This window comes from Petaurus breviceps, unplaced genomic scaffold, assembly GCF_028583685.1.
Source record: "Petaurus breviceps papuanus isolate PSGF00001 unplaced genomic scaffold, PetGlider_PUasm1.0 490, whole genome shotgun sequence".
NCBI classification, from domain to species: domain Eukaryota; kingdom Metazoa; phylum Chordata; class Mammalia; order Diprotodontia; family Petauridae; genus Petaurus; species Petaurus breviceps.
Window position 1 is genome coordinate 18,567,788 of NW_027186352.1, and position 61,941 is coordinate 18,629,728.

Here is a 61,941-nt window from a genome sequence, read left to right on the forward strand (position 1 = left end):
TATATAGACATTACTCTTGAATTTTGTAAAAAAAAGATTAAAACAGTAGAAAAGGTCCAATTTGGGATGGGCATTGAAAGTCAAACAATATTTTAAATTTGGTGCTGGGTGTAATGGGGTACCAGATAGATTAATTGAACTGAGGAATACTATGCCTACACATTCAAAAAATCACGTTACAGCTAATTCAAATAGTAATTGAAATGTATTTTTTTAAATGAATAGACAAGTCCAACCAGAGGGCTCTTGCAATAGTCCAGTCATGAAATAATGAGATAAGCCATCTATACCAGGATGAGGACTATGCGAGTGGAGAGAACAGGATATATAGAAAGGATGTTGTGAATAAATAAACAAGAAGACAGCATCAAGTTCATTATGAATATATGGGCTAAGTTTAAGTTAGAAGTTGAGGTTGACACAAAGGTATTGAGCCTTCATAATTGGAAGATTGTGGTATTCTCAAGAATAATGACAAAGTTGAAAAGAGTTGAGGATGTTGGGAGAAAATGAGTTATCTTTGTATATGTTGAATTTGATTTGCCTATGGGGTATCCGGCTTGAGATATCAAAGAGGTGGTTGATTTTATCAAGAGAATGATTAAGCCTGGATTATATAAATCATGGTATCATCTGAACAAAGGTCAATAAATCAATACATATTTATTAAATGTATACAGTGCTCCAGGAACTATACCAAGAACTGAGGATGGGTAGGGAAATAAAAGAAAAATCATAGTCAAGGATCTCACAATCTAATGTGAAATACAACATGTGAACAAATATATTCAAAGAAGATATATGTGTGTGTGTGTGTGTATGACAAATATGAAATAATAGAGGGAAGGCACCAGAAATAAGAAAAATTGGGAAGGCTTCCTGTAAAAGTGTAAACACAACACAAGGGTGTAAACACAAACAAGGAGGCATTTTTGTTATTTTTGGGGGGGGAGTTCAATTTCCCAGACCCTGGCTAAATTATGAACATCTGACAGATTGATCATCTTTGAACCTTGATAATTCACAGCTATGCTAAATCATGTAGGTATCATACCTACTGGTTCTGAGCCAATCAGGGGATGAAACTTTGTTATATATTCTAGGAGGTTGGCATCTTGCTTTGTGGGCTCACTCATGAGAAGGATCATTTGATTTCCTGGTTGAGTCTCTGAGTAGCCATATATTCAGAGCCCTTTGAATGCTTAGATGTCTTTGCTCCCTCGATCCCGTGATGGATGCAAAGTATATAGTAACATTGCTTTACTCAGATAGTTGAAATCTTGTATGTTGGTCTTTGTGCTAATTTATCAGCTTGTATTTCCTCTTTTTGTATTTGCTCCAAGTACAGGGTGCTGACCTTTCCACTGAACTAATGAATGTAATTAAAAGTAGGATTGTTAACCCTTTAAAGTTGTCTTTCCTTTATAAAGCAGATCAAAAGAATCTGTGCTAGTAGGCCTTAGGGTGCTTGCTAATACACTTGGCATAGTTAGTAGGATTCACATAGCCTAACAGAAAGTATGGGGTTTTGTGGGACTAGGATAGTTGTCCCTTGTTTTCCAGTTATGATAGTTGAGGTTCTGTGGAGCTCCAGGGGCAGTAGCAACCTGGGATGAACCAGGCAATGAATCAGTGATGGGAGAAGTTTCCCAGGTGCCCAGGGCAGGACCCTTGGGAGATAACCTCTCTTTTCCCCTCCATACCCAACTAGCACTCCTGAAGAGTAGCAGCTGTGGAAGGAAAACAAGTTTGTAGAAGGTAGGGATGGCCAAAACTGGAGCTAGCACTTGAGTGGAGTAGCTCTATCCTGGACTGTGCTAGAGAGGTGAAGGCCCTGAAAGTGCAGTGTATTCAGAGCGCATGTAGGAGCACTGCCCCCACAGATCTTAAAACAGATCCTGGAGCAGTTTTCAGAAGCATAAAAAGCAGGGAAAGTGGAGTAGAACCATGGAGCAGGAGCAGAGAAGTGAGTGTATGAAGCAGAGAGCTGCCTGAATCAGGACTCAGGCAGGAGTACTGAGGGTGCTTTCCTGCCACATTCCCCAGGAGGTGGAGTTGTCTATGGTAGGTGGAGGAAAGTGCAGTGGACTCCCAGGGCACACCATGTTGGCTTTGTTGCCCAGCCACCCTTCAAGACCTGGAAGGGGTGGGGGTTTTGGAGCAGTGTTATGGACTGGGATTCGGCTCATTAGAGCCTGCACTTGACAGTGCTAGAAGGATGCCTGTTAGGGCAGTGTGGGGAAAAGGACAAACCCCCAAGAGGACTTTCTTTGACATTTTTGTTTAGGATTAAGAGAGAAGGATCTGGTTACTTTGCTCCCCAAAGATTTTGACCCCCAAAGAATGTGTAGGGTGGGGAGGTATGTTATATACTTTTGTGTTTATTTAAGGCCATGTGGCTAGCCTGGTAACAAGTTGTTACATTATGTATTTTGCAAATGTGAAATTCATGATGTTTTATTTTGTGATTATTCCTCTTCGATTTCCAGGATTCATGGCTGTAAAAATCTCTTCTTCACCTGTGTAGGTGGGTAAGGGCTGAGTGTTAAGTGTAAAGGCCAGTATCCTAAAAAGGTGGAATGAAGCATAAGCAAAGTGTTTTTATTTTTTTTCTCTGGAGTTTGGTTTCCTAGGCTCTGCGAAATTGTAAACTTCTAAAGTATTAATCTCCTTTGAACCCTGGTAATTCACAGCTATTCTGAGACAAGTAGGTTTTGTGCCTTCTGACTCTGAACCAATCAAGGACCCAGTCTTTGTTATATATTCTGGGAGGCTGGCATTTTGCTTTGTGAGTTTGCTTATGAGGAAGATCTTTTGATATCCTGGTTGAGACTCTGAGTAGCTATATGCTCAGAGCCCCCTAACTACTTAGATGTTGTCTGAGCTCCCTTGATGCAGTGATTTATGTAAAATGTATAGCAATATTGATATGTTCAGACAAGTAGAGTCCTGTATGTTGGTCTTTGTGCTAATTTCTCTGCTTGTATTTTCTGTACTTACTTCTTTCTCTGTAATTAAAGTAGGATTGTTAATCCCTTTAATAAAGCAGATCAAAAGAACCTGAACTAGCAGGCTATCCTGGGCCTGCTAGGGTGCTTGCTAATACAATGGGTTATTAATTGGGATATAATAAAAGTCACAGAAGCTAATTGGTGAAATTGATGAGAGAATAGTCCAGGCTTGGGGGCCTGTCAGAGAAAATGCTTGGAGTTGTCAAGTGGGGTGTCTTCTTCATGAACAAATATGGAAGCTGGTGTCACTGTATCAGTTAACACATCAGGAAGTAATATCTAAGAAGACTGGAAAATAAAGCAGGTTTAGAATATGAAGGGCTTTGAATGACAAACAGATGATAATTGAAACTGTGGAAACTAATTATTTTTAAGTGAAATTTATAAGTAAAGACAGAGAAGAGAAAAAGGTTCGGGGGAGTCTCTTTGGGTACACCTCAAATTAGTAAGTATAACCTGGGTGAAGACACAGTAAAGGAGATTGAAAAAGTTTAGATAGGTAGGTGCAATATCATAAAATCTGAGAAAACCAGGGGCCCAATGCAAAAGAAAGGAAAAAAATGAGTCTCATTTTGTTGTTTTATATAAAAAAGACCAAAATCTCCTGATGTAAATAATTTCTAGTATTTTAGATATTTTCATTACTTTGAAAATAATTTTTAAGTTACTAGTTGACTGAATGAGGCATATGGGGAGCAAATGATAAAGTTAAGTTACATGTTGTTTTCCTAATTGAGTGCAAACCTGGTAAAATATTTGTACATTTGTAAAGCCAAGCATGAGCAGCTTTCCAGAGGACTGCTGCTGTGAATAGCTTTATGGTTCTGATCACAGAATATAATGAGCTCTCTATTCAGCAGTAAATTAAATCAAAACATTCACAGAAACCAAAGTACAGCATTCACAATGTTATAACATAACATCTTTTCACTAAAGTTGACACATGGTTTTGAAGCAAAAGATATCATTCAGTAAGTCCTTAGCTCAATCATCTTTAAGGAGAGAGCCTCCTTAAGGGACGCAAAGTACAATCATTTAGTAAGTTATTAACTCAATCATTCTTAATGAGCAAGCATTCTTAAGGGACACAAAGTATAAAGGTCAAAGTTCTCCACCCCTAGCTCACATTGTCTTAATCTTGTGGTCAAAAAGTCTTCTTTCTTCTTTATTGTAGATGAGTTTCCAATCATCCTTAACTCAATCATCCTTAAGGGTAACAAGGTATAAGAGTACAAAGTTCTTCCATCCCTACGCCATAGTAAATCATGATCTTTTCAGTCAGCACTAAGTACCTAAGGAGAGGTCTTTTCACCTTTAATTGAAGCTGGCTACCAAATTCCATGTTCCTCTTCCATAGGTCAAGTTTCTGCCTGAATTTACCCAACTGTCACCTGTATTGACAGGTAGGCAGCTCTCAGCTATTCCTCCACTTCCATATTGAAGCTCACAATGTCTAGTCCACCTCAAGTCCTTCACAATTTCTGTTTTTGGGAAGACTAAGCTTAATAGAGCCACAATAACATTCATGCACATTGCCTGTACCCTCATAAATTCACTATCTGCATGTGAAATCAACACAGGCCCACCAACAAGGCCTGAGAATACAAAACACATCATCAGTATGGTCCCAGGACCTCTGAAACTTTTTTCCATGACTTCTGTAAAAGGGCAACAAGAAAATCCTCTTTCAGGGCTTCCAGTAAGGTTCCAGGGTGTCTGTACAAAGCAACACAAACAAAAATCAACACAGGAAGAACAGACAAACAGAGTTCCTGGCCTCTACAACTGTTCCCCTTCTCAGTTCTGCTCTCTCCCAGCTTGGGCTTCTCCTTATATAAGGCCATTAACATGTTCCACACCTTCCTGTTGCATCAACAAGTTCCTCCCACTGTGGGTTTCATAAATTCTGTTTGTAAGCAAGGTTTGATATAATCAAGTGCAAGATTTTTTATTTTTTTTATCAAATGCTTTATTAACTTCTACTTACATCGTTCATTTCCACAGGATTTGAATTACAAATTTTCTCCATGTTTTCTCCTTTACACACCACCCCAAATCAGCGACCCCACTGGATATCCCCTCCTCCAATCTGCTTTCTCCCATATCTTCTCACAGACCCTATCCAACTTTCAGTATGGCACAGTGGATCTCTATGCCCCATTGCCTGTATAACTTATTTCCCAGTTACATATAAAATAATATTAATAACAGTATATATATATATATATATATATAATGTGTGTATATATATATCTCTGTGTGTGTATATATGTGTATATATATATATATATGTATATTAAACATTTGATTTCAAAGCTTTCAATTGCAGATTCATTCCCTTCCTCTTTGACACCCACTCTCACTGGGAAGATAAGCAATTCAATATAGGTTGTACATGTGTAGCTATGCAAACCATTTCCATAATGGATTAATTGTAAAAGACTGACTATATTTCCCTCCCTCCTATCCAACCTCCCACTTGTTCTATTCTTGACTTTGATCCTGTCCCTTTTCAAAAGTGGGTGCTTCCAATTTCCCCCCCCCAGCCTGCCCTCCCTTCCATCATCCTCCCTCTCATCCCCTTCCCCCCTACTCTCTTGTAGGGCAAGATACCCAATTTAGTGGCACCTCATTCCCTCCCTAAGCCAGATTCAATGAGAATAAATTTGACCCATTCACTTTTGTCTTCCTGTTCTTTCCCTCCATTGTATCCATTTTCTCTTACCTCTTCTATATGAGATAGTTTACCTCATTCTATCTCTCCCAATCTCCTCTCATTATATTCCTCTCTTACCTCTTAAATTCACCTTTTAAGTATCATCCCTTCCCATTAAATTGGACCTGTGCCCTCTCTCTATGTATACCTGTATACATATATACACACATTCACATATGTATTCATTCACCGATATACCCTCCTGTATAGACATATATATGTATGTGTTAGTGTGTGTGTGTGTGTGTACACACACATTTGTATTCCCTTCAACTATTATCATACTGAGAAAAGTTTCATAGTTACAATTATCATTTTCCCATGTAGGGAGGTAAATAGTTCAACATTGAAAAGGTCCTTATGATTTCTTTTCCTTGTTTACCTTCTCATGCTTCTCTTGCTTCTTGTATCTGAAAGTCAAATATTCTATTCAATTCTAATTCTTTTTATCAAGAATTCTTTAAAGTCCTCTATTTGGGGCAGCTAGCTGGAGGAGGGAATAAGGCACCAGCCCTGGAGTCAGGAGGACCTGAGTTCAAATCCGGCATCAGAAACTTGACACACTTACTAGCCATGTAACTATGGGCAAGTCACTTAATCCCAATTGCCCTCTGAAAAGCAAAAAAAAAAGTCCTGTATTCCTCTGAATGACCATATTTTCCCCTGAAACATGATACTCAGTTTTGCTGGGTAGGTGATTCTTGGATTTAGTTCCAGCTCCTTTGACCTCCAGAATATCGTGTTCCAAGCCCTTCAATCCCTCAGTGTAGCAGCTGCTAGATCCTGTATTATCCTGATTGTTTTTCCACAATATTCAAATTGTTTCTTCCTAGCTTTTTGTAATATTTTCTTCTGTGTCTGGGAATTCCAGAACCTGGCTCTAATATTCCTAGGAGTTTTCTTTTTGGGATCATTTTCAGGAGGTTATCGATGGATTTTTTCAACCTCTATTTTGCCCTCTCATTCTAAAATATCAGGGCAATTTTCCTTGACAATTTCTTGAAGGATGGTTTCTAGGGTTTTTTTGATCATGGCTTTTAGGTAGTCCAATAATTTTTAAATTATCTCTCCTGGATGTATTTTCCAGGTCAGTGGTTTTCCCAATGAGATATTTCACATTGCCTTCTATTTTTTCATTTGTTCGGCTCTGTTTAATAGTATCTTGATTTCTCATAAAGTCACTAGCTTCCATATGCTCCAATCTAATTCTGTAGGAATGATTCTCTTCAGTGAGATTTTGAGATTCTTTTTCCATCAGGCAAATTTAGCTTTTTAAGTTATTCTCCTTGTTGCCTTTTTGAGCCTCTCTTGGCATTTTAGTTAGTATATTGTTAAGGTGTTATTTTCTTCAGTCAGGTTACTGACTCTCATTTCATAATTTTTTTTACATCATTCTCTTTACTCTTCTCAATTTTTCATCCATTTCTCTTATTTGATTTTCAAAATCCTTCTTAAGGTCCTTTATGGCCTGTAACTAGCTCATATTTTTTGGAAGCTTTTGGTGCAAGAGTTCTGACTTCATTGTCTTCCTCCTGCTCCATGCTTTGATCCTTTTTGTCTTCAAAATAGGATTGCAAAGTTGGATTGTTCTGTTTGCTTTGTTTCCTTTGCCTGCTCATGTTGCCACTCAATTACTTGATTTTTGGGCTTTTTGCACAGTAGGACTCTGCCACCAGATAGAGGACCTTTGTCCCAATTGCTGGGGTTTTCTCAGCTGCTGAAGGTATTAGTTGGGTGACCTCTTTGAAGCCTCCACACACTCTGGCAAACTGGTCAGAAACCAGGACCTCCACCTTAGACAGAAATCCAGATTCAAACAGGTTGACGCAAGAGAAATTACCCCTCAGTCTGTTTTATTGGTCCCGCTACAATCTGCAGGCCAGAAACTGAAGCTGCCACATTGTGGTTGCTGCACATCCGTGGTGCCTCAGTGGCTTCTCTCCCCAGGGGCAAAGGCTGACCACACTCCCAAACTTTGGATCCCAAAGTCCACACTGCACTGACTTTTTCCTCAGCTTCTATGTGTTGACAATTCTGAAAACAGCCACAGCTGCTGGTGATCTGAAGTCCCTCCAGGTGGCTGCTGGACAGGCCCACCCTGAGGCTAAAACCCCTGGGTTCATGCAAGGCTGGGGTTAGCTCCAAGAGGTCTGTGCTCACCCCTTACTGCCAGCCTGCTGGCCTGTCCTCAGTGGGAGGTTAGCTTCTGTTTCAATTTGTGGGTTCTGTAGCTCCAAAATTTGTTCAGAGTCACCTTTTACATGAATTGGAGTAGGTGGGAGACAAAGCCCCACAGAAGTCCTGTTTCTACTCTCCCATCTTGACTCTTCCCCCCAAGGGCAAGGTTTAACTGAAACAAGGTGCTATGTACTTGTTTGCTTACCATTACAACATTATGATTATTTATCATTAATAATTGGGATTTTATTAAATATCTTGGTAATGTTAATGTGATAAGGACTAGAATTAAATTCAGATAAAATATTAAAAAGGAAATAAAACATTATTAAGCACTTTATGCAAGCAATACTTCTAGATAACTTAAAAAGATAAACAGAAAAGTGAGGCTTGCTTTTATAGCCTTGAATGTCCTGATGTTTCTGCACCATTACTACCTATAGTGGCTTGGCGGAAACAATGGATAGAGTGCTGGGACTGAAGTCAAGATAGTGGTGGTCATTTCTGACTTTTCATGACACCATCGACCATAGCACACCACACATTTCAATCCTCGTCTATCTCCCAAAGTTCATGTTCACTCTTTCTATAACATTATCTATCCATTTCATCCTCTTCTGTTCTCTTTTTGTTTTGCCTTCAATCTTTTCCCAACATTAGAACCTTTTCTCATAAGTTCTGAATTCTCATTATTTGGAAAAATATTTAAATTTCTACTTCAGTGTTTGACCTTCCAATGAATAGTTGGAATTAATTTAAATATTGAGTGATTTGATCTCCTTGCAGTCCAAGGGACTCTCAAAATTCTTCTCCCATACCATAATTCAAAACCATCGATTCTGTAGCACTCAGTTTTCCTTATTTTCCAACTTACACAGCCATACATTGCTAAAGAAGAAAAAAAAAATACACACTTTTGTTAATAAGGAAATGTCTCTGCTTTTTTTAGTATACTGTCTATCCAGATTTGCCATAACTTTCCTACCAAGGAGAAAGTGTCTTTTAATTTCTGGGCTTCAGTTACTGTCTGCAGTGATTTTTGAGTTCAAGAATGTGAAATCTGACACTGCTTCTAGTACATCTCTCTCCATTTACCAGGAAGTGATGGGACTAGTTGCCAATATCTTTTTTTTTAATGTTAAGCTTTAAGACAACATTTACACTGTCCTCTTTCACCCTCATGAAAAAGAGTTCTTAATTCTTCTTCACTTCCTGCTATCAGAGTGGTATGATCTTCACATCTGAGATTGTTGAAATTTCCCCTGGCAACTTTAATTATGGCTTTTAATTTTGGTATTTCACATAATTCTCTCTAATTATAAATTAAATAGATAAGATGTAGCCTTGTCTTACTGCTTATCCAATCCTAAATCAAACAGTTTTTCATGTTTGATTCTTCATTTTCTTTTTTTATTAATTACTTTAGTTTTCAAAATTTATTTCCACAAGATTTTGAGTTCCAGATTTTCTCCCTATCTCTCTCCTACACCTCAGCCAAGATGACATACATTCTGATTACCCCTTCTCCCAGTCTGCCTTCCCTTTTATCACCCACCCTTATTCCCTTGCCCCTTACTTTCTTGCGGGAAAATATAGATTTCTATACTCCATTGCCTGTAAAAAAAATTTAACATTTGTTTTTAAAACTGTGAGCTACAAATTCTATCCCTTCTTACCTCCCTATCAACCCATGTGGAAAGGGCAAGCAATTATAGGTTATAGATGTGTAGCTATATAAAACACTTCTATAATAGTCATGTTATAAAAGATTAACTATATTTCCCTCCATCCCATTCCCCCCCATTTATTCTATTGTCTCCTTTGACCCTGTCCCTTTTCAAAAGTGTTTGCTTCTAACTATTCCCTCCCCTTATACTTTCCTGAAAGGTAAGATAACAGATTGAGTATGTATGTTATTCCCTCCTTAAAGTAAATCCAATGAGAGTAAGGTTCACTCATTCCCTCCTACCTCCCACCTCTTCCCCTCCATTAAGAAAACTTTTTCTTGCCTCTTTTATGTGAGGTAATTTACCCCCATTCTATCTCTCCCTTTCTCCTCCCAATATATTATTCTCTCATCCCTTAATTTTATTTGTTTTAGATACCATCCCTTCATGTTCAGCTCAACTTGTGTCCTCTATCTATCTATCATCTATCTATCTATCTATCTATCTATCTATCTATCTATCTATCTATCTATCTATCTATCTATCTATCTATCTATCCATTTCCTCCCACTACCCTAATATTGAGAAAGGTCTCACAAGTTACAAATATCTTTCCATGTAGGAATGTAAGCAGTTCAACTTTAATAAGTCCTTCGTGATTTCTCTTTCCTATTTACCTTTTCATGGCTCTCTTGATACTTGCATTTGAAAGTCAAATTTTTTATTCAGTTCTGGTCTTTTCATCAAGAATGCTTGAAAGTCCTCTATTTCATTGAATGTTCATTTTCCCCTGAATAATATACTCAGTTTTGCTGGGTAGGTGATTCTTGGTTTTATCCCTAGCTCCTTTGACCACTGGATATCATATTCCAAGCCCTTCCATCTCTTAGTGTAGAATCTGCTAGGTCTTGTGTTATTTTAATTGTATTTCCACAGCAATCAAATTGCTTCTTCCTGACTGCTTCCAATGCTTTCTCCTTGACCTGGGAACACTGGGACTTGGCTAAAGTATTCCTAGGATTTTTCCTTTTGGTATATCTTTCAAACCATGAATGATTGATTCTTTCAACTTCTATTTTACCCTCTGGTTCAATAACATCAGGGAGGATTTTCTTAATAATTTGTAGAAAGATGGTGTCTATGTTTTTCTTTTTTTGATCATGGCTTTCATGTAGTCCAATAATTTTTAAATTATCTCTCCTGCATCTATTTCCCATGTCAGGGGTTTTTCCAATGAGATATTTCACATTGCCTTCTTTTTTTCATTCATTTGGTTCTCTTTTATAATTTCTTGATTCCTCATAAAGCCATTAGATTCTATTAGCTCCATTCTAATTTTGAAGGAATTATTTTGTTCAGTGAGCTTTTGGACCTCCTTTTCCATTCGGCCAGTTATATTTTTAAGACATTCTCCTCATTGATTTTTGTACCTCATTTGCCATTTAGGTGAGTCTATTTTTTGAAGTGTTATTTTCTTCAATATTTTTGAGTCTCCTTAAGCAAGATGTTGACTTGTTTTTCAGGATTTTTTTTTGGTATCATCCTCATTTCTCTTCCCAATTTTTCTGATGAGCAGTTTAATTTTTTTGAACAGTCATATATTTCATTCAGATTGCCAGTTTTCCTGGAATATAATTGTACAGAATACCTTCTAATTTTTCATACTAGCAATTTGGTTTTCTTTTTTAAATTAACCATTTTAAATCTTTTTTAAAATCAACCATTTTTATCTATTGTATTATTGTTTTATTCATAAAACTAGTTCCTAGGTTTATGTATTATTTCAATGGCATTATAACTTCCCAGTTTTATTAATTTCTCTTTTTAGATCCAGGATATCTTTTTGGAGTTAAAGTGAAGATTTTAAATTTTTTCTAAGTTTTTTTTTTAGTTCCATGCTTAATTCATTGAACTGCTCTTTCTTTTATTGATGGAAGCATTTAGATATATACATTTTCCTTTAACGACTGCTTTTACTGCATTTAATGTAAATTTTGAAATTTTTCCTCATTGTTGTCATTCTTTTTAATGAAATTATTGATTGCTTCTATGATTTGTTCATTGGTCCATTTATTCATGGGAATTCTTTAGTTTCCAAATCTTAACCTATGTTTCCATGGCCCTTTATGGAATATATTTTTTTACTGTATTATGGTCTGACAGGGTTGTATTTTTTTTTCTTTTCTATATTTGGTTATGAAGTTTTTATGCCCTAATACATAGTCAATTTTTGTGAAGGTACTGTGTACAGCTGAGAAGAAAAAAAAAAACATTTCTTTTTGTTCTGATCCAGTTTTCTCCAAATATCTAGAATACCCAACTCTTCTAAGATTCTGTTAATCTCCTTGACTTCTTTCTCATTTTTAAAGATTAGATTTATATATTTTAGAGAGAGAAATGTTAAGGACCCCCACTAGAATAGTTTTACTTTCTATTTTCTCCTCTCTGTTTCCTCATTTAACTTTTCCTTTAAGAATTTAGATGCTACAATTCATGTAAAAGGTGACTCTGAATGAACTTTGGAGCTACAGAGTCCACAAAATTACACAAAGAAGCTAACCTCCCACTGAGGACAGCCCAGCAGGCTGGCAGGAAGCAGGCAGCACAGCACTCTGGGAGCCAAACCCAGTACAGCAAAACCAGAGGTTTTAGCCCCAGGATGGCCTGAACAGCTGCCTGCTGGAGGGACTTCACATCACCAGCAGCTGTGGCTGTTTTCAAAATTATCAACCCATTGAGGTTAAAGACAAAGTGAGAGATCAGTGCAGTGTGGATTTTGAGACCCGGTAGTTTGAGAGCACAGTCAGATTTTATCCCTGGAGAGGGAAGCCATTGAGGCACCGTGTCTGTGCAGCCACATCCATGTGGCAGCTTCAGCTCCTGGCCTGCATATTGTAGGGAGACCAAGAGACCAGTCTGAGAGGTAATTGATTTTGCTTTAACCTACCTGGATCTGGATGGTAGTCTAGGGTGGAGGTCCTGGGATGTGTGACCAGCTTGCTAGAGTGTATAGAGGCATCCAAGAGGGCACTCAACTAAAACTTCAGCAGCTGAGAAAACCCCAGCAACTGGGACAAAGCTCCCCTGTCAGGTAGCAGAGTTCTACTGTGGCAAAAAGCTCAAAAGTCAAGTAATTGAGTGGCAATATGAGCAGGCAAAGGAAGCGAAGTAAACAGAGCAACCCAACTTTGCAATCCTATTTTGCAGACAAAAAGGATCAAGCATGGAACAAGTAGAAGACAGTGAAATCAGAAGTCCTGCACCAAAAGCTTCCAAGAAAAATACGAGCTGGTTACAGGCCATAGAAGACCTTAAGAAGGATTCTGAAAACCCAATAAGAGAAGTAGAGGAAAAATTGGGAAGAGAAATGAGGACAATGATAGAAAATTATGAAATGAGAGTAAACAACCTGACTGAAGAAAATAACACTTTAAAAAATAGACTAATTCAGATGGCAAAAGAGGTTCAAAAAGGCAATGAGGAGAAGAATGCCTTAAAAAGCAGAATTTGCCAGATGGAAAAATAAACTCAAAAGCTCACTGAAGAGAATCATTCCTTCAGAATTAGAATGGAGATAATGGAATCTAATGACTTTATGAGGAACATGCAACACCTGAAAGCCATGATCAAAAACAGCACCTAGAAATCATCCTTCAAGAAATTCCAAGGAAATTTGTCCTGATGTTTTAGAACCAGAGGGCAAAATAGAGGTTGAAAGAATACACTGATAACCTCCTGAAAAATATCCCCAAAAAAACCTCCTAGGAATATAAGAGATAGGTTTCAGAATTCCCAGACACAGAAGAAAATATTCCAAACAGCCAGGAAGAAACAATTTGAATATTGTGGGAACACAATCAGGATAACACAGGATCTGTCAGCTCCTACACTGAGGGATTGCAGAGTTTGGAATATGATATGCTGACGGTCAAAGGAGCTGGGACTATAACCAAAAATCACCTACCCAGCAAAACTGAGTATCATGTTTCAGGGGAAAATATGGCCATTCAGTGGAATACAAGACTTTCAAGCATTCTTGATGAACAAACCAGACTTGAATAGAAAATTTGACTTTCAGATACAAGGATCAAGAGAAGCATGAGAAGGTAAATGGGGAAAAGAAATCATAAGGAACTTAACAAAGTTGAACTATTTACATCCCTACATGGAAAAAAAATCATTGTAACTCACAAAACTTTTCTCATTATGAGAATAATTGAAGGGAGTAGAAATGTATGTGTGTGTATATGTACATATATATATATATATATATATACACACACACATAGAGAGAGATGTCTATATAGGAGGGTATATAGGCATATGAATACATATGTGAACATGTGTATATATGTATACAGCTATACATAGATTGAGGGCACAGGTCCTGTAGCAGCAAGCACCCCAGCATCCCCAGGGTGGCTGCCAACACCAGTTCTTAAATCTGCTTTTCTAAAGGAAAGCAACTCAAAATGGGTTAACTATCTTACTTTAATCAATCAAACATATCATTTACCTAGTTCAGGGGAAATAGTTCAGCACCCCAAACTTCAGAGTATATAGACAGAAACATTTGAAGGAGATAGGCCTCCAACACTAATCACGGAGTCACAGTCACCAGAGAGAGAAGCATCAACATCTGGGTGTTTCAAAGCAGGGGGGCTCTAAATGGCTGCCCAGAGTCTCATCTGGTCAAATCACACAACATTTCTCAAAGTGAGCCTCAAAACAAAGTCTCACATTGAGGATTATATAGCTTTCTCCTGGGTCAGAGAATGTAACAACCCTCTTGACCCACTGCCCAATCACAAAGCACCAAGGTGTGGGCCTTCCTGAAAAACAAGCCTCCCACCACAGGCTCCAGGTGAACTTAACCTAGGGGCAGGGAAGATCTTAAAAATTTACATTCCTATAACAGGTCCAATTTAATGGGAAGGGATGATCCTTAAAAGGTGAAATTATGAGGTGAAAGAGGAATATAATGAGATGAGAAGGGGAGAGACAGAATGGGGTACTATCTCATGTAGAAGGGAAAATGGTTACAATGGAGGGGAAGAACAGGAAGGCAAAAGGGAATGGGTCAACCTTATTCTCATTTAATTTGGCTTAGGGAGAGAATGACATACTCACTAAATTCAGTATCTTACCCTACAGAACAGTAGGGGGGTAGGGAATGAGAGCAGGGATGATGGAAGGGAGGGCAGCCTGGGGAGGAGGGAAGTTGTAAGCACCCACTTTTGAAAAGGGACAGGATCAAAGTTGAGAATTGAACAAGTGGGATAGGATGGAGGGAAATATAATCAGTCTTTTACAATATATCTACTATGGAAATGTTTTGCATAGCTACACATGTACAACCTATATTGAATTGCTTATCTTCCCAGTAATGGTGGGTGTCAAAGGAGGAATGGAATGGATATGCAATCAAAAATTTTAAAATCAAATGTTTAATATATATATATATATCCTATCATCTGTTTCTGTAAAGAGAGAAAACATCTTCCTTAACTCCAAGTCCTTGCATGTTTCTTTTTAAATCAACTGACTTATTTCCCATACCATAGCAATATTCCAAGTCTGTCATATCCTATTTGATAGACTGTCAATGGAAACTTTTTTTTAAATTTCCTGTATTCCTTCTATTTTTGGCTACGTAACTTTTATTAGAACATGCAAATTTTACGTAAATTGACCATAATTATCCTTTTTTTATACTTCCACTATGCTCTCACCTTATACTATAATTTAAAACAGGGGTAGGGAATCCATGGCCTTGAGGCAGCATGTAACATTATAAGTCCTTGGATATAACCTTTTGAGTGAGTCCAAGTTTTGGTTTGTTTTGTTTTGCTTTGCTTTGCTTTTTTGGAGGGGGAAGCAGGACAATGGTCATTAAGTGACTTGCCCAAGGTCACAGGGTTAGTAAGTGTTAAGTGTTTGAGACCAAATTTGAACTCAGGTCCTCCTGACTCCAGAGCCAGTACTCTATTTAGTGTGCCACCTAGCCACCCCAGTGAGTCCAAGTTTTAGAGAACAAATCCTTTCCATTAAGGGGATTTGTTCAATGAAGTTTGGATTCAGTCAAAGGGCTACACCCAAGGATGTAAGGGACTACATGTGGCCTTGAGGCCACAGGTTCTTCACTGCTGGCTAAGGTCTGACACTGCTAAATCTACTTCCTTTACATATTTTTTCCTCCCAGTTTCTTTCTCTTTATGTTTATCCTAGACACATATTCATTACCCTTATACCAACATCTTATTCACTTATGGAGGTATGCACCAGTGCAACCCTCTTGAACCTCCAAAGCAAAGCCTCTTTTCCCCACTTTTTCAATCTTCTCCCCTCCTATTCAGCCATTCACCTATAGGCTATTCTCTTTGTGAGACCAGAGAAATTGCATTTGACTCAATACCAGACCTTTACATTCCCCTTGTGTGTCACTCACTCCTCTCTATCCTCCTACTCTCTTCCTCCCTTTTATGTATACTCTCATGTAGTAATATAGTTCAATAAAAAAGCATTCAGCTACATGCAGGGAATTGCCAGGTTATGTCCAAAATACTTCCTGACAACCTTTATACTGTTATCTCTACCCGATTTTCACATTCACCCTTATTTCTGTGTACGTTTAGAAAGGTTTTTACTACTTTTTCTCTTCTAATTCTGTTTCTATTACTGTCCTTGTAAAGTATATTTATTCATTTTTCTGCACTCCTATCATTTGGATGTGCTAAGAGGTAAATACTCCCCTCATTTTTGTTTTTGCACTTGAGTATTTTATTTATTTCTCCAACTATATGTCAGGAAAAATTTTATCATTCATTTTTACAAGATTTCAATTTCCAAATTTTTCTCCCTTTCTCCCCTCCCCTCTTCTGAAAGTGGTAAGTGGGTTCGTGTAGCTTATACATGTGCTATAATGTAAATATATGTATATATATATATATACATATACACACATATTAGTCACTGTTGTGAAAGAAGAGACATATTTTTTAAAACCATGAAAAATAATAATGTGAAAAAATATGCTTCAATCTTCATTCAAAGTCTATTAGTTCTTTATCTTGATATGGAAAGAATGTTCCTTCATGAGTCCATTGTACTGGTCTTGGATAATTGTGATGCTGACAAAACCTTAGCTTTTCATTCATAGTTGATCTTAGCTCATTCGTAGTTGGTCTTCATGTAGTGTTGCTGATACTGTGTACAATGTTTTCCTGGTTGTCCACACTTCACTTTGCATCAGTTTGTACAATTCTGTGCAGTTTTTTTTTTGTTTTCTGAAATATGCCTGTTCATCATTTCTCAGTGCATAATAGTATTCCATTATAGTTATATATTGCAACTAGTTCAGCTATTCCCCAATCTATGAGCATCTCCCTGATTTTAGCTTTCCAGAATGGTTGAATCAGTTCATAACTCCACCAACAGTGCAGTAATGTGCCAATTTTCCCATATCCTCTCCAACATTTGTCATTTTCCTTTTTTGTCATTTTAGCCAATCTGATTGATGTGAGATGGTAATTCAGAGTTGGTTGAATTTGCATTTTTCTAATCAAAAGTGATCTGGAGCACTTTTTGTATGCCTGTAGAGAGCTTTGATGCTTTCATCTGAAAACTATCGATTTATCAATTGGGGAATTGTTTGTATTCTTGTTAATTTGACTCAGTTCTTTATATATTTTAGAAATGAGACCTTTATCAACAACACTTGTTGTAAAGATTGTTTCCCATCTTTCCTCCTTATCTTTGTTGCACTGGTTTTGTTTGTAAGAAAGCTTTTTAATTTCATGTAATCAAAATTATGTATTTTATACATCATACTGTTCTCTATATCCTGTTTGCTCATGAACTTAGAATCATTCGCTTCTCCTTTAACAGTGTGGATGCCATAACACTGGGAGCATATGTTTATTATTGATAGTCCTTCATTGTTTATGGTTCCTTTTACAAGATATAATTTCCTTCCTCATCTCTTTTAATGGGATCTATTTTTGCTTTTACTTTGAGATCAGGATTGCTACCTTTGATTTTTTTTTATTTCAGCTGAAGCATAATAAATTCTACTCTAGCCTCCTACCCCCTCTCCCTGTTCCTCTCCCCATCTCTCTGCTTCATGTGTATTTCTTGTAAAAAACATATTGTATGATTTTGGTATTTGTTCTACTATGCTATACTCTGCTATCCACATCCGTTTTATGGAAGAATTTATTTTATTCCCATTCACAGCTATGAACTGTATCTGTATATTTCCCTTCATTCTGTTCTTCCTCCTGTTTGCCCTCTCTCTCCTTTCACCCTTTCCTTCCTCACCAGTGTTTTGTTTCTATCTGCCACCTACCCTGATCCGCCCTCCCTTCTGTCAGTCCACAATCCCCCTCTTTATTTAGTCTCCTCCCCCTCCTTCTTCCTGTCAGGTAATATGGATTGCTATATTCAACTGATTGAGTATATTATTCGATCTTTGAGTCAGTACTGATGAGAGTGAGGTTCAAACAATGCCCATCACCCACCCTCCCTCTTCCCCTTCGCTATGATAAGTCTTTTGTACTTCTTCATGTGAAGTAATTTACCCCATTCTACCTCCTTCTCATCCCTGAAGTTTTTATGTCATTCCCTCAAGTTCACTTTATACCCATACCCTCTATGTATGTTCATTCTAGTTGGACTATTAGTGCTAGTTTTTAAGGATTACAAGTATCACCCAGGAACAATATGAACACAATTACAAAACATGTTTCACACAAATAAAGTCAGATCTAAATAATTAGAAAAACTTCAGATGCTCATGGCTAGGTTGAGCTAATATAATAAAAATGACAATTTTACCTAAAGTAATTTGCCTATTTAGTGCCATGCCAATCAATCTACCAAAAATTACTTTATAGAACTAGAAAAAATAGGAACAAAATTCATCTGGAAGAACAAAAGTTTCAGAATATCAAGGGAATTAATGAAAAGAAATGCTAGGGAAGGTGGCTTAGCCATAGCAGATTTTAAACTTTATTATAAAGCAACAGTCATCAAAAGTACTTGATACCACCTGAGGAATAGAGTAGTGGATCAGTGGAATAGATTAGAAGCATGAGACACAACAGTCAATGAATCTATTGTTTGATAAACCCAAAGACCCCAGCATCTGGGATAAGAAATTCACAATTTGACAAAAACTGCTGGGGAAAATGGGAAATAATATGGCAGAAACTGGGCATAGACAATATCTTACATCATATATCAAAATAAAGTCTAAATGGGTACACAACCTAGATATAAAGGTGGATACTGTAAGCAATCTGGGAGAGCAAGGAATAGTTTACCTGTCAGATTTATGGAGAAGGGAAGAATTTATGAGCAAATAAGATATAGAGAGCAATACAAAATGCAAAATGGATCATTTTGATTACATTAAATTAAAAAGGTTTTGTACAAATAAAGTCTTTGTAACCAGGATTAGGAGGGAAGTGGAAATTTGGAAAAGACTTTTTAGAACCAGTGTCTCTGATAATGGTCTCATTTCTAAAATATACAGAGAACTGAGTCAAATTTATAAGAATACAAGTTATTCTCCAATTGATAAATTGTCAAAGGATGTGAACAGACAGTTTTCAGAGGAAGACATTAAAGATATCTATAAACATATGAAAAAGTGCTCTAAATCACTATTGATTAGAGAAATGCAAATTAGAACAGCTCTGATGTACCACATCTCACCAGTCAGATTGGCTAAGATGGCAAAACAGGAAAATGATAAATGCTGGAAAGGATGTGGAAAAATGGAAACACTAATGCATTGTTGGTGAAGTTGTGAACTGATCCAACCATTTTGGAGAGCCATTGGCAACTATTCCCACAGGGCTATAAAAAAAGTGCATGCCATTTGACCCAGAAATACCACTTCTAAGGCTGTATTCCAAAGACATCATAGAAATGGGAAAAGGTCCCATATGTACAAAAAGATTTATAGCAGCTCTTTTCTTGGTGGCAAATAATTGGAAATTAAAGGGACAACCATCAACTGGGGAATAGCTAAACAAGTTGTGGTATATGAGTGTAATGAATACTATTATGCTATAAGAAATAAGGAGTAGCAGAATTCATAATAACCTGAAGAGACATATATAAACTGATACTGAGTGAGGAGAGCAGAATTAGGAGAACTTTGTACACAATTACAGACACATCTTATTTGTGACAATTAACTTTGATGGACTGGGCTGTTCTCAATAATGCAAGGTTAGAAGACAACTCCAAAAGACTCCTGATAGAAAGGGACATTCACATCCAGCAAAAGAACTATAGTCTGAATGCAGATTGAAGCAAAGTAATTGCTCTCCCTCTTTTGTGTTTCATTTTGTTTCATTTCTTCTTTCTCATTGTTCACTGCATTGGTTATAATTCTTCTTTAGAAATGGACTAATATTTAATATGAAGTTTTTTATAGAACCTATATCTGATTACATGCTGGCATGTTGGGGGAGGGGGGAGGAGAGGGAGAAAATATGGAACTCAAGGTATTGTGGAATTGAATGTTATAAACAAAAAGTAAATAAATCAATTTAAATTAAAAAAATAAAATTAAAAATTTTTAAAAAGGATTACAAGTATCAACTTCCCATGTAAGAATGTAAACAATTTAGCACTATTGAATCCCTTATGCTTTCTTTTCATTTTTTAGGCTGTCTTGGATCCTGAGCTCAAATGTTTAGTTTAATTCTGGTCTTCCCCTTATGAAAACTTGAAATCTTCTGTTTCATTGAATGACTATTTTCCCCCTTGATGCTTCAGGCTTAATTTTGCTGGGTAACTGATTCTTAGTTGTAGTCCTAGTTTCTTTGTCTTCCAGAATATCATGTTCATGTCTTCCAGTCTTTTAATGTTGTAGCTACCAAGTCTGATGAAATAATAATTGTGGCTCCCTGATATTTGAATCATTTCTTCCTGTACACATGTAGTATTTTTTCTTTAACCTGATAGTTCTGAAATTTGGCTCTTATGTTGTTTGGAGGTTTTAATTTGGGATCTCTTTCCTGATGTGATCACTGTATTCTTCCAGTGCCCATTTTGATCTCTGCACAATATCAGAGAAGTTTTCCTTGATAATTTCTTGAAAGATGCTGTCTGGGTCCCCAATTTGATTATGGTTTTCAGGTAGCCCAGTGATTCTGATACTATCTCTCTTGGATCTGTTTTCCAGGTCTGTTGTTTTTCCCGCAAGGTAATTTACATTTTCTTCCATTTTTTCATTCTTTTGATTTTCTTTGATTGATTTGTGATGTCTCATAGAGTCATTAACTTCCATTTACTTAATTCTAAGTTTTAAGATGTTTTCCTCAATTAGCTTTTGTACTTTCATTTCCACTTGGACAATTATACTCTTTAAGAAGTTATTTTCTTCAGTAGAATTTTGTGTATCATTTTCTATTTAGCCAATTCTATTTTTAAGCAGTTTTTTTCAAGCTGTTGACATTTTTTTCATAATTCTCTTACACTAATATTATTTGTTTTCCCAATTTTTCTTCTGTCTCTCTCAGAGGGTTCAATAGTCATTGAAAGAAAACATTGATCCCTCCTGAAAGATCCCAAAATGAAAACTCCAAGGAATAATGTAGCCTAATTCCAGAATAAGGAGATCAAGGAAAAATTACTACAACCAGCCAGAAATAATTCAAATGTCACGGAACCTAAGTGAGGATTACACAGGACTTAACAGTTTCTACATTAAAGGATGGGAGGCCTTGAAATATAATATTCAGAAGGCAAAGACACTTGGATTTCAACGAAGAATCAGCTACCCAACAAAACTGAGCATAATCTCTCAGGGGAAAAGATGAACTCTCAAAAGAATAAGGGACTTTCAAAATTTCCTGGTGAAAAGGCCAGAGCTGAACAGAAAATTTGATCTTCAAATACAACATTCAAGTGAAGCTTAAAAAGGTAAACAGGAAAGAGAAAAAGTATTATTCAAAAAAAAAATTAAACTGTTTTCCCTACACAGGATGATATTTTTTAACACTTGAGAACTGCATCTCTATTATGGCAGTTAGAAGGAATATACATAGACAGAGGGTATAGGTACAAATTGATTTTGATGTGATGATACATAAAAAAGTAAGAGGTGAAAAAGTTTTACTGGGAGAAGAGGAAAGGGATAGGCAGAATAGGGTAAATTATATTACATGAAGAGGCACAAAAGACCTATTACAGTAGAAGGAAAGAAGGGAAAGATTGAACATAGTTTGAACCTTACTCACATTACATTTGACTTGAAGAGAGAATAATATACATAGTCAGTTGAGTAGAAAACTTTATCTTCCCCTATAGGAAACTAGGAGGGAAAAGAAGAAAACAATAAAAGGGAGAAGGCTGATAAGAGGAGGGAATATTGAGGGAGGTTGTGGTCAGAGGGTTATGGTAATGCACTGCTTACTCTGCCATCTTGGCTCCTGGAAAACTCATCCCTCAATTTTGTTTTCTAAAATGCTGGGGATTTTATTTGGAGGGGCAGTGGTTTTTTTTTAACATTGGATTTTAAAACTTTGAATTCTAGATTCTTTCCCTTCCTCCCTCATCACCCAGCCTTACTGGGAAGATAATCAATTCAATATAGGATATGCATGTGTAGTTCCTTAAAACATTTCCATAGAGGATATATTGTGACTATATTTTCCTCCATCCCATCCCACTCTACGCTTGTTCTATTCTCTACTTTGACCCTGTTCCTTTTCAAAACTGTGTGATTCTGACTACCCTCCCCACCCAACCCATCCTCCTTTCCATCATCCTCACTCTCATACCCTTCCCCCTACTCTCCTTTAGGGCAAGATACCCAAATTACTGTGTATGTCCTTCCCTCCCTAAGCCAAATTCAATGAGAGAAAGATTGACCCATTCCGTTTTGCCTTCCTTTTCTTCCTTTCCATTTTAACAGTTATCCCTTGCCTCTTCTAGATGATATAATTTACCCCCTTCTGTCTCTCCCAATCTCCTCTCATTATATTCCTCTCTCATCTCTCAATTTCACTTTTGAAATATCATCCCTTCATATTCAATTGGTGCTGTGCCCTCTATGCATACCTGTACACATATGTACAAATACATATTCACATATGTATTTATATGATCATATACCCTCATATATAGACATATATGTATGTATACATATATTTATTTATATTCTCTTCATCTATCTTCATACTGAGAAAAATTTCATAAGTTATGATTATTGTTTTTTCCATGTAGGCATGTAAATAGTTCAACTTTGATAAGTTCCTTATGGTTTCTTTTCCCTGTTTACCTTCTCATGCTTCTTTTGCTTCTTGTATTTGAATGTTAAATTTTCTATTCAACTCTGGTTTTTTCATCAAGAATGCTTGAAAGTCCTCTATTTTATTGAATGACTATATTTTCCCCTGAAACATTATGCTCAGTTTTTCTGGGTAGGTGATGCTTGGTTTTAATCCTAGCTCCTTTGATCTCCAGAATGTCATATTCCTAGCCCTTCGATCCATTAACGTACAGGATGCTAAATTCTGTGTTATCCTGATTATGTTTCCACACTATTACAATTGTTTCTTCTTGGATGCTTGTAATATTTTCTCCTTGACCTGGGAACTCTGGAACCTGGCTATAATATTCCTAGGAGTTTTATTTTTGAGATCTTTTTCAAGAAGTGATAGGTGAATTCTTTCAATATCAACTTTGCCCTCTGGTTCTAAAACATCAGGGCAATTTTCCTTGAGAATTTCTTGAAGGAAGTTCTTTTTTTGATTATGGCTTTCAAGTAGTCCAATAATTTTCAAATTATCTCTCCTGGATCTATTTTCCAGGTCAGTGGTTTTTCCAATGACATATTTCACATTGCCTTCTATTTTTTTTTCATTTGTTTGGACCTGTTTAATAGTATCTAGATTTCTCACAAAGTCATTATCTTTCATTTGCTCCAATCTACTTCTGAAAGAATTATTCTCTTCAGTGAACTTTTGAATTTCTTTTTCCATCTGGCAAATTTGGCTTTTTAAAGCATTCTTCTCCTTATTGGATTTTTGGGCTTCTTTTGCCATTCGAATTAATCTTTGTTTAAGGTGTTATTTCCTTCAGTCAGGTTGTTGACTCTCTTTTTATGATTTTTTTGCATCATTCTCATTTCTCTTCCCGATTTTTCCTCCACTTCTCTTACTTGATTTTCAAAATCATTCTTGAGCTCCTCCATGGGCTGTAACCAGTTTATATTTTTCTTGGAAGCTTTTGGTGCAGGAGTTCTGACTTTGTTGTGTTCCTCTCATTCCATGTTTTGATCCTTTTTGTCCCCACAAAAGGAATCCAAAGTCAGATTGCTGTGCTTGCTCTTCTTCCTTTGCTTGATCATGTTGCCAGTCAATTACTTGACTTTTGAGCTCTTTGCCACAGTTGAATTTTGCTTCCAGAGAGGAGAGCTTTGTCCTAAATCACTGGTCTTTTCTCAGCTGCTGGAACTATTAGGAAGGAGCCATGTCTAGACCCCCCACATGCTCTGGCTCACTGGTCACACACCTCAGGACAACCACCCAAGACCATGATCCATACAAGGCAGCTTAAAGCAGGAGTGATTTCCTTTATTTTTTTTTGGAGGGGAGAAGGTAGGGAAATTGGGGTTAAGTGACTTGCCCAAAGTCACACGGCTAGTTTTTGTGTTAAGTGTCTGAGGCTTGATTTGAACTCAGGCCCTCCTGACTTCAAGGCCAGTGGTCTATTCACTGTACCACCTAGCTGTCCTCAAGAGCAATTACCTTCTGAATGTTCACTTGGTGGAGGGGTCGTATTTTTATGGCTCTTTTACCAAGCTGTTGACTCTCTCTTCATAATTTCCTTATATCTATCTCACTTCTTTTCACAATGTTTTTATTCTACCTCATTTACTTATTTTATTTTTTGGAGGGTGGAAAGCAGGCCATTTGGTGTTAAGTGACTTGCCCAAGGTCACACAGGTAGTAAGTCTCTCAAGTGACTGAGGTTAGGCTTGAGCTCAGGTCCTCCTGACTCCAGGATCAGTGCTCTATTCACTGCACCGCCTAGTTGCCCCAATTTATTTATTTATTTTTTTTAATCTTTTAAAGTTCTTCCAGGATTTATTTTTGGGCCTGTGTCCAATTCACATAACTGCTTTAATTTAAGTTTTTTTCTTCTTGATTTTTGTCTTGATCTCCCCTGCCTTCACAGTAACTTTATAAGGTAAGATTCTTCTTCCTCCTCCTCCTCTTCCTCCTCCTCCTCCTCCTTCTCCTTCTCTTCCTGTTCCTCCTCCTCCTCCTCTTCCCTTGACTTTCAACATTATGTCCAATATTTTGTTAAAGTTGGATTCAACTCCTGGTAAAGAGGGGGCAATGTCCCAAACTTAAAGTTGTTTGTGCTCCTGTTTTCAAGCTAGTTCTGTGGGTCTGAAACTTTTCAGTTCTTTCAAAGTGGTACAGTCTAAGGAGACATGTGGTCACTGCTCTCTTGGTCTTTATTTTGGCTCAGGAGCCTTGACAATTACTTCTCTATTCCCTAGGAATCATGTCTAGGGCTCCTGCTCCATGGTCATTAGTGATCTCTGGTCTGGTAAATGCAACTCAGACCCTTCTCTTCTGTTGTCACAATTGATACTGCTACTCCCTGCTATTGGTCTGAGACAAGGCCATCAGCTGTACTGTGAGAGACCATAGGCACTTCTCTCTGCCCTGGAACTATGACCATATCTTCTGCTCCTTTGGAGACAAAAGGCACAATGCACTAGTATTTTTTTTACCCTACTATTCTGACCCAGAATTGTGTATTCACAATTCAAGAAGGTCCTATACCCAGTGCCAGCACAGTCTCTTGCTATATTCTTCTGACCCTTTGTTCAACACCCCCTTCCATCTGTGTTCTGAGAGTTCTTAAAACTGCTAACCTTATGATGTAATTGTCCCCCCGTTGGGGCCTCTAATACCTATACTGCCTGCACTGAGCTTCCAGGGTCTACCACCAGTCCAGAGAGATAGATCTTTCCTGTTGACTTCATAGGTTTCTTGGGCTGGAAAATTATTATGCCCCTATCTTTTGTTGGTTCTGCCAGTCCAGAATTTAATTTTAGGTTTTATTTTAAAGTTGTTTAGAGAATTTGAAAGAGTTTAAATGATTTTCTGCATCATCTTGGCTCTCTTTTCTTCTGTTATTATTATTTTTTTTCTGTTCATTCATCTGTTTATGTTCAAGGTCTTTACATTTTCTTGCTCCTAACATCTTTTGTACTTTCAGTCTCCCCCCTTATTTTCCCTATCAATCATAATTGCTGACTCCCTTCTTTCATATTGTGATATTGTGATTCCCCTGGAGCCTGATTCTCATAGTTTCTCAGTCTCCTCTCAAGCCTGATGGAATCCTGCATAACTGCCCATGTGCTGTGTGCTATGCTCATTGTTTGTCTCACTTCTTCTCTTCCTCAGTTCTCTTTTCCAGTACCAGTAATTCAGAGACTTTTTTCTGGTACTGGCAGTTCGGAATTTCGCAACATTCATGATTTTAGGGCTCAGCCTCCATCAGCTTTTGCTCCTGGAGGGCCTTGGTCAAACTGGAGTGTTGAGGCTTGAGGAAAATTTCAAAGCCAGAACTGGAGCCTACATAGTACTAAAGACAGGGTAAGAAGACCAGGTCACATAGGGGTGGGTTTTGATACCAATCTCTGTGCTGTTCTTAGGTCTGGCAGTACAGTCTCACTGCTAGTCATGAAAGTGATGCGGGAGGGGTTCTAAGTGAGCTTGGCAACAGTGAACATCCATTTTGGGGAATTCTTTGTTTGGTTTTGGTTAAGCTCCTTTGGAATTCTGAGTGGACCATGGAGAAAGCAGCAGTTTTATCTTTGGCATACAATTTCTGTTTTGGAGAGTTTTTCAGAGTCATGGAGATAAAAGAAAATGTTTAGTCTATCATCTTGCTGTTTATATGACCCAGAGGTCCATTGAGTGCTATGCAAATGCTCATTCCTTCCCCATTTCCTCCCCCACTTTAAGTCTTCTCTGGCATATACATACCTTATCTCTCCAACAAATCCTTCATGTTTGTAATCTCCATCCTCACATCCATCTTCACTAACTTCCTTCAGGGTAAGCTCTATTTCTACTGAATGTGGGAGGCTTTCATTACCAGTATCCTTGCTAGTATTGTTCCTTTCTAATTGTGTTTTTGTTGTTGTTCAGTTGTTTCAGTCATGTCTGACTCTTTATGACCCCATTTATGGTGTTCTTGACAAACTGGAGTGTTTTGCCATTTCCTTCTCCAGTTCATTTTACAGACAAGGAAACTGAGGCAAACAGGATTAAGTGACTGGTCCCGGATTACAAAACTAATGTCTGAGGTCAGATTTGAACATAATTATTCCTGACTCTGCGTCTGACTTTATATCCACTGTGGCAACTAGTTGCCCTACAGTAAGTTAGATTAGAATTAAGAAATCCAATTGTTCATCAGCCTTTTGGAAGAGTGGCTGATGCCAAGCCCCTAAAATAAAATTAATTGGTTGTGGGAGTGGGAAAAGAAAGCCTCCTTTATACCACACAAGTTGCTTAATCTTGTGTTATTCTAATTGTGGCTCCACAATATCTGAATTTTTCTCTCTGGAAGCTTGCAATATTTTCTCCTTAAAGTTGGAGTTGTAAAATTTGGCTACAATATTTCTGAGAATTTTTATTTGTGGATCTTTTTAAATAGTTGAGCAGTGGATTTTTTCAATTTCTGTTTTACTTTCTGGATACAAGATATTGGGGGAAGTTTTTCTTTGTAGTTTATTGAAATACTATGTCTAGGTTCTTTTCTTGATCATCATTTTCAGGTAGTCCAATAATTCTTCAATTAACTCTCCTGGATCTATTTTAAAGTTCAGTTTTTTTTTTCCTAGTGAGATATTTCACATTTTCTTTTAATTGTTTTTATTTATTCATTTCTGACTTTCTTTTATTGTTTCTTAATGTTTCATGAATCATTAGCTTCCAATTGTCCAAGTCTAATTTTTAAGGAATTATTTTCTTCAGTAAATTTTGTATCTCTTTTTACATTTGGACTTATGCTTTTAAAGGTATTTTTCAGTGAATTTTGCCTTTTTGTTAAAGTTGGCGCTATGCTCACTTGGGGCTGCAGAGGCATTGTCCCAAACTTTAAGCATTTTCATGCTAGTTTTCAAGAACTGTTTTGATAGTCTACAAGTTTTTGGTTCTTTCAAGGTTTTGTGAGTCAGAAAGAGGTATGATCAGTGCTCTCCTGAGCTCTGCTCTTTACTAAGGAAAGATCACTACTTTCCTGCAGCCATAAATATAAGGAATTTGGTATTCTGCCCTCCAGCTCTCCAGAGGGAACAGGAGGCTAAGGGAGGTGGTTTCAATCAAGGCTTGAGTTAGCAGAATGATGGTGAGTTGAGAAGTAATGAACATATCCTGGTAGGGGTATCTTTTTTTCTGTGGAGTTGTAAAGCCAAGCATGAGCATCTTAAAGGCTGCTGTTCACAGTTTTCAAGGTTCTGATTACATAGCATAGTGAACATTCTATTTATTCAGTAACAAATCAGAAGAAAACATTCACAGAAAATAAAGGTACAGCATCCACAATGTTACAACTTACCACAGTAAATCAAAATGCAGCATTTACTGTGCCACAATAATTCAATAACTTATCACTAAAATGGCCACATTGTTTTCACCAAAGTGGTCACATAGTTTTTAACTAAGTACAATCATTTAGTCTGTCAATCCCTTAGTAACTCAATCATTCAATCATAAAGTACAAAAGGTCAAAGTCTTCTACCCATGGGGCACACTAAGTTACAAATAAGTCCCTATTCAGTTATCAGTCACTATTCAATCATCAGTCACTACTTGGTCATCATTCACTACTCAGTGCCCTCTTAAGGGGCAGTGGAAAATACACAGGCCATCCACCCCTCAGTCACAAGTAAAACACAGTTTCATCACTACTCAGTACCCACGGAGATGTCTTTTCATCTTGATTTGGGGCAGGCTTTCAGCTTCCTTGGCTCCTCTTTCATGTTCCCAGCTTCCACCTGAATCTAACCAACTGCCATCTGACTTCAAAATCATACAGCTCCTGGCTCCTTGACCAGCTCTCTGTGTAGTTCCTGCTACACATTGGAGCTCACAGGGACCAGTCTACCTCAAGTTCTTCACAGCTTCTGTTCCTGGGAAGAGAAAACTTAACAGAGCCACAGACAAAGTACTGACACCATAGTCATGCTTCCTCTGGCAGCTCCAGCTTGCCCTCAGAAATCCTCAGAAGCTCCAGCTTGCTCTTAAAAATCCTCAGCAGCTCCTCAGCAGCTCCAGCTTGCCCTCAGAAATCCTCAGCAGCTCCTCAGCAGCTCCAGCTTGCCCTCAGAAATCCTCAGCAGCTCCTCAGCAGCTCCAGCTGGCCCTTGAAAGTCTTCAACAGCTCCATTCTCAAAAGCAAAATGACTTTCTCCTATTCTCAAAATCAAGAAGTTCTCTCTCTGGCAAAAGCTCCAGCCTCCAGGTGCTTGACCCAAGAAAGTTCTGACTGTTCAGCTTGTGCTCTTCCTTAAGTACAGTATAGCTCCTCCCTGTTCATCCCCTCCCTGTTATGTCAGCAACAGAGGGTCATACCTTCTGTTTCTTTAACGGAGGCTTAATTTGAAACTAGGTGATAAGTACCTCTTAGCTTAGCGATATACAGGGGTCTTCAATTGTCATTACCATTACAGCAGTTTAAACCAGGTATAGCAAAAGAGTAGAACTCTTTAGTTCTGTATAATGTACTTATCATGAGTATATCTAGGAACCATAGGACTAGTGGTAGAGAACCATGAGCCATTCAGAAATATATATATATATATATATATATATATTTTTTTAAATGGACCTTCCCTGAGAAGAAAAATAAGCTGATGAGGTGGGGGAATAATAAGCAAAGGATCCATAAAGTATGCTCTTTTAATAGTAACTCCCAGAAGGTATTTGTTTCCTTTGAAATATATGGGAGTACCTTTTCTTTTTTTTTTTTGGAGGGGTGGACACAATGTAATTGGAGTTAAGTGACTTGCTCAAGGTCACACATCTAGCTAAGTGTCAAGTGTCTGAGGCCAGATTTGAACTCAGGTACAGTGAATAGAGCACAGGCCCTGGAGACAGGAGGACCTGAACTCAGGTCCTCCTAACCCCCAGGGCAGTGCTCCCTTCACTGTGTCATGTAGCTCCCCTGGGAAGTATCTTTTCAAAGTCACTTTCTTAAATATCTCAAGAATAAGCCTTTATTTCATTTGTATATGTTTGGCCCTTTTCTTTGTATTTATGGCTCAAAGCATCAAATCAAATCAGCCATTTTCAGAGTAAATGGAAAAGTGGGAATATTTGGGCATTTGAATCTGTTTCCCAGAGAAATTGGCAGTTTGTGAGAAATAAACACATGATTGTACTTTGTGGTATATGCTGTTAAATATTCAGTCTGATTACGGAGGTGTTGAATAGTCAGAAAAGAGATGCAGTGTCAAAAGAAGTGAAGATAAACCTCTGAGAGAACAGCCAATTCAAAAGAATTTATTACTTTTTAAGACATTTTTTGCACTTAATAGCATTTTATTTTCCCCAGAGAAGATAATTTTCAACATTCATTTTTGTAAGATTTTTGATTTGCAAAATTTTTCTCCCTTATTCCCTTCCCTTCCCCTCCCCAAGATGACATGCAATCTGATATAGGTTGCACATGTACAATCATATTAAACATATTTCCACATTAGTCATGATGTGAAATAATCAGAAATAAAAAGGAAAACCAGAATAAAGAAAAAAATTTAAATGATATGCTTTGCTCTGCATTCAGACTCCATACCCCCCACATGTGGATAATAATTTCTATCATGAGTCTTTTAGGCTTGTCTTAGATCATTGTATTGAGTGTACAGTCTTGCCATTATTGTGTACAATGTTCTCCTGGTTCTACTAACTTCACTTAGCATAAGTTAATGAAAGTCTTTTGTGACTTTTCTGAAATCTTCCTGCTCATCATTTCTTATAGAACAATAGTAGTCCATTACATTCATATACCACAACTTGTTCAGCCATTCCCCTCAGATGGACATCCCCTCAGCTTTCAATTTTTTGCCAAAGAGGTTATATATTTGTTTGGAGTTCTGAAACGTAGATTAATGTGAAACAAATAATGAATATCTGCTCTGGACTTCTCAAAACAATTCCTTCCTTTCTGTTACAATGGATCTATGACTTCACTGATTTGAGAAAACATGCAGTTTTTGACTCATATCTTTTCATCCTATGTGAATAAGGTCCTTATCATTTTATAAATACCCCATTGGTGGTTACCAAACATGGCAGGGCCTTTCTGTTAGGTCTCACAGAATTACCTAGAAATCAATAAAAAATGCAAGTTATCCATTCATTATGCCTAATCACTAGTTCATCTACTTCTCTGGTTACTTCTAATGGCACCCATTATCTTCAGAGATTATTTAGTGCTATGCCTACTCATGCCTACTATTTTGTTTTCTTTTAATAGCTTTTAAATGAAACTCTACTTTAATATTTCAGAACCTATGACATTATATGACTTGAAAAAATATAGCATCACTGAAATATTATTCTTTTTTTAATGGAACTTTTAAAAAGTTCATTAAAACCAATGCATAGTTCCTCAAAAGCAATCTATCTTGTTCTCTCCCTGTTCGATTATGGGTGCAGTTTTTTTTTTCAAATTCAGTAAGCATTTGTTAAGCTTTTATTATATACCAGGTACTGTGCTAAACTCTGGGAGTACAAATAAGAAACAATGATATCTTTTGCATTTGAAAAGATTATAATCTAATGAGGGAAGACAAAACACACAAGGAAACTAGAGAGCAGTGGGAGAGGGAAAGACGGACATCAGGGTATCTTGTTTTGAAAAATTCAGATCAAACAGAGTTGCTGATGGAAAGTCAAGTGAGTTGCCAAGTCCATTTATGTGCTTGAATGTTCTACATCTATGGATTAGCAATCCAAATTCCTATCATAACAGGGAAAATATGAATTATGAGTTAGTGAATAAAACATTGAATTAATATGGACAAAGCATTGTATCAAGTTTTAGGGATATAAATAGAAAAATAAGGAATTCACAATTAAGGGAGAAAATAAATATTAAAAATTTATCTGTAAAAGTGAAAAGAATTTTCTTTTGGGGGAATTTTTGTTTTTTTAGGTAATTGGGGTTAAGTGACACCCAGGGTCACACAGCTAATAAGTTTCTGAGGTCAGATTAGAATGCAGGTTCTCCTCACTCCAGGCCTGGTGTTCTATTCAATGCACCACCTAGCTGCCCCTTGGGGAATCTTTATACTACATGGTTGTTTAAACTTGTTTAATCTTTAAACTACATGCAAGAGCTCTCACAAACGTCAATTTTCACTAGAGTTACTTCCCAGGATTATGACTTCAGACAATAGGCCTGAAGCATTGTTCTAAAGACTTTTTAGATCAGGGTTTTGGTCTGTCTCTATCTAAGCTAGTAGTCAAGCTAGATATAGTAGATTGACTTACTTGGCATACTTGCTGCCATTCTTCTCTCCCTTTCTTGAAAGAGACAGAGACAGAGAGATAAAGGGACAAAAGAGAAAGAGAGGAAGAAACAGAGAGAGATAGAAACTCAAAGAGTCAATAAGAGAAAGACTGACAAAATGACAGACAGAAACAGAGGGGGGGAAAGACAAATAGAAAAATAGAGAGAAAGAATAGCAAAAGAAGAAAATACTCAGGAGATGTCTTTATGTACACACATAGTATAATCAGAAAATGGGAAAGATATGCAATGGGTCAGACAATAAGGAGGTCCAGGATCCCACAGTATCATGAAAACCCAGAATGGTTAGTGTACCCAAAAGGAGAAGGTGGTCAGCAGTATGAAATAAAACAGAGATATCATGAAAGCCAGAAAAAAAATCTTATGTCAAGCCACTAAAATTATTAATTCTTTTTGGTATTTTAGAAGCTTTTTACTAATTCCAAACAAAATTATCACCCCAAGTACCCATTTGTGAAAAGAAAGATTTTGTCTTCTGAGTCTTATTCTAATGGATAAGTCATTTAAAAGATCATCATGACAAAGACTACTTGATCTAGATGGACATATTTATACAATCATGTGAAGCAAAATGGAAATATGATTGGAGATGAGTTCTGATTGAAAGAAACCATAAAAAATGCAGAGTTCTGCTAAATGTCATGAAGATGTTGATTGGGAAGAAGAAACATAAATGTCAAACTTAGATGAAAATGTCGATCTGGGATGAAAAGTGCCCCCTTTTCCACATTATTTGCATGGCATGTTTATAGCTAATGGAGATTTGCTGAAGGAAAAAAAAAATCAAAGGAGAAGCTCTTGAGAGCAACGTATTTAGTATAAAACATATTCACTGAATAAAATTTGCATTTGGGGTCAAGATTTGCTTTTTAAAGTATATAGTTTACCACTCTGCTCTTACAAGCTTCCCTGATCAGTTTTGTTGAAAAGCGTTTGCATTTGTAAACAGAAGAGTTGAAGCTTTCTTCATTTTCTCAATAGGATATTACTTTAAAAACAACATGAAGTGGGAATAGTTAGTAAAACCAGTGAGAAAAGAAAAGAAAAAAAAAACTCCATTCTGCTAACTAGAAATCACACAAAAAAATAAAGAGTGAGAGAATGTTTTCCTCTTCGTTGCGTTATACAAAGGATAAATGAGTAGAAGGAACTTTAGCTATTCTCTGCTTCAACAACATATTTGTTTTAATATTACTGTTATTCACAACTGAGGAAAGTGAGGATCAAAAAGGTGGAATATTTTTTCTCAATATTGCACAGGTAGCTGAGCTAGGATTCCAGTGTAGACTTCTTGATTCCAATCCCAGGAAATCTTCCCAAGACTCCATTATTTGACTCATGTAAGTAATTCATATAGTAATGAATCTAACACATTTGTATCTTAGCATGTATTTTTGTGAGGGGACTATATATCCTATCACCTACTGACTGCCTTTCTGAAGATGAACTCTTTGAGACTTCACTCTATCGGCCTCAGAGGAAAAATGAGGTCTGCCAATGGTCCTGTGGACCAAGTATTTGGACACTGATACAACCTTTCAGATATTATATTCAATGAATACATTGGGGCACTGGTAAATTTTTAACAATTGTCTGAAAAAATGTATGCATGGCATACTTTTAAATTTAATATTCATCATCATTTTTCCATCACTTTCTTAACCATAGAAAAACAACAAAACAATCAATTGAACCCTGAGAGTTCATATTTGCTGATGTCCCAGGAAAAACATCCCTGCTGTAAATTCAACAATCAAATCTAAAACCAATAAGTGAACTCTAGCACACTTTCTTCTGTGAAATTATTTTGCATACATTTCTGTGCTTACTTGTTTTTGGACATGCCATTTTCATCTTCCCACCCTGGTACAATAACAACTCATTGAGGGCAGAAACTATCACATTTTTTTTTTCTTGTATCTATACCATTCAATCCAGCAATTCCTGGTAAATAGTGTATAATCAATATGAGCTGGATTTAATCATTCCTCTGGCATACTCATTAAGAATCAATATGTCCTCCATGACACAAGGAAAACTTTAATGGGAAAGAAATGGATCATATGTGTATATATATATATATATATTCTTTATTGATAAACATGCTTAAAGTGCTTATGTGACATGCTTAAAATGCTTATGCTTTAAATCATGACAGCACAGTTAGTTGTATAATTAAAGTTAATGATGTATAATGGTCAGTTATGAGAATTATTAGGGTTCAATCCTATACCTCAGACATTTAACAGCTCTAACCCCAAGAAATTCACTCTGCTTCTCATACTTTCAATTTCTTCATCTGTAACATGAGGGCAGGGGTTGAACCTCCAGTGCTAAATTTTATGATACTGTAACATTATAAAGAGGAAGGACTTTTTTATTATATTGATAAAACATTAATCTACTCTTTTAAATTTTAAAGTTTTTTTCATTTATTTATCCTTTCAACATAATAAAAATCCTGTGGATTCCTCCATTGTGTTCTAATTGACCAAATTGGCTTTCCTCCAAGTAATTTAGCAGAGGGACAAGCTGGTAAAATATCCTTTCATTCTGAATAAATTTAATACTACTTCTCCCTTTAGATGTCTAGAGGTGACTATTTTTAACTCCTAACAACAGTCTTTTTAAAAAAAAACTGATTTCTGAAGCTTTTTAATATTGCACTTAGCTCATTTTAAAGGTTATTTTTATATTAAGATCCCAATTTCAGGAATTAAAAAAAAACATTTCCATGGGCATTTTGGGGATTTTTTGCTGGTTCCTTATTGGTTAACTTTATATAGTTTGGGGCTATGAAAGGCAGCATTATATAATGGCTAGACAGATAACTTTGTAATAAGGAAGAACTAGGTTCAACTTCTCTCATATGAACTATATAACCTCATGGAAGGCACTTAGCCCTCAGTCACCTGGAAGCTCACTAAGACTGTAAATTATAGAACAACTGATGTATTTAGTAGAGAGATTGTTCATACCATGAGACACTTAAGTAAATGAATCATTTCCTTGTGCCTCAACTTCCCCCAACAAAATGTTCCTTTAAAGGATAATATATTTAAAGACTACTTTTCAAAAATGGGAATTAAGTATCATTCTGTTCAGATCAACACCAGATGTCAGAATGGCAGTGTGCATGACCAAAATTGTATGAAAAAGGAAGTGTGTGTGTGTGTGTGTGTGTGTGTGTGTGTGTGTGTAGAGGGAGAGAGTTTATATTGTGTTATATATTGTTTACATCTATGTTTAAAAACACATACATACACATATATTTGTGTTATATGCATATGTATATGTGTATTTTTGTTGGAAATGTGGAAGTCTTTCTCGAGACTTTGGAAGTACAAAGGAAATAATGCATTAACCCTTCTTCCAATACCTTTTGTGAGATAACAAGGGGAGAGGTAGGCATAAAAGCTTAATGTAAAAATAGTTTTAGAAGTCTCTGCACATGATTGATAGTCAAATGATATGAATATATGTACTTGGGAAAGATGTATTTATATATTGCATATATAAATATATATTAAATTTATTACACACATATATACACTTACGTGTGTGTGTGTGTGTGTGTGTGTGTGTGTATTCTGAGTTAGAACCATGAAGAAACTAGAATTTCATAGTGGATAAAATCTTGAAGTACATGTTTTCAAAAGAAGAAACTTCAAAGTCTCCTGAGATGCAGTGAAATACATTAAAGAATGTGGCTCATGTTGATCTGTACCAATTGTTTACTCTTATGAAAGGTTAGAAAATATAGATATTATTGGCATATGCTGAATAAGCTGCAATTTTCTCTAGAATTGGAAAATATATACTTTTTTGGCGATTTTCCCCATTATATTAACATTCAATTTCCTGTATTATTAGGTCTTTCTTCTATTTTCCTCATTTTGTTCTTTAAAAAATGTCTTAGACCAACATTGTGTGCTCTCTCTGCCCTGTTATTGTAGGGCATTAGTTCAGAGCAGATTGGAAGAAAAAAAACCTTCCATTGAGTCATTGATATCTATTCTAACATGCTAATTTTCTTCAGAAATTCAGAATTATTGAATTTCAGAGCTCAAGGGGAGAATAAGGTCATCTAATCCAAACTGTATCTGAAAACGTTTCCCTTCTATGACGTATTGGATGATCATTTGAACTTGATTGAAGACTTCCAGTAAGTGGGAAAGCTCTACCTCCCATTTCACTTTGGGAGAGCTCATTTTGCCATCAAACTCCAATTACCATTTGACATTCTGTATGTTGTTTCTCAGCCACCTGCAGCTAAATAGAGTATGCCCCATGCCTCATTAATGTGATAGACCTTAAAACATTTATACATAGCCAACCTCACCAGTCTTCTTCTCCAGGATAAATACACCTAGTTCTTTCAATCAATCCTCATATGCCATGACCTAGAGGACCTATCCCACTGTTCCTGTTCTCTACTGCATGCTCTTCAGCTTACAAATATCTGCCCCAAAATGAACTGTCCCAGAATTGGTTATAATACTCCATATGCAAGGCACAGCAGAGTAGAGCCCTCACTTCTGTATTCAGAAAATATATTGAAGAAACAATATTGAAATTAAAATTGAATAGTCATGTTTAATTATATTGACTGGGAATTCTGATAGTTTTAAAAATATCTGGACTTGAAATCGGGAAGACTTAAATACAAATTCTGTTTTGTAGACATGGAAAGTCACTTAAATTGTTAAACTTCTCCTTTGTAAAGGGAATCCATTGAACATCTGTAATGGGAATGCAAATTTGGAAGATCTTCCCTGCCCCTAGGCTAAAGTGCACTAGCCTTTAGTGGAGCTGGGGTGGGAGGCTTGTTTTTCAGTAGATACTTCTTGATTGGCCAGTGGGTCCAAAAGGTTGTTACATTCTCCGAGCCAGGAGAAGGCTATATAAGCCCTAATGTGAGGCTTTGTTTTGGGACTCACTTTGAGAAGTGTTCTGTGATGTGATCTGTATTCTGGGAAGCCGTTGTCCAGGGCCCCCCCCGGCTTTGAAAAACCCAGATGTTGATTTGGTATGGATGTAATGGTTGGACAGTTTGGAAATCTGTCTACTTGATCTGTCTCTGACTTGATAATTCTGTCTGTGTACTTTGAAGTTTGGGGTGCCGACCTTTTTCCCTGAACAAGGTAAACGATATATGTCTGACTGATTAAAGTAAGCTTGTTAATCCATTTTGAGTTGCTTTCCTTTAACAAAGCAGATCCAAGAACCTGTGGTGGCGGCAAACCCTGAGGACCCTTGGGGTGCTTGCCGCCACAACATCTAAAGTATAATTTTACATTGAAGATCATAAAAGATTGGAATTGGTCAGTATTTGTAATTGGTCCATAGATCAGCAACTCTTCTTGGTTTATGAGTATATTTTTTTAATTATGTATCTTTTCTTTTTTTTTTTTATTAATTTGTTTGTTTCCTTTTAGTTTACAGGATTCAATTGCACAATCCCTTGAGTTTCACATTTTGACCCCTCCCTCCCCGCTCCCCCATGGCGGCTTATAGTCAAGTATAGGATCTGTAGATACTTTCACATTCTACATTCATCAGGTTCAAACATGAAATATCCATATTCTCTTTCTATCCCAAATTGGGGGAGGGGGGGCTTGTTCACATATACATAGTCAAACAAAACAAATTTCTTCATCGGTCATGTCAATGTCTAAAAATAATTCTTGTTGTTTTTGTGTTTCTTTTAATTCTCTTATCAAGAGGAGGGTAGTATATTTCATTATTAGTCCTCTGGAATTATGGTTGATCTGATCAAAGAACCTAATTATTTCAATATTACAATATGTTTGTCATGGCATAAATCGCTCACCTGGTTCTCTTTACTCTGTATCAGTTCACACAAATCTTTGTAGATTTTTCTGAAATTATTCTCTTCCTCACTTCTTATACAAAACACTATTTCATCATATGTATGTATATATATATATATACAATATATGTATGCCATAAGTTGTTCATCCATTTTCCAATAGAATACCCCCTCAAATTTAATGCTTTGCTACCTCACAAAGAAAAAAACAAAAATAAATATTTTGTCCATTCTATTTCTTCAAATTATTCCTTCCTTTAATCTAACTTCCTTCTATTTCATTTATCTTTCCATCCTATTTCCTTGTTCAGTAAACTTTACCTATTTCTGTGTATGTTCCTCCTTACTTTGATTAGTTCAGAGGAGAATGAAGTTCGAACATCAGACCATCCTCAAATCCCTTCCCTTTATTTGTATAGATGTCTATTTGTACATGATGAGTGAAATTATTTCTTTCATCTTCCTTTCCCTTCCCCCACTCAGTTGGTTCCTCATTTTATCTCTTTCATTTTTTTTTCTTTTAAGATAATCAAAACATAATAAACCCACTCCAAGGCCTTGTTTAATTAGACTCAGGATCAGAGCCCTTATGATAATTTGTACTCTCCCTATTGCCAATATTGGAGTGTGTTGATAATTGTGTTATTCTGGGATCTCAGGAACAACTCACATTAGGAACCTGTATGCTTTCCATGCTCTCAAAGTCGACTAATTCAGGACAAATTGTAGTTGCTACTGTCCTGATCTGAGTTCTGCAAGTTCTTTTTTTTTTTTTAACAGATGATTCACTTTATTGTGAATCAGCCCTCCACTCTACCACCATCATTGCCACAGCATGTTTCCACAAAGAGAAGAGGTACCATACTTGCCCCACAACAATGGCTTTAAATTTCTATGGTAGGAAGAAGCTATGAAGACACGAATAAGGTGCTACTGAAAAAGCTGGGGCTGACTTAGTTGTGCCTCCTCTCTATTGTGACAAAGGCTCAATTTCTTTTTTTGGGGGGTGGGGGGGATGGAGGGAGAAGGAATAGGCTTTCCCATCAAACTGGCTGGATACACAATTCCCAAAGTAGGGTGGGACTCCATAACCAAATAATATCCCAAGATCAGACTGGCCAAAACATTCATTATCCCAGTAGGAGTCTTTTTCTTGAAGGGGAGGGGAAGTACAGAAGGTGGAGGCATCCATCCCTCCTCATTTTGAAGAAGCTCCATCCAGGGTGGAGAAACCCACTTGGGGTTTAGGGACTGTTGGTCCCCGAAGCTTTCACTCTAGCAGCTTTGGCCTTGTCTTCCAAATCATCTAGAAACCTCTCCTGCGCCACTGAGTAGAATGTATAGCCATAAATGGCCAACACCAAGGCCCCGATGCTCAGGCCAGTCAGGATGTTCCGGCCCTGCCGCTGTGGAATCGTTTTCTGCCACTGGGAGAGCTCCACCTGCCACATAAAGTGTAGCTGGGCCGGACTCAGTTTCTCTCACGCTGGATCAATGCGCTGTGCTACCGGGGCCTTCCCGGCCCTGGCTCTACTCAAAAGGGGGGTCAAAGCCACGGCGCACGCCAGGAAGGATGCTCTGCAAGTTCTTAATATGAGTTTGTATCTGAGCAACAATGGACTGCTATTGTCCTTAGTTACTATCAGCCATATGAGAAACTTCAGATGTATGAATGTAGAGGCTACCCTTTGACCTGGAATTCCTATCCTTTCTCAGTAGGGCTCAGACTGTGCTAGAAGCTGGTTCTGCTGCTTCAATCTGAAACTCATGGGAATATTTTTGCTTCTGAATTTTGTTCTCTCGGTACATTGTTGCTTGGCCCCTCAATACCACCAAACACTGTGACTAGGTATATAGGCAGTCTCTTACATCTGACCTGGATCTATGACCCAGAATTGGAAGATGGCACCATTTCTATCGCTGCCCCATTATGACCTTGGACTTTCCTTTGCAAAGCCTTTCCCTCGCTACTGGCATGCTCCCCACAGCATACCCACAGTCTTCTCCAGTTTCTGCAGACCTCTCTGTCTCCATATGTAAACTTGGATGGGAAATGTGACTCTCTTTTTCTGGAATTTCCTTATCAGAATTCAGTCTTCTGCATTTTCTAGATGTATTTATGATTCATTAGTTTTTGAAGGTTGGTAGAACCCAAATATACCCCACTCTTAGGCCAAACTGGTGGAGTCTCTTTGAAACTTGTTGGAATGATCCTCTGATGATAACCAGACTGACCTTCCCCAGACCCATACTTGAAAACTTTATGTGCTCTGTCAGAGCTTATGATGCACTGGTAGAAACACAAGGAAGTCAGGATCACCTCCGCACAACAAGGAGGCATTAAACTCGAGGTCTTTGTTACTGTATCACATAACAAAATGAATATGTTGCAGATAAGTCAGTGCCAGATACGGAGGAAAATCTGCTGAATCCTGTTATAAAAATAGGTTAGAATTTCTGGGCCAACCTAGGAAAGTAGGGTAGAGACAATAGAAGAAAAATCTTGCCAAAGTCAAGGAGGTGATGATGGAAGCAGCCAGGAAATTCTTAGGGAATGTGGATATGTAACATTATTTTAGAGTTTGAATTTATATTATGGTCTTGCGGGACTAGGTCAAAATTGGAGGTTATGGTTAAATGAAAATATCTGATATTCCTAGGTAATCTTCTCCTGGAAATTCTACACACACACACACACACACACACACACACACACACACACACACACACGTCTGTACATCTGTATAAACTGTGTGTATTTGTATAGGTGTATATATGCATTTGTATGTATATGTGTGCATAGATTATATATCTAGTGCATGTATATACACACAATATATGTACATATACGTACACATATACATGTAAACATCTCAGTGGCAGAGTAGATAGAGTGCCAGGCCTGGAGTCAGGAAAACCTCAGTTCAAATCCAACCTCAGACACTTACTAGCTATGTGACCCTTGGCAAGTCATTGAACCTTGTTTGCCTCAGCTCCATCACCTGTTCCATAAACTAGAGAAGGAAATGGCAAACTGTTCCAGTATTTTTGCCAAGAAAACCCCAAATAGGTTCACAAAAAGTTGAAAATAAATGAAACATCTCAATAAATACAATAAGTTTGTATGCTCATATACATATATGTATGTGTATACACACACATATATACATATATGTAGCTCGTGTGTATGCTTTTGTCTACCTGCACATAGGGTCTCCCAGAATGTATGTCCCATGAGTGTGCAGTTATTCTCCTTTGCATTTTGTATCCCCAGTGTACAGCACAGAATTTTACACAGAAAAGAAGCACTTAAGAATTACTTGTTGAATTTTATGGATTTAAATCAACTTTGATAACATTAGCCTTGTTCATGAATTCCCACGTTACTCAGTAATGATTCTCCCATTGAATAATACTGAAGAAGCTTGGAGAATTATCTGGATAAAACACATGTATGCATATGTATATATGTTCATATATGCTACTTGACCTTCATTTTGAAGAGGATCAATGAAATCATGGGGTGATATCTTGACTTGTACATGAATTGGATTTAAGTAAGGCAGAATTACACAAAGTCCACAGTCTCACTTTCTTTTCCAGAGTTATCTAAGTCCAGTGGCAAGATAAAAGTAAGGATGACTGGTGGTGACCTCGCATTCAGTGGATGACCTTGGTGTCTTTATAGCTGACCAAGTTCTAAGCACTCCACAATGCCTGCTTCAGCCACCTCCATAGCCACTGGAACAAATTGTTCTCATAGACCCATTCTGCTGGAAGAAGACTTCACATGCTTGAATAGACATCCCCCGACCTAGCAATGGCTTTGAAGCCTGTTGGCTACCCTCAATCTGGTTTAACTTGTCTGTCAAGATGGTTTTACCAGGACTTGGCCAATCTGCATGCTACAGCTTCTTGGAGCCACAAGTAAAAAGTGGGTGATAGGCGTACACCAAAGGTTGATAAGCAGCACTAAGAAGGGCTGAGCAACACCCCCACATACACAACAGTTGTGCTACTTATTCCTGAATATCCTATACACAAAAAGCAGTTATAATGTCTAAATGCATGAGCATAGCTCTGTTCCCATAAAAAATTATTTATGAACATGGAACGTTAATATAATTTTTATGTGACAGAAAATAATATTCTTCTTTTGATTTTTTTTCAGTACTTTAAAAACGTCAAAATCATTCTTAGGTTTTAGGCTTTTCATTTGCATTTATTTCATACATTTGCATATGTGCATGTCTACACATAAAATGTATAATGCACATAGGCATGTGTATACATGCAAACACATTTATTCCATAGTACTTAATTCCTGGGACAATAGAGAAGCTAAGTTTTCCACTGAATCAGTGACAGGTAAAGGATCCCCTCTTCCTCCATTCTTGTAGCTATGATGACACTGTAAGGGCTCAATTTAGATCTTGGTTTTTCCGGGATCTCAAAATTCATCACAACTTCCATATGGAAAACTTCTGTTAGTTAAGAGCACAAATTTTGAACTTTATTGAGTCAAAACAGCGAAGTCAGATTTTTTTTCTCAATCCTAAGGGTTAAGAAAAAGGGAAAAAATGCAATTGACATATGATTTCTTCCCTTTTATTCCCCCCTTGTGTTCTTCAACTACTAACCAGCTAGTTTTGTGAGGCTACATTTAAATAAATGAAAGCAATAATTTCAGTCATCTTCACTCTCATATTGATCATTTCCATTCAGCTTGCTTTGCTCAGCCTCCAGTAAAAAGACCACTAATGACATGGTGCAGCAATCAGTGAGATGGCATAGTATCTGTTTCCAACTATCCTCCTCTTGTCCAATAACCTTAGGCTACAGTGATTGTCCAAAGTGATAGTAACCCATGCCGCAATGACAAATGCTTCAGGTTTTGTTTTTTTGGAAGGGAGGGAGAAGAGGTAGGGTAAGATACCTCCTCATAAATCAGAGCCCTCCTAAAGAGGGATGGATTCAGCTTAGTGAACCTGCTCCCTACTATGCCAACACAAGCATCTAGACAGCCTGTATTTCTGTCATTGGTGGCCAATTGCTCTGATCTTGGCAGTGGACCAATCCTAACTCCCCACAGTCAGGGTGCTACTGGAAACATTGATCTTTTCCAGGTTCATTTCAGAATACAGGGCACAAAAGTATCTTGGAAGGAGGGAGACATAGCAAGGCATAGTAACAACAATTCACTCTGAGAAACTGAAATTGAATTAATGACCACAAAAAAGCCAGAGTGGAGACAAGGAAATGCTAGGCTAGATGGGAAAAGATATATGAATCAATGCATAATGAAAAGAGTGAGGCTACCAAGGAAATGTATGCAATGCCAGAAATAATGTCAATGCAAAGATCATGACAATGAAGGAGAATGCTGTCACTGTAGTAACTAGTCTTGACCTCTGCAAAGAAAAAAAAGGAAAAGGTCTACTCCACTTTCTCATTTCATAAGAGAAGTGTCAATTAAGAGTGTAGAAAGTGACTTAAGCTTTGTGAGTCTCTTCTTTGTCGTTTGCATGTTTTTCATTAGTTTTGGACACTTATTTTGTTCTGTTTTATTGTTTGTTTTCCTAATTGTTTTCATAGAAGGTTCATTGATTGATGGTGGGAAGAAACTATATTCAGAAATGTCAATTTTATGAAACTTAGATATCAATATTTTTAAGAATCAACATAATAAATGATAATAAATATATAAAAATAAATAAAATGTGTTTTGTTTCTATAGACATGCCAATATATAGGTGTGCATAACATAAAAGATGAAATTGTAACATTCCTGCCAATTAACAGGAAAACCAAGTTCATTACCTCCACATAGGAATGAGCTGAGCAAAGACCACTAAAGTTCCACATCAGAAAGTCTAATTAACGCTTCTGGAAGTACTTTGTGGGTTCATTTGGTATCTAAAAGTATGTCACCTCGCATAGGATCAAATACTTAGATATTTTATATCTGAAGTAAGGGAGTGCAAGGGAGCCTAAGACAGTTGATAAAAGTTAAAAGGTAATAAATGGCAAAGGTGAGATATGAATTCATGTCATTTGGATTCCAAAGACCATGCTTTTTGTTTGTTTTATTATTCCAGGCACCACATTGCTTAATCCTATACACACATAGAAACCTTTGCATATTCTACACCCTGGTAGACATATGTGTGTACATGTACACATATATGTACACACATATATATGTATACATGTACATATATGTGTGTATATGTATGTATACACATATAACATGATGAAAAGGAAATAAGTGTTAACATCTAAGGGGTTCTTGGAATAAGTGGCAACCAAATCAACTTTGCAGCGAGCATTTGATTATAGGAAGAAGAGATGAAGAGAGTGTGTTTTAGACATAGGTGAGGTTTCCTTTTTGAATGATATTTCTTCCATGGAAATACACAAAGCAAGGTGTCAGGACTTTCTTTTAAAATCCTAACCTCCTTGCACCCAAATACAATGTTCTTTTCCTAAATTCAAAATTTCCTTAATTCAAACAAATGTTGTCAGTAATGAGGATTTTTCCACATAATATTAAAAGAAAAGCTTTTCCTGACTTTATTTTGATCTGTGCATATTAAAACTTGATGCTCTTATGGAGTAACCAGAGCTGCAAAATAGAAAAGGGAAGCACAGTTGAACCACACAGCCTCTCTGTTCCTGGAGTCATTCATGTCAGGCTGAAATCCATAGATTAAGGAACCATATTAACAGCCAGTTATCACTTCACAAATTCAGATCATAACACCTCAGTCCCTTGGCAGACAACCTTTGTCAGTTTCTGTGGCTCAAATATTATACAAAATCACCACTTGGTGGTTAACATTCCAATGATGACATGCACTGAAGGGAAGAGGAGGAAGAAGAAAGAGGAGAAGAGAAGGAGGAGGAGGAGGAAGAGGAGTAGATCTTTACCATTCCACTCATTTCTTATGTTATACCATTTCTCAAAAAGACATGATTTGACTTTAATGTTAGGTGGTTTTCTAAATAAAGACAAGAACAGATTAATTGAAATAGAATTGATACAAATTTATCTTCAGGATTTTTTCTTAAATTTTCCTTCACCTTAACAATAAAAATTATTTTTCAAAATAAATTTTAATATATTGTAAAGAAATGATGACAAAGGGGCGGCCAGGTAGCACAGCGAGTAAGAGCACCGGCTCCAGTGTTGGGATGACCTGGAGATCGAATCCCAGGCTCAGACACTTAGCACCCACCCAGAAACACCTGGCCGTGTAACCTTGAGCAAGTTACTTAACCCCAATTGCTTAGGGGCGGCCAGGTGGCTCAGCGAGTAAGAGCACCGGCTCCAGTGTCGGGATGACCTGGATCAAATCCGGGCTCAGATACTCAGCACCACACCCAGAAATAACTGGCCGTGTAACCTTGAGCAAGTTACTTCACCCCGATTGCTAAAAAAAAAAAAAATTATGACAAACAGATGAAAGTAGGCATCAGTCTTGTAAGACAAATATTTGAATCCCAGCTCTACTGTTAACTATTTTTGAGTGAGGATTTGTCCATGCCTGAACTTCAGTTATCTTCTCTGTTATATAAGAGTCCTTGAGTAGATATCTTAACTATGTGCCTTCCAATTCTAAATCTATGATCTAATGTCCCATGTAATCATCATTTTAAGTCAAATTGTATTATACATTGAAAATTACTCTCCCACGAGTTTTCTTTTTCCCTGCCAAAAAAAAAAAAGGTCCCAGTGTTGACTGGAAAGATGAGTGATACTTAGAACAATTTGATGTGATCCCCAATCTGCAGGGGAAGCAGTTGAAGATTACAGTCTTCACTATTTTTGAAACATATATATATATATATATATGCTTCATATTTCTTTTCAATAACTGTTTATCTGGTGCATCAAAACAATGGCATCATAATTGAAGCTAATTACAGAAGGGAAAAAAAAATCCTCAGTGAGTTGTTTTTTACATTTGCTTTTATGTCTTGACAGTTCCAACTTCACAAACCAGTTCCTTTACCAACATTCTATGAAGTAAACCTTTGCCCACTTCCTTGCATTGATTATAGTCCAATACATTGATGAAAATGGAATTTACCATCTTTAAGAACATTTTCTAATCTAGACTTTCTTTATCAAATGATCTTGATGCACCTATAGAAGGTATCTCCATGTATTATCCAGGACTGCACAAACAGTATATTCTTACTCTCAATACTGGAAGGAAATAATTTCACAGAATTTTTCTCACTGCCAGAAATATTTTTCTTAGTTTGTCTAACTTAAAAGTGTTTCTCAGTTTTTTTTAAATCAAATGTTTTATTAATTTCTTGTTTACATCATTCATTTCCACACGAGTTTGAGCTACAAATTTTCTCCCCATTTTTCCCCTACCTACCACCACAAAATAGTGATCTCACTGGATATCCCCTCCTCCAATCTGCTTTCTCCTATATCTTCTCCCATACCCACTCCAACTTTACAGTAGGGCACGGTGGATCTCTATGCCCCAGTGCCTGTATATCTTATTTCCCATTTACATGTAAAATACTATTGATAACACTGTATATGTATATGTATATGTGTATATATATATAACATTTGATTTTAAAACTGAATTCCAGATTCATTTCCTTCCTCCCTTGTCACCCACCCTTACTAGGAAGATAAACAATTCACTATAGATTGTACATGTGTAGCTATGCAAAACATTTCCATAGTAGATATATTGCAAAAGACTGATTATATTTTCCTCCATCCTATCCCACCTCCCACTTGTTCTATTCTCTACTTTGATCCTTTCCATTTTCAAAAGTAGGTGCTTCCAACTTCCCTCCCCCCAGCCTGCTGTCCCTTCCATCATCCTCCCTCTCATCCCCTTCCCCCCTATCTCCTGTAGGATAAGATGTTGTATTTAGTGTGTATTTCATTTCCTCCCTAACCAAATTCAATGAGAATAAGGTTGACCCATTCCCTTTTGACTTCCCATTCTTCCCCTCCATTGCAACCATTTTCCCTTACCTCTTCTATATGAGATAGTTTACCCCAATCTGTCTCTTCCCATCTCCTCTCATTATATTCCTCTTTCACCTCTTAATTTCACCTTTTAAGTATCATCCCTTCCCATTAAATTGGTCCTGTGCCCTCGATCTATGTATACCTGTACACATATGTACAAACATTCACATATATATTCATACACCCATATGCCCTCCTATACAGACATATTTATGTATGTGTGTGTATACACACACACACACACACACACACACACACATTTCTATTCCATTCAATTATTCTCATACTGAGAAAAGTTCCATAACTTACAATTATCATTTTTTCCATGTAGGAATGTAAATAGTTCAACTTCGATAAGTTCCTTATGATTTATTTTCCCTGTCTACCTTCTCATGCTTCTCTTGCTTCTTGTATCTGAATGTCAAATTTTATATTCAATTCTGCTTTTTTTCATTAAAAATGCTTGAAGTCCTCTATTCCACTGAATGACCATATTTTCCCCTGAAACATTATACTCAGTTTTGCTGGGTAGGTGATTCTTCATTTTAATCCCAGCTCCTTTGCCCTCTGGAAAATCATATTCCAAGCCCTTTGATCCCTCAGTGTAGAAGCTGCCAGATCCTGTGTTATTCTGATTGTGTTTCTACAATATTCAAATTGTTTCTTCCTGTCTGCTTGTAATATTTTCTCCTTGATCTGGGAATTCCAGAACCTGGTTATAATATTCCTAGGAGTTTTCTTTTGGGGATTTTTTTTTCAGGAGGTGATTGGTGGATTTATTCAACCTCTATTTTGCCCTCTGGTTCTAAAACATCAGGGCAATTTTCCTCGAGAATTTCTTGAAGAATGATTTCTAAGTTCTTTTTATAATCATGGCTTTCAGGTAGTCCAATAATTTTTAAATTACCTCTCCTGGATCTATTTTTCAGGTCAGTGTTTTTTTTTTTCAACAAGATATTTCACATTACCTTTTCTTTTTTTATTTGTTTGGATCTGTTTAATAGTATCTTGGTTTCTCAAAAAGTTACTAGTTTCCATTTGCTCCTCTCTAATTCTGAAGGAATGATGGTCTTCAGTGAGCTTTTGAAATTCTTTTTCTATCTGGCAAATTCTGCTTTTTAAGTCATTCTTCTACTCATTGCCTTTTTGAGCTTCTTTTGACATCTTAGTTAGTCTATTTTTAAGGTGTTATTTTCTTCTGTCAGGTTGTTGTCTCTCATTTCATAATTTTCTTGCATCATTCTCATTTCTCTTCCCAATTTTTTATCCACTTCTCCTATTTGCTTTTCTAAATCCTTCTTAAGGTCCTCTATGGCCTGTAACCAGCTCATATTTTTCTTGGAAGCTTTTGGTTCAGGAGTTCCAACATCACTGTCTTCCTCCTATTCCATGCTTTGGTCCTTTTTGTCCCCCAAAATAGGAGTCTAATATTGGATTACTCTGTTTGCTTTGCTTTCTTCATTTCCTCATGTTGCCACTCAATTACTTGACTTTTGGGCTTTTTGCCATGGTAGAACTCTGCTACCAGACAGGGGAGCTACATCCCAAATGCTGGAGTTTTCTCAACTGCCAAAGATATTAGTTCAGTGCCCTCTCTGAAGCCTCAACAAACTTTATCAATCTGGTCACACACCCCAGGACCTCCACCCTAGACTGCAATCCAGATCCAAGCAGGTTAAAGCAAGAGCAATTACCACTCAGACTGGTTGTTTGGTACCCCAACAGTCTGCAGCCAGGAGCTGAAGTTGCCATATGGCAGTGGCTTCATGGCCGTAGCACCTCAGTCTACATTGCATTTACCTCTCACTTTGTCCTTAGCATCTAGGGGTTGATAATTCTGGAAAGTGACACAATTGCTGGCGATCTGGAGTCCCTCCAGTTGGTGGTTGGTCAAAACCTCTGGCTGTTGGGGGGAGGGGTTGGGGAGGGCTGAGGTTGGCTCTGAGAGCACTGTGCTGACCCCTTCCTGCTGGCCTGCTGTGCTGTCCTCTGTAGGAAATTAGCTTCTCTGTGTCATTTTGTGGAATCTGTAGCTCCAAAGTTTCTTCAGTCACCTTTTACATGAATTGGAGGTGGTGGGAGCTGGAGCCCAGCTGAAGCCCTCAGTTTCTCAGTTTCTTCACCCCAATTTATCTGTATGATAGCTAAAGGAAAGAAATCCTCAATTAAGAATAAGAGGATGCTGGTTTCAATCTCTGCCACCTCAGTTAAATATGAGCAGCTTAAAGGCAGGGAGTGATTTCCTCTTCTTTTTTTATCATGAGTACATAACACAGTACTTATGATAACACGATAGGAACTAAATAAATTGATGAAATTCAACTGAACCAAATTTTCCTGATTACTTTCCTGTAAACCTTCTCCTCCCCCATTAGACGATACTACTTCTTTTAATATAATTAGATAACTACCTAATTCACTATGAAGCATTATATACAGGACTTTCATGAATAGAGATATGTACTTTTTCTCTATTCTCCCCAAAGAAGAAAGTGATGTGTGATGGATTATAGCATCTTGAGAATTATAAGACCTAGGTTCAAATGCTGTCAATCATTGTCTTTTTGACTATCATGAATAGTTTTCTTTACCTCCAGGGGTCTCCATTTCTTGATATGTAGAATGTGGGGCTGAGCTAAATGACAGTAAAAGTCTCTTCCAACCTTAAATCTACTATAGCACCTCTGTGAGGTATTCTAAATTGTATAGATTGGGTTCCCCAGAGGGAGATGTATTGTAGTAATCATAATTATTGAGGTCTAGGGGAAAATATTGAGTGTGACTTTTCTTCTAACATTGAAGGTACTAAGTCTTCATGAGTATACTTTTTCTTACCAATCAGAGAGTAGACACAAAATTTATTTTATCAATGGATAGTATGGTAAGAACAATTAGTATAAAATACTTGCCACTACTCCATTCCCCAAACAAAAAAAAAACACAATACTAATTTTCCCATAGATGTCCACAAAAGAGAAATTACAAGTTCAAAATTAGATCACAATGGTAGTGAGGCACATATGTATAAAAACATTTTCATCAAAAGAGCAATGGATAAGTCCTGGTACTGCTGGAAGTCCTTTCTTAATTTATTCCACAGGCAGTAATTTTCTTGACTCCAAAGGAAACCATTGTTTTCTCTGACTCATGCTTCTAGAACCAGCTAACTTCCTCTGCTGTCTATCTTTCCATAGGCATTTGTTCTCAATGTTCCTCTCTCATCCTAAAGTAGATGCTTGTCCTTCCATCCCATAATGAAACTTCAGAGATAATGTAGGTGCTTTATCTGAGGTCTCCCAGGGATATATCTTTATCAATTCATAAAATCACTGTTATTCCTGGTCACATACAACATGGGATAGTTATTATTCTATTACCAGATCAAACTTAAAAGAGACAGATGCCAGTTTGTCCATGTGGACCCATGGAATTTGGTGGGAGAAAGTTAATACCACTTAACCTCACTCAACTCTTCAAATGTCTGAAAACTGCTTAATTGCTATATGTTGGAAATTTTAGAGGATGTGGATGGAAATGATATTACTTTTGTAAATCATCAGCTCCTCTGACTCACCAGCCAATTAAGGTATCCTTAAACCATCACACGGTACAAATCTATTAGTCAATCATAGTTAGGGGCAACCTCTCTCCTCCCCAAACTTCCCTTTTATTTTATTTGAAAGCAGATAAATATTAATAAACCAAATAATGACCAGTATAGGCTACTTTATCCATGTTCTGCTGTGATACTTCAAGGACCCCTCATATTCAAAAGATCATTGTTCTACTTTCAAATATGCTCTCCTTTAGGTGGGTTCTGCTGTTCCATTGCCCAGGGTTTCTTGCTTAATGTTATGTACAGAACTTCCTCACTTTGTTGTCCTTAGACTTTTGGCTCAAGTGTACTTAACAGTGGTGAAAGAAAAAAAAAAGGTGTGAAAAAGTATTGAGTGTGTTCAAGTCAAAGAGTGATGGACATGACACATAAAAAACTACAATTAACTCCTCTCTCTCTAACACATAGTAGCTCTGAAATTTAAGTCAAGCCACTTCACCTTTCCTCAATTTTCTCATCTACAAAATGGGAATAATAATTAACAACAACAATAATAGCATCAACTACTTCCCTACAGTGGTTGTGAGCATAAAATAAAGTACCACTTTTGAAGTGCTTTGTGTCATCATCATTTATTATCATTATCATTAAAATTAAGAGAAAATAGTATATCTGGTAAAAATAAATCCAGAAGTAATTTTAAAAACAAATTTTAAGATACTTTGATGTGGGGCAGCTAGGTGGTGCAATTAATAGAGAAACAGCCCTGGAGTTAGTAGGACCTGAGTTCAAATTCAGCCTCAGACACTTAACACACCAAACACTAGCAATGTGACCTTGGGCAAGTCACTAACCCCAATTGTCCTCCAAAAAGCAAAAAAAAAAAAAAAAGATATTTTGATGAAGGAATCTTTTTGAAGAAAAAAATCATTTGGATATATAAGTATGGCTGTGTTTGGAATGCAGGTAGAGAAATGGAGAATGTCATTACAGTATGGTGAGAATTCATATTCAATTCTTCAGAATATCAGATAAAAAGAAATCATTGTAGCTCTCTAGTGCTTGTGGCAATATAATATAATAAGATTATTCAACATTTGTGACTTAGAAGAAGATAATTTTTTGATTAAGGAAATTCAAGAAGACATTCAGCACTGTATGTCTTTGAGCTTGTCCAAAGTCAATCAAAAACTTTGAGAGTTTTTAATGATGTGAACTATAATGTGGTGAGAAATCAAGGAATGGAAAGTGTTGATTGATTTAGGGATGGCTTGTGACTTTTAAAGGCAGTTATACCCTGCGTAACATCTTGCCCAAAGTGAAGGTGCTACTATTGATATATAGTAGCTGAAGATCATAAAATCACTTGATTCTTTTGAATCCAGAAAGACCAATAATTTGAATCTTAATATCTTTGCAAGCAATGTTAATTTCACTGAGAAAAAAATGAATGGTGAAATGGAGTTGGGTTCCCCTTTTTTCAATGACTTGGATAGAGACAAAGACTACATCAAATTATCAATTTATTATATTAGAATGAGAGAATAAGAGACAGGTAACATAATTGATGACAAATTTTAGAAACCCCGACAATATGGCAGTCTGAACTAGAATATTGCACCAAAACTCATAAGAACAAATGGACAAATATAAAGTCTTATATATGGGTTCAAAATATCTGCTACATGAGTACAAAAAGGAAGTGACGTGGTGAATATGGAATAGCTCATCAAGGGGAAAATAACAGCTTTAGTAGCTTTACTGCATTGAAAAGTCAATATGGCCCAACAGCGTATTATCTGGCCCAAAAGAGAACAAAGACTCAACAACATGAGTTATACTTAGGAAAGCATACTTTCCAGAACCAAAAAAGTGATATGCCCACTCTACTCTACCTAAGTCTGACCACATCTAGAACTTTGCATTCACTTTGACATCATATGATTTTGGAGGGACAATGATGAAATTGAGAGCATCAAGTGGACAGAAAGGAGAGAAAGTTGTTCATTTCATGTCATGAGGGCATCAGTTGAAGGAAGTAGGCATGCTTAGTCAGGAAAATAACAAATATAAAGGTGAGGGGGAGTGGTAGCTCTCTTCAAATGTTTGAAAAACTGATATAAATGAGAAATTTGATTCAATTTACTTGGTCTCTAAGGAAAGAAGTAGGAAAAAGGGGAGGAATTTACAAAGATCAAAATTTAGACTTGATGTCAGGAACTCTTAGTAAAATAAGAACTATTCAAAAGTGGAATGCACTACTCTGTGAGGGGTGGGTCCCTTCTCACTGCATATCTTCAAGGCAAATTTAAATAACCACTTACTAGTTACACTGTAATGGAAATTCCTTTATAGGTAGGGATCAGACTAGATCAGCAACTAGATGGTTGCTGAAGTCTTTCCAATTCTGAAATGTATGTGATTCTTTTATTTCTATCAAAGGCATCAAATGGTGCTGTTACCTGTACCCCAAAGCTTCTGAAAATTACCTGTCAAAAATCTCTCCAAAGAAAACATTCTGTGACATGAATGAAAATGTGCCTTCACCTTCTGATTTTTCACAGTAAAATTTGACAAGAGTGATGAATAAATACATGCTCTCTCTGACAGGTCAATAATATACTCTAACATACTGATATAATTTTAAATGATTAGCTAATCTGATGACTTGTTAAGTTGATTTAGATGTGCTTTATACTTTATGTATGTGATTTAGTCTTGAATAACGACATTAGGCTTTTAAATAGAAGTTCTCTTCTGCTTTCTTAGTAACAGATCATCAATATGTGTAAAAGTATATGATGTTTATATTCCCTCATACAAGAGATGAAGTTTGAGCCTCAGGGAAAGGGCTTGCCACCCCACTATTTGTCCAGGATAATTCAGATTTTATATCATTAATCAATCAATCATTAAAGTTTTTTTAAGCACTTGCTAAGTGCCAGGAACCACATGTGCTACTTTCATAGGTTGCAAAAAGAAGCAAAAGATAAATCCTACCCTGAAGGGATTTACAATCTAATAGGGGAGACAGCATGCAAACAAATTTTTAAAAGCAAGCTATATACAGAATAAATAGGAGATAATTAATAGAAGGAAGGCACTGAAAGAAAGAGAAGTTGGGAAAGGCTTGCTGTAGAAGATGAGATTTATTTGGGACTTAAAAGGAGGTCAATAGTCAGAGTGTAGCACAGAAAGTAGTCCAGGCATGGGGGACAATCAAAGAAAATGTCTGGAACTGACAGATGGAGTGTTGCAATTGAGGAACCGCCAGGAGGTCAGAGTCACTGGATAGAAGAGTACAATTGGGGAAGTAAGGTGTAATAAAACTAAAAAGGGAGGAGAGAGCTAGATTACAAAAGACTTTGAATGCCAAGCAGAGCATTTTATATTTGATCCTAGAGGCAAATGGAAGTCACTGGAATTTGTTGAATGGGGGGCTGATATTATTGGACCTGTGCTTTAGGAAAATCCTTTGATGGCTGAATGGAGGATGGATTGGAGTAGAGGGAGAGTTGACCCACCAGCAGGTCATTGCAATAATCCAGATGTGAAGTGATGAATGCCTGGACTAGAACAGTGTCAGTTTCAGATAAGAGAGGGGGGCTTATAGGAGGGATGTTGAAAATGTGAGATAAGGGCGGCTAGGTGGCACAGTGAATAGAGCACCGGCCCTGGAGTCAGGAGGACCTGAGTTCAAATCCAGCCTCAGACACTTAACACAAAACTAGCCATGTGACCTTGGGCAAGTCACTTCACCCCAATTGCCCTGCCTTCCCCCTTCCAAAAAGAAAAAAAAAAGATTAAAATGATGTTCTTTAAAAGGGGTGGCTAGGTTGTACAGTAGATAGAGCACTGGTCAAATCTGGCCTCAGACACTTGACACACATACTAACCATGTGGCTTTGGGCAAGTCACTTAACCCCAACTGCCATCCAAAAAAGGAAAAAAAAAGTGAGATTGACAAACATTGGCAACAGATTGGATATGGGGTGGGGGGGGAGGTTGCTGAAACAATGAGGAGTCAAGGATGACTCCTAAATTGTTATCATGAGTGACTGGGAGGATGTGGTTTCCCTCTGTCATGATTTGGAACAACTGTTTGAGAATGGCTGTTATATGTGGATTGAGTTATTTATTATCTATAGAAAAGAGAGAAGGAAATGTACATTTCTTAATGGTCTCCCATGTGTCAGGCAGTGTGTGCTAAGCCTCACAACTACTCTGAAAGGTAGGTGCTCTTGTATAAATTTTACAGTTTAGGAAATTGAGACAAAGACAAATAGTGGTAAAGTGCCTTGCAAGGACTAGCTGCTAGGAAATTCCTGAGGGAAGATTTGAACTCTTCTCTTCCTTATTCTAGGCCCAACATTTTCTCCAGCATGCCATCTAGCTGCCTAGGTTTTTGTTATATCTAAAAAGAAAAACAACCTAAAACAAAACTTGACTCAGTGTGACATTGATTTTACTCAAAATTCTCAAATGCATTTCCATAGCATTCAGTTCAATTCAATAAAATATTATGAAGTACATCCTGCAATCCAGGGACTCTTATAAATAGTAGGGATACAAAAAGAAATGAACTTGCCTTTGAGGAATTTCTTTGCCCTGAGGAAAGTTTTCAGATCCTTCTACTTAACCCCAGTTGATGAGATTGTATTAGAATGGACATATGCCTTATCATTCCACTTTATCTGCATTGATAGACTCAAATGAAATGATATACATATTGTACTCCCTTGAATACCTCAGCATGCTATATTTAAAAAAAAATGAACAATTTTTCATTGATGCATGACTTTTTTAGGATGCCAAAGATAAGCCATCTTTATATATGAATTGAGTGTTTATGGAAATAAAACAAATTTTAGATCAAAACTATCTTTCATCTTTAGTTATTTGGAGACAAACATATTTTGATGGAAATTAAAATAAAATATATACTATGAAGTGGTGCATAAAATAACTGATGAATTCTGATATCCTTATGCCTCTCCTTTAAACCAAATTTGTTCACTTTTCAGGAATATGACAGTCATGAACATTTCATTTCAATTCTAAAACAACTCTCCAACTCTCTCTCTCTCTCTCTCTCTCTCTCTCTCTCTCTCTCTCTCTCTCTTTCTCTCCCTCCTTCCCTCTTCTTCTCCTTCTCCCTGTCTCTCTCTCTCACTCACTCACTCACTCACACACACACACACACACACACACACACACACAGAGTTGCTTGAGAAATCTCATCAGATTTTATAATCAGAGTTCTCTATCACCAGCTTAGTATCAGGTTTCAAACAAGTAGAAAAGGGTCACAAATCTTTTTTCCCCACTTCATTATCACCTGTTACATGACTCTCCTAGCTTCACTGCTTTAGTGCAGGGAGGTATTTTAGAGATCCCATTCCTCTGCCAGTAGACAGATGTGGAAACTTGAGTCCAAAGAGTGTGACTACTTTGCCAGAATCACACAGCTTGAACCTACATATGAAAACAAGGCCTCTGTTTCCACTGTTGCAAGCTACTTTAATAATGAACATTTATTTCTCCTGGCTTTTACCACTTTATAGAGATTTTCAGAGAGGAATTTCCAAACCTGTGAGGGTGGCATAGGTAACACTTAGGAAGGAAATTTGTAGAATACACAAAAATAAATTTTTAAAATATCAACTGGGGAAGTGATATAAGCTAAGCACTATGTCTCCACTCTAACCTTGACATTACAAAATGAGTAACTTATAGACTACAAGGAATGGTGGCTAAAAAAAATATTCCTGAAAATTTGATTGAACTTATCCACTATGTTTCAGTTTTTAGGTAGAAAGAAAAGTCTTTCAAATATATGGAGTAACTGTGGATTGTACCCTGGTGCAAATTAAACAAAGTTCTGCAATCTAGAAAGGCTTTAAATACTGAAGCTGAGTCTGAGACAAACAACCCAAATGAATAAGACAAACAATCATTTGAGGTTTTTTTTTTAATTTGATTTAGGCTTTTTTTTCTTATTCAAGACGCCCATGTTCCCAGGGTGTATGTCACACTTGTAAATCATGGCCTCTTCACAATTTGGTAAAACTCTATGTGAATTGCTTTTGGACACAATTTATCACCTTGTGGACAATCAAGTGGTGAGCTTTTCCCAACCTAGCTAGGCTAGTTCTCAGATGCCAGGTGTATAATCCATCACTGGGCCCTCACTAGAAATCTTTCCAACATGAGTGGTACCTCCCAAAGCTTGAACTACTTTTGGCATAACCTTGAAAAAAGTCATTGTCACAGCCATACTAAGAAACATGTAAGTTCTACACTTCACTAAAATATATATGTATACACAAATCTATCTATCTATCTATCTGGTGTGTGTACATACATTTTCAAATTATGTCATCTTCACTTTAGGTTTAGTCTGTTTAATTTTTCCCCTTTTCTTCTTTCTTTTCTATTTAAAGTTCATTGCATTTGTGGAAGAAAGAGTCATCTACATACAAATGAGATTTTGCCAAATGAGTGGTTTGTCCTGCTCAATTTGGTTAATCAACAATTATTTAGCTTCTATTACATGCCAGGAACTGTGTCAGAGTTTTAGGATATAAGGACAACAATGAAACCGTAATTCAAAAAGAATTTAAGTGTCTACCTGTAATGCCAATCACAGAAGTAGTTGACACCTTGTTTCAGATATTGAATTAACACCTGGTTTCAGTTTGTTAAGAAACCCAACCTGTGAACTACACAACCTGTGAACTCCTGGGGAAGAACTAATGATTATATAAGGAAAGCTCCAGGGCTAGAGACAGCAGGAGTTGAAAAAAAGACTCTTGTGGTGGCAGAGTCAAGGGGAATATTTGTTGTATCCTAGCACTCTGTTTGTCTACTCTGTTTGTGTTGATGTTTGTGATACTTTGTACAGAAGCCCTGGGACCTTACTGGAAGCCCTAAAAGAGGGTTTTCTGGTTGTATGTTTACAGAAGTTCTGGAGGAGGGTCTTGGGGGTCCTGGGACTTTACTGATGATTTGTGCTGACCTATTGGACCTTGTTTGTGTGTCAGTGTGGATTTCTATGCTGATGATTTGTGTTGAGGTCTCAGACCTTGTTGGTGTGTCTGAGTTGATTTCACAGGCAGATAATGAATTGAAGATGGTACCAGCAATGTGTATGAATATTATTATGGCTCTGTTAAGCTTTGTTTTCCCAGAAACAGGAATTGTGAAGAACTTGAGGTGGACTGGACACTGTGAGCATCAAAATGGAATGGGAACTGGATGAGGAATGGGACAAGGAGTTGGATAAGGAACTGGGAGCTGCCTGCCTTTGAATCCAGGTGACAGTTGGAGCTGGGACCATAGAAGAGGAACCATGGAAAGCAGAGGTCAAGCTGAAAGATGACTTCACTTGGATACTATGTACTGACTGAGAATATTGTGATTTACTCGTGACCAAGAGGTGGGTGGCCTATATATTTTCCACTACCCCTTAACAGTATTGAGTAGTGACTAATGACTGAGTAGTGACTAATGATTGAATAGCGATTGATGACTGAATAGTGACTGATTTGTAAGTTAGTGTACGCCATGAGTGGAGAAATTTGACCATTGTATTTTGTGACCCTTAAGGAGGTAAGCGTCCGTAAGGATGACTGAATGATTGAGTTACTAAATGATTGGACTTTGTTGAAAACTATTGTGACCACTTTGGTGAAAACTATGTGACCATTTTAGTGATAAGTCATTGTGAATTCTGTATTTTGATTTTCTGTGATAAGTTATAACATTGTGAATGCTGTACCTTGATTCTCTGTAAATGTTTTGCTCTAATTTGTTATTGAATAGAGTGTTCACTATACTATGTAATCAGAACTCTGATAGCTGTTCACAGCAGCAGTCCTCTGGAAAGCTGCGCATGTGGCTTTACACTACCATACCCCAGTATCGGAATAGGCACTATGGATAGAAACATACAAGTAAAACAATTTTTTCTTCTCTGAGTGGTTCATTCTAGATCCTATAATTACAAAAATGACTTTTTTTTCCCATTGCCCATAGACTTACAGAAATATAATGTAGTCTAATACCTAACAAGGCTCCAATTATCTGGGACTACAGAAACTATTTTTCTCTATCATCTCATTTTTCCCTGGGCTCATCGCTCTCAAGTTCTGCATGTTTCTAACTATCACACCAGGTAGGTCAAAATCTGTCTCTGGGCTTAGTTCCCTTCTCTGTAAAATGTAGGGGTTGAATTGTTGAGTTGTTTTTTTCTGCAATTGAATTTTTGAATGGTTGCTTTTGTTTTTCTCCAATTATAAATTCATAAGATCTTTGCTAGTTATGTATATATGTGTAAATGAATGAATGATCATTAATCATTCATGATCATTAATCACTTCCCATGTGCCAAACATGGAGCATACAAATATCAAAGCAAAGAGAGTCTCCACCCTCAACAAAGAGGGGACTACTAGCTAGGAATGAACTTTTGTTCAGAAAGTTATTCACATGATGAGTGACTGCAGAAAAAGAGATCAGAATAGGAAGGGCCAGGTGTAGGGAAGATCAAGAAAGGGCATTCATGGAGCAGTAAAATGTCTGCAAAGTAGATGGGCTCCAAGACATTTGGGCCCCAGAGCAGAAGTAGCATATGCTGACAGCTCTCATTCCAGTGGTCTCATTCCTATGCCTAAATTCTGTCTATAAAGTTTCTAAGGGACTCAAGAGTAACATGAAACATGACTGGAGATTTCATAAAGTTGAAGGAAAGAGAAATGATTACCAATAGGGTATAGAACAAGAGGCATTTCCAGAGCTGAAAGAGGAGAAACTTCTAAGGGTAACACCTCTAACATCTGTGAAAAGTCAGTTGATAAGAAATGGTTAGAGGTTAGAGAGTAAAGTAAAGCAAATAAAAGTAAATGTTGTCTTTCAAAAACAAACAAAAAATAATGTTTACTTGCTTAAAATGTGCAATACTTCCAATTAGTTCAAGATTTAAAAAAATAGTAGAGGAGTTATTTTCATTTCAAAGCTTAGATATTTACTTTCCATTAAGAGGGAAAAAATATTCATACCTTTATTCATAAGGCATGAGGACCCAGTAAATATTAATTGATGATGACCATAACTTAAATGCAGGCTAAGCCAATTTACAAATGTAAAAGAGTAATTATTCATTGAAATTATATACTGAGATGGAATAATTATTGATGACATTTCTAATGATGTTGTCATCCTAGAAAAACGAGCATGAAGCAACAATAATAAAATTTCTACTGGTGTGATAAAGGATGATATTTACCAAATCAATTCTGTGTATACAAGATCAACATTCCCTCCCACCTACCCCCTTTTCTAGGACAGCTAAATATTGAGAATATTCTTAGAAATGTATTTGTATGCTTTAATCCTAGGACAAATACACAGAAAATTCCATGTTTTCATAAGATCAAGAGCTGCAAGAAATTTTAGGAATTGGTTATTCCATATCATTTATTTAGCAGATAAGGAAATGGAAGCATTCAGAGGAAAAAGTAATCATGCAAGGTCACAAAACAGTCAGCAGAAGAGCAGAGATTGGCACTGAGCTCCCACCAGCTCAGAGCCTTTGATTTCTCTGCAAGGCACTGCAGTTTTCTGTAATAATCTCTCAACTTTGGAATTAAAAGGAAGGCAAAATTCTAGGGCATGTTGATGTTTACAGGATGGTTTGCTTTTTGGGTTTTTTTGCTCTCTTTTTTTTATTTTTTAGTTTATATCATTCATTTCCACAAGAACTGAGTTACAAATTTTCTCCGCATCTTTCCCCTACCCATCACCCCAAATCAGTGATTCCATTCAATATCCCCTCCCCTAATCTGCTCTCTCCCATATCTTCCACCATACCCCCTCTAACTTTCTAGTAGGACTCAGTGGATTTCTAGACCCCAGTGCCTGTGTATCTTATTTCCCAGATACATATAAAATAATAGTAATAATAGTGTGTGCACGTGTGTGTATATACACACAAATATATATATATATATATATACATATATATTTTAAACATTTTATTTTAAAATTTTGAATTCCAAATTCTTTTCCTTCTCCCCTCATCATGCACCCTTACTGGAAAGATAAGCAATTCAATATAGTTTGTACCTGTGTAGCTAAGCAAAACATTTCCATAGTGGATATACTGGGAAAGACTGATTGTATTTCCCTCCATCCTATCCTACCCCCCACTTGTTCTATTCTCTATTTTGATCCTGTCCCTTTTCAAAAATGGGTGCTTCCAACTCCCCTCCCCCCAAGCCTGCTCTGCCTTCCATCATCCTCCCTCTCATCCCCTTACCTCCTACTCTCCTGTAGGGTGAGATACCCATTTAGTGTATATGTCATTCCCTCCCTAAGCCAAATTCAATGAGTATAAGGTTCACTCATTCCCTTTTGCCTTCCTGTTCTTCCCTTCCATTGTAACAGGAATTCCCTTGCCTCTTTTATATAAGATAATTTATCCCATTCTGTCTCTCTGCATATCTTCTCATGATATTCCTCTCTCACCTCTTAATTTCACCTTTTAAGTACCATCCCTTCTTATTAAATTGGCCTTGTGCCTTCTGATATGAATACCTGTACACATATATACACACTCACATATGCCCATATACCCTCCTTTAGACATATATATGTATGTATGTATACATATATATGTGTGTGTGTGTATATATTTATATACATTTCTATTCAACTAATCTCATACTGAGACAAGTTTCATAAGTTACAATTATCATTTTTTGATGTAGAAATGTGAATAGTTCAAATTTGAAAATTCCTTATTATTCTTTTCCCTGTTTACATTCTATTGCTTCTTGTATTTGAATGTCAGATTTTCTATTCAACTCTGTTTTTTTTTCCATCAAGAATGCTTGAAGGGGCAGCCAGGTGTCTCAGCAAGTAAGAGTACTGGCCCCAGTGTCAGGATAACCTGGGGATCAAATTCGGGCTCAGATACTTAGCACCACACCCAGAAGTAACTGCCTGTGTTACCTTGAGCAAGTTACTTAACCCCGATGGCTTAAAAAAAAAAGAATGCTTGAAAGTCCTCTATTCCATTGAATGACATATTTTCTGCTGCAACATGATACTCAGTTTTGCTGGGTAGGTGATTCTTGGTTTTAATCCCAGTTCCTTTGACCTCTGGAATATCATAGTCTATCTATCTATCTATCTATCTATCTATCTATCTATCTATCTATCTATCTATCTATCTATCTGTCTGTCTGTCTGTCTGTCTGTCTGTCTGTCTGTCTGTCTGTCTGTCTGTCTGTCTGTTTGTATGTCTGTCTATCTATCTGTCTGTTTATCTATCTATCTATCTATCTATCTATCTATCTATCTATCTATCTAT

At 37.0% G+C, this 61,941-nt stretch overlaps 2 long non-coding RNA genes across 3 annotated transcripts; one reads left to right on the forward strand and one right to left on the reverse strand.

The window, feature by feature from the left end:
• Nucleotides 1-38,757: 38,757 nt before the first annotated feature.
• Nucleotides 38,758-39,168, reverse strand: LOC138172084 (uncharacterized). Its single transcript, XR_011171047.1, has 2 exons — nt 39,061-39,168; nt 38,758-38,950 (listed from the first exon to the last, which is right to left on the reverse strand). It is a non-coding gene; the product is annotated as an uncharacterized lncRNA (long non-coding RNA).
• LOC138172083 (uncharacterized) lies at nt 39,115-39,529 on the forward strand. Of its 2 annotated transcripts, none has more exons than XR_011171046.1 (3): nt 39,115-39,240; nt 39,278-39,381; nt 39,433-39,529. It is a non-coding gene; the product is annotated as an uncharacterized lncRNA (long non-coding RNA). The 2 variants fall into 2 exon arrangements; XR_011171045.1 differs by having other exon boundaries at nt 39,278-39,389; nt 39,433-39,509.
• The last annotated feature ends 22,412 nt before the right edge of the window (nt 39,530-61,941 follow it).